This window comes from Camelus bactrianus, chromosome 3 (genome assembly GCF_048773025.1).
Source record: "Camelus bactrianus isolate YW-2024 breed Bactrian camel chromosome 3, ASM4877302v1, whole genome shotgun sequence".
Lineage (NCBI taxonomy): Eukaryota > Metazoa > Chordata > Mammalia > Artiodactyla > Camelidae > Camelus > Camelus bactrianus.
In genome coordinates this window covers 98,976,918-99,037,865 of record NC_133541.1, presented here as the reverse complement: position 1 = coordinate 99,037,865, position 60,948 = coordinate 98,976,918, and the positions used below count along the sequence as shown (strand labels likewise).

At 37.9% G+C, this 60,948-nt stretch overlaps 1 protein-coding gene and 1 non-coding gene across 10 annotated transcripts; both read right to left on the bottom strand.

Annotated features, from left to right (window-relative positions):
* Positions 1 to 1,109: 1,109 nt before the first annotated feature.
* MATR3 (matrin 3) lies at positions 1,110 to 44,323 on the bottom strand. 9 transcript variants are annotated; one of them, XM_045507954.2, is made up of 19 exons: positions 44,216 to 44,323; positions 42,959 to 42,996; positions 41,591 to 41,670; positions 40,729 to 40,811; positions 37,861 to 38,025; positions 16,473 to 17,562; positions 11,488 to 11,549; positions 10,461 to 10,502; positions 10,017 to 10,129; positions 9,573 to 9,625; positions 8,983 to 9,108; positions 8,309 to 8,434; positions 7,958 to 8,125; positions 6,698 to 6,829; positions 6,212 to 6,255; positions 5,724 to 6,099; positions 4,015 to 4,381; positions 3,397 to 3,518; positions 1,110 to 2,302 (listed from the first exon to the last, which is right to left on the bottom strand). In XM_045507954.2, exons 6-19 carry the CDS (start codon positions 17,382 to 17,384, stop codon positions 2,252 to 2,254), a joined length of 2,694 nt encoding a protein of 897 aa, XP_045363910.2. In that variant the 5' UTR covers positions 17,385 to 17,562; positions 37,861 to 38,025; positions 40,729 to 40,811; positions 41,591 to 41,670; positions 42,959 to 42,996; positions 44,216 to 44,323; the 3' UTR covers positions 1,110 to 2,251. The 9 variants fall into 9 exon arrangements, with proteins under 9 accessions (XP_045363910.2, XP_045363911.2, XP_010970002.2 ...); XM_045507955.2 differs by lacking the exons at positions 37,861 to 38,025; positions 40,729 to 40,811; positions 41,591 to 41,670; positions 42,959 to 42,996; positions 44,216 to 44,323 and adding exons at positions 25,870 to 25,967; positions 28,510 to 28,570; XM_010971700.3 differs by lacking the exons at positions 37,861 to 38,025; positions 40,729 to 40,811; positions 41,591 to 41,670; positions 42,959 to 42,996; positions 44,216 to 44,323 and adding an exon at positions 28,510 to 28,666.
* Positions 40,878 to 41,077, bottom strand: LOC123613307 (small nucleolar RNA SNORA74). Its single transcript, XR_006720687.1, has one exon. It is a non-coding gene; the product is annotated as a small nucleolar RNA SNORA74 (small nucleolar RNA).
* Positions 44,324 to 60,948: the final 16,625 nt, after the last annotated feature.

The window sequence follows — 60,948 nt, the reverse complement described above, 5'->3', positions numbered from 1 at the left end:
GCCACATTTAATAGCATGTATTTCCTTTTCTTGTCCCTATTACCCTAAGAGGATGAAGGAATTCAGAGTGGATGGAATAATAAAAAAGTTCCTTAGAATCATACCATTTAAAATCTCTAGAGGAGATACTGGTGTACTCTATAGCCAGGAATTCACTTTCACCATTAACAAAATTTTAAGTAAAATTATTTTTAGGATAGTCAGTACTACAGCTAGGCAACTCAAGCCTTAGCAGGGTCACCTTCGATGATGAATTTATCAGCAATGGGTTTAAAAAAAAAAAAAAAAGCTGTAAAATCAACACTAAGATGTTTCTACAAAGTTCCCTTCACCCAGGATTAACATCAGATTAAACTAAACACAGGTCGTGGGAGGAAAAATATCTAAAACTTTGTAGCTGGTTTAAGTGGAAACATTCCTAATAAACAAAGGTTTGGCATAATCTGGGAAACAGCTGTTACAGATTTATCACTAGCAGTTTATGAAAATTTCTTCTTTCTAGACGCTATCAAATGAAGATACTAAACATTCTTTTCTATAACTTGGTAAAGCCAACAAAGTTAAGACCTATGGGAAAAAGCTATCATTGACAGAAAACAATCAGGGATTCCATTGTATACGTAATGCTTTGTGTAACTGCTGTTAGTTAAAAGTTGGGAGTTAAAAGTGGGTAAATTAGTAAAGGCCAAACTTAAATTGCAGAAATAAACTGGCAAGGATTTTTTGTGCATGTTACATTAAAAAAAAGTCATACACCCTTCAGAGATAGAGCATAAAATTATACCCACCAATTTAATATATCCTTTAATACACTCAGACCTAAGAATTCCAAGAGAATCCCAGAAGTTCTTATTTTTTTTAATTAAAAACTCATTTGACAATAATCTCTTATACCAACAATCCCAATGTATTTTGAAAGGCTGGTAGAACTAATTCCTGCTACTCCATGTTATTTCCAACTTTACTGTTAAATACTTGGACATGTCTAAACATGAGCTTTTGCCATTTCTTCACCCTTAGCATTCTAAACTCCCAAGGTTTTAAAAAACCATGACTAGTCCCAGTTTCATTTGTGTAACAGGAACAAGAAATCCACCAGCACCAAAAGCTTTAAAATGCAGATCTTTAGTAGCAATCTTTAGAACACTCCAGATTAAAAATGTAATAATTTGTTAAAGCATGCAAAAAAGTGTAACAGTGAATAAAAACCACAACTGACAAATATTTTGGCTAACATTTCAAACATGTATAACCAATGAACATGGCCTAGGTTTCTTTTTTTATTGGTATTCACTTCAGAAACTTGAATCCACAGATATAAGCAGTATATAACCAGAAAGTTACAAGTAAACACAGATTATACATGCAAATTCCTGTTCACAAAGGTCACATGTGCAAGTATATGAATTAGAAGCGTGCGTCTAAGATTATGGCCAAACTTTTTAAAATGCAGAAATGTAAAATTACATCTTGAAAATAAGAGTCTACACACTTCAAAAATCAGATGTTGCTTATACCAGATGTAGGACAGCTACAGGATTCAAGTGACAATAAGATTTCAAGAAATTAATACTGGTCAAAGAGAATGTGAATATTTTTACATTTCACTGAAATACACTGACTACTAGAATACGAAATCTAGCAGGAACTTAGGGAAAAAATTACAAAATCTAAAGCCAATTACTCAATATTTCTTATTACCTAAACAACTGCATAACATTAAAAGAAAACCGCACCTGCATTTTAATTACTCATATCACATTAACGAAGGTCTCCAAAAATGAAATGAAACCAAAAAAGCTTCAAACTCCAAATGAAGTCTCCAAGGCTCAGAGTAAAATGTGGAATGTTTCAGATGAAAGTAATAAAAATACAACTGGTTTTGTTCTTTATTGAATGGAATCAAAATTTTGACATTTCTTTGAAGCTTGGAACTACTAAATTTCATTTCTCTGAATGGTTCTATGTATTTTTCTTAGTGGTGCGAGTTGTCTTAAGTAGCTTACGAAGTCAGTCTCTACAAAGAACTTCTGTCTGTTAACATTCTGATAAAACAAAAACAATTCTTCATTAACTTAACCGCATATGTATTTTTGCTATAACACTTAACACATGAACAGACATCTATTATTTTTCCACTAAAACAAAAGAGTACAATAGGTTTCTTCTAACTATCAGTATTGTATTTAAAAAAGGTTAACATTTAAAAACAAAACCATTATTTTCTCTGAAATCATTAAGCTTCTTGCACTTAAGCTTCCTTCTTCTGCCTGCGTTCTTCTGCCAATTTATTCAGAAATTTCTGAAAAGAGAAAATAAAATTGCAAGAATTATGTCACCTAAGAGAAATGTAACAAATGGATTAACTCAAATAAAATGCTCTATCCAAGCTTAGGGACTTGAGTCTAACTATAACTTCATCAATTTTAAAGATTCAGTTATTCTTAGTAGGCAGCGTACAAAACTAAATTGGACACCACAGTAAGGCATGGGAAAAAAATGGTAAAATGTGAAAAACGGTTATTTCAATGTGTAATTAAGACTAACTTACAAGATGAGAAAACAAAGACCATAGTCACATAGAAGAACTGCGGCTGCCCCAATGACTTAGTTAAAATGACATGTATTTATTCAATGTCCACTCCATTAAGCCAAACATAGAAAATATTTATATTAAATTGCTGCTACTATTGAAAAGAACCACTGTTCTTAATATTCTAGTAGCTTTATATTATAAATGTGTTATCTCAAGGATAACAAGGAATTACCCTACAAGCAGTTCTTTAATTCCTACTTATAAGTTTTCCCCCATTTTCTATTTTAATACTTAGTTCTTTAGCCACTGAAACACCAAATTTCAAAACATCCAAATAGAAATTTATTCTTAACTATGTTGTGCTTTATTAATTTATCTTTTTATCTTTGTCACAAAACTTTCTGAAGAATGTCATTATTAATAAATAATAATTTGAAGTCAAAGTAAAAATCAGTAAGTATGAAGGAATATGGCATTTTATAAAGTTGAAAAAGCTTTACATTATTCCACTTGGCTTTCAGGCCTCCAGTATCTTCCAAATTCAAGAAATTACCATCTAAAACCCATGTGAAATTCTTAAATAACTTTAATCACATCAATGAATTTATAACATTTAGAATTACAAATTTAGGATTTATCAAATTTATCATTTATTTGGAGTGTATTATAGAAAGAGACTGAATAGATCTTTCTAGAATTCATTAAACTGCTCAAGGCCCATCAATAAAGAGGAATGTTATCTCTAGGATAAAGCATTGTGCTCAGTCCATAAATGGTACTATAAACATTTCACTCTCAATAAATTTACGCAACTTGTTTGTTTTCACAAAAGAACTCTCCTCTTTTAGATTCAGCCTTACCTTTAATTTCTGATAATGAGGAAGGCTGCTGCAATGAGTATTCTTTGCAACTTCTTCATTTGTATAAAAGAGTGAACACAGCTTACAGTAAAACCCTGTTTTAGGTATCACATAGTCTATACCTAGAACACAAACATACATTCTTACAAATTCAATAAACTGAAGATTTTAATAGTGTTCTCAAATCTTTTTCTCCTGTCAATATAATCTGAACGAGATAAGATTTGCGACAAATACAATATGGCCTAAGCTAAACAAAACAAAAACCATGACATTGTTAATAGTTTGCACTTAATTGATGTTTAAGGTCCCACACCTAACTGTTCTCTTAAAAAGGTTGAAATATAACAGATAAACAAAACAAAAAGCAATGTGAAATTCTCAGAAACCTTCATGAGGAGAAAAGAGAACATATTATGGAATGGTAACAAAAGATAATACAAAATCAGGAGACACGGGTAAGAGGAAAAGAGAATATATCAGTTAAGATTTACAAATTGTTCTGCATAGAAATAAATTAAAAATATTATCAGAGCTTATGTAAGACCAATGTAAAAAATCTTATTTAATAAGATCTGGGTGAGGGTCAGAGGGGAATAACAAAGCCTTAAATCTCACCAACAGGAACATTGGGTTGATATGGTCCAATTCTATACTCATCTGGGATTGCATAGTCCTCCTTGTTTTCATCACTTTGGCCATCTGCATTTTCACTTGTATCTTTGTTGGGATCATCAGCATTCTCAGCAGATTCAGCGCCTGGTTCTGTATTTTCCTCATTTTTAATTCCATTTTCCAACGCTGCTTCATTTTCTTGATCAAGTTCCTCGATCTTGTCCACCTTAATTTCAACCAAACCATCATCATTTTTGTCACCAGATTTAAATGTCATGCCCGATTTACGAAGTTTCTGAAGTTCCGAATCTTCCTCATCACCAACCTCATCTAGAGTGACAAAACCTTCCATACTCCCTGGAAAACGACGCTGTTAAGAAAGACAAATTTACTCTGCAACAATTATCCTGCAGCATCCCTTCCATATGCTTTACTTGAAGGGAAAGGGATAGCGTCTTTGTCTTTATTCATTTTCTCAAAAAAACAAAATAAAGCCTAATTTTTTCCTTTCTCCCCCAAAATTACTAATCTTAAAAAAAAAAACCAAATAAACAAAAAACTTAAGCTTGTTTTAGAACTAAATAACTGAAGACTTGCCTCACACAAAAAGCCGAAAATAAACATGGGGACATTCATACTCTACATTTCTGAGACCACTATGCTGCCAGGGAATGTATCAAAGAACTGATTTGATTAAAGCAGCTGAATGCCTTTGGAAGTATCTTACGATGTAACTCTTGTTTAGGAAACATTCAATCTAAAGTAGCATTGTGGTTAAACATTAAGCTCTGGAGCACGACTGCTTAGGTTTAAATTTTGGCTCTGTGATTTAAAGCAGTATAACCACAATTTACTGAACTTCTCCATGCCCCAATCTCCTCATTCTTGAAATGGGGATAACAAAGTATCTATTGCATATGATTATTACACACAAAGACCTTAGGAAAATTTACAGCATGTAATAAATGCTCAATGATTATCAGCTCTTAAGAGTGCAAATATATTATGCAACAATCACCCACTTCAGCCAGAAAAAGGATTTTAAGACTGAATTATTTGAGTATGCCATCAAAATCTGGAGGTAAATATTAGCATTATAGTAGCTAAATATTGCTTAGAAGGAACCAGTGGAATACGATTACAAAAATCTCTTTTCAAGACCCATTTATCATAAGGGACTACAAAGGCATTTTAGTCAGTACACTATGAGTCTTTTGTGTTACTGTTCTTTTACCATGTATGTATTTTTATATTGACATTCTCTTCATACGATCTTATGTTTTAAAAGCTACTGAAGTACCTAAGCTCACAATTCTCAAACAGAAAAATTCTTCAGGCTCAATAATTTTTGTCATAAGCATCCTGGGTCAGTTAACTTATTCACCGCCCATCTTTTTAAAAATAAACTCAACTATAAACGCTGTCTACCAGTACTTACACACTATGACTACAAAACAGGTACAGATAGTTTTAAGTCCTTCTCCTTTATTACTAAGTTTCCTTTGTGAATTGACTCCCAGTTCTACAATTTAGTTCCATTTTATCTATTTTTTGCAGAGTTTAGATTTATATGTTTGTATTATGGTCCACATCCATTTTTTTCTAATATAAATAAATGACTGATTCTCTTTAATGTGACCCTACTAACAAATAATTTAAAACATTTATCTTCGTTTTCTACTAAAACAGGTCAATATACAATCTTCCTTTACCTTTTTAAGCTTCTTCTTCGCAGCTGCTGAAGCACTTGCATTTGCATCTTTTTTCACAGCTTTGTCTGAAGGTTCCTTTTTCCCATCAGAAGCCACATCCCCTAAGTTAGCAAGATCTGTCTCATCTCCCACTGAACTGCCACTTTCTAGCAGTGCTGCTGCCTCTTCTTCATCTACAAGCAGCTCATCTTCAGATTCAAGAAGCATGTTAGGTTCTTGTTCTGTTGGGTCATCCTTTGTATCTTTTTCACCATCGTCACCTGACTTCTCTTCTTGTTCTTTACCTTCGGTTGTACTTTCAGTCTTCTGGGAACCATCAGTTTTGGATTTCTTATCACTTGGAGATTCCTTGCCATCTGGAGAGTAAGATCTCTTTCTAAAAATCAAAAGATACACCTCAATGATTTCTCCTTAGTTAGAAAACAAAAGTTAAATACACTAGTATATATGTGTAGACACATACGCACAAACACACACAATGAAATTACCGGGATTTATCTTTCTTCAGTAAGTCAATTCCTCTGTTGGGAATCTAAAACACAAAATTTTGCAAAGTTAAATAAATGTATTAGAATATATTCATTTGTAGAATATGTAATTATCCAATAAACTAGTAATTAATGACCATCTTTCATATACCAACTAAGTTCAACCTCTGTAACCATACCTAAGAATTGAAGCTGCCTACAATTAACAGTTCATTACAATCAACATTTCAATAAAGAGCAATAAACATTCTGGTAACAAAACTCTGTTGAAATAAATCTTACATAAAATAGATAAAAGTAATACAGGTGCTTTATACAGAATATTAGTTTAAGAACTTCTGCCCTAAAGAAGACCAGAAAAAGAGAAAAAGTTACTCCCTTTTAATAACCAAATCCTATATTCTTAGCAAAAATATTTGTAAGAATGTGTGGCTTGAAAAGCATGAAAACAAAATTTATAATGACAGTGAATCACACGCTACATACCCTCAGTACCAATTTTTTGTATTTTTCAGACAGGTCAACTTTCACACATCTCCCCTGAAACCAAAGAGCCTTTTTCAAACAGTGGTCAACCATTGCCATTGCATCTTCTCTGGTCTCCATCTCAATAAAGGCCTAAAACAAACAAACAAACAAACAAAAACCCAAAAAAACGGACAGACACTATTTTCAGCAAATTGTATAAAACTTCAGTGTTTACTATTTTTTTCCATCTACGTGTTAGGAGAATTTAATCTTTAGCATAGAGTGTTAAGAGCTAAAAATCATCCAGTGAAATAAGGACAACTTATCAGATTTATAAAGTAGTTTGTCCAAATGTTAAGCCACCTACATGCAGTCTTTCTGTATTTAAAAAAAAAAGTCCAAAACCAACACATAAAGTACTATGCTTAGAAAATATTACTCAAAATATATTAAGAACAAAAAAACTAATAAAAAAGTCTGGAAGGATACAAACTCATGCTGCTACAAAAGGGTTAACAAAAAGAAAGAAAAGATGCTCTCCTTACTGTGAATTTTAAAAATGAAATACAAGTATGAAATAACTTAATCTATCCATTAAATTCATTTAATTTTGAAAAGTCTGTAACATCCAGTGCTTGCGAAGCACTCTCTCAGACAATGCTGCTATGACTATAACTGGGTACTGTTTGAAGAGCAAGCAATCTGACAAAATCAAAGTAAAGAAAGCCAATGTCAGGATGCAAAATTCCAATTCTGAAATTGTATCCTTCAATTATATGCATACAAATATGCATTAATTCACATACTGCAAAGTACATAACAGCATTAATGGCACAGCCAAAAAACTAACTCTCAATATCTATCAACTAAGGAAATTAAACTCATTACAGTACATTCAGGGGAATCATGCATAAAGTGGAAAGCAACAATATAATCCCATCTGAAGTAAGGGGGAAAGTATACCTATGTACACATAGGAAGATCTTTGGAAGCAAACTATGGAAATAAACAGCCATGCAAGAGATCAGATCTTTACTTTTCAACTTTATACTTTTCCATTATTTATTCAATGCTCTTAAGCTTCTACTATGATTTTCAAAAAAAACCCAAAAACTCACCATTTGGCTAGAAAATTTATCTATGAGGAGATAAAGGACCCCCCCCTACTCCCCGAACACCCAAATTATTTCACTTGTTTTCTTCACTAAAAATGAGGAAATAACAAAAATCTTAAAGCACTTCCAGACATCTCTTTAAAAACTTCTTTATGTATATTACCTGACTTTTCATCCTCATCAGTATATAATTCTTTATTTTCCCATAAGGCTCAGCAAGCTTGAGGACAGCACTGTCAGAATAGCCAGAATGAGGTAAATTGCTGAGATGTATCACACGTCCAAGCTCTTGCTTTTGATCAAACTTCTGGTCTGGCTTCCCTTCAGGTTTCTTTAATTTAATAAACAAGGAGGGGGAGGGTAAGTCAAATGTTGGTAGGTATGCCGCAATTATTAGTTAATAGTTAAGATTATCCTAGTAATTAGTGACAATTCTAAATAGCTATTCAGTTAATAAATATTAAAATGATGTATTAAATGGTAAGTGACACAACTCTGGAAAGATAGGTATTACCTTTATTCTTTTGTACTTCTGGGATAAATGAACTCTCACTGGCTTGCCAAATACTAATGCTGGTGTGGTTGTGTAATAATCCACTGCAGCCTGAGCATCTTCTGTGGTTGCCATTTCAATAAACGCCTGAAATTGCAAAAAAATTATTTCCAAGAAACAACCAAATAAATCCCACATTGCTCAAAGTCTTTCCAGATACATAATCATTAAATAGAAAGCATTTTCAAAAATCTAAAGGCAGAACAAAAAAACCAACATTGCTAACTTACTATTTTACTAAAGATCATCTCAGATTTTATTACCTTCATGATACGAAAACTATCATTTATTATGCATACTGAGTTTGAAATAATAATTTGGCACCAATAAGGTAAAAGTTTGAAATGGCTTTCTAAATAATTATCCTTATATAACCCTCACAATAGTAGTATAGTAATAATAATGGCAATGTTACTGCTCAAGAATCACAATTTATAAAGTTATTAATAAACCATTAGTCCTACAATTTATTAGTTCAGCTATTGGCCTTCTCCTCTATCACATTCCATATTGATGACTTAAGATCGCACTGAGTTCTTTTTCTAATACAAAATTATGTAATCCCTTTCTAATACAGAATTATGTAATCCCTTTAGAATGTATTTCAGTGATGAATAAATACACTTAACTCATACCTCATTAATTTTATTTAGAATCAGATGATTTGAAATAACTCCAAATGGTTCCACCAGCTGTAACAGTTGATATCTCAAATTCTTCCCTCGTTGAAAATCCATGATGTGAACAACTCGGCTAGTTTCCTACCCATTAAGAAAAAATCAAGTCAGTAGGTAGGTCTCTTTAGAAGCAGTATGAAACAGGTTATGCATTAAAACTATTACAGTCTACAGTTAACCAGAACAGAGTAAACATTTAAAATAGTATCTCATATCATTCTAGAGAATTTAAAAAACCACACAGGGAAGGAATTATCACTGGAGTAAATCTCAAACTTTCAGAGAACAGTCTGTACTGATATTTAAAACTGTGTACACAACTGGATAGCAAAGTTCTTAAGACTCTGAAACAAGGTGAGATCTCTAGACCAAGAGCATGTAAAAATACATTTTAATTCTAATCCAAATCATATACAAAAGCCTAACAGTTTTCAAACCATCTTCCTATATTGAGGACTATGACACATACTCAAATTAGCCAGGATTTAGGTCAAACACCATTCTGCCAAATAGCAAATACACTAAAAGCAAGAGCTGTTATTACTGACCACTCTGCCTTTTTGCATGTGTCTTGGTCCTTGCAGGTTTCCATTTCCGGCACCTGTATGGGGAAAAACATGTTTTTCAGTCTTTTAATAAATATACCTGCTTTAACAGGCTATTTTTTCCTGTAGGTTTTGGGGGGGGGGGTGACTAGGCTTGCTTATTTATTTATTCTTCAAGGAAAGACTGGGGATTGAACCCAGGACCTCATGCATGCTAAGCATGCACTCTTACCACTTGAACTATAGCCTCCTCCCAACAGGCTATTTTAACTGGAAAATGGACAACTTTCAAACACAAATGAAAGGATATTACAGATATCATTCATGTTGTCTATGCAATGCTATTTTTGAGTTAAATTTCAATAACACATCTTTTGCCTACAATTACTGCATTTAATTTTTATGGGAAAAGCTCTTAAGGAAAAGTAATACGAATTTTATAATCACCCAGATTTCCTCTTGGTCCAACTGCTGGTCCCCCAAGATGAAATGAGGGGGGTGGAGGTCCCAGAATTCCTGGTGCTGGGTTTGTAGATTGCTGCAACATGAATGGATCACCCCTAGTAACGTGAAGACATAAGGAAATAAAGCATGATAAGTAGGTCCACCAGAAATAATTAGGATTTATTGTTAAAACATCCCTACTATGACTATGATTTCAATCTTTCGGGGCATTTATGTATGAAGTTGTTAACTAGAGTAAAATCTGTAATTATTAAAAAATTACTACACAAAATAGTTTCTAAAAATTTTTTCACTCACAGTAACTTTTATCCAACTCTCATACTCAATGAAGAAATTAAGAAAATATTTTATGAAATGTTGAAAATTTAACCTGAATTCCTTACATTGATCTCCTTAATAAACAATAGCTTAAAAATTTTAACTTACATTGTGTGTCCTGTATCATTGTCAGGATTCCATTCTGGATAGCTTTAAAAAGACCAGAAAATTAACTTTAAAATAAAACTGTCCTTTTCACAAAGTAGCCTTGTTTGGCCTTTAAAATAGAGATTATTTATTAACAAAGTTATATAAGAGTCTAAGTGTTAGAAATACTATAGTTTAAAACATGTAATACAAAAACTTCAAAAGGAAAATTTCAGAACTTCAAATTAATCCAAATGAATGAAAATAAAGTTTTTCAGTATTGTTTGAAAATGTAGGTAATGTATGTTGCAATTAAAATTTTCCTGTACTTGTTAATTCATACAGAGGAAAAGCACTGCATGAGGGACTGGAAATGTGGGTTGTACAGGGAAACATAGGCCAACCACAGATTTTCTTTCTCCAGCATTAAATACTACGAGCAGAGCTGAGTTGTGGCACAAGACAGAAAGGACAGCCCCAACAGGGCACGGTATATGTAATAACTGCCACTTCAGTGAACAATGGGTATCATGTGATATTTAGGCAGGGAGATTCTTTAGGAATTCAAATTCATTCCAGCAGCTTAAACTCATAATCACAGCTACCTCTAAAAGCAAAAAATACATTCTGAACAGTTCTGCTTGACAACTTACTTGTAACTTTGAATAACTTCCTCTCTTTTCCATGTCTTCTATATTTTTAGAGTATGTATTACTACTGTTACTGAAAATGCTCTTATGAATTTGTTCTGTGTATCAAAGGCCATCTTTAAGTTTATTAAAAATTCTTTCAATCGTATAAAAAGAGCCAATGTTTAGTTACCCTAGAAATAATATTAAGTAACAAAATACCACTCTCATGGCATCTAAAATTCCATACACAACTCCAGATTTAAATATTTTGTTTGTTATTGGTATTGCCTGGACAGTATCAACTATGCAGTAATAACAAAGTGGATATTACAAGTATACGATAAACTCCCCCAAACCAATCAATGGCTGTTTCTGATTCACCATAGGGATGCTTTAAAGGTATTTCAAACTCCTACATTTCAAGAAGAAGCTGGCATCGACGACTGTGACTTGCTCCATTGATATGTTGACTCCACTCCTGCAGCAAAGTAAATTCGTAGAATTAACAAAAATAAAGCCAAGATATTTTCATTTGAACCATTCAAACTCTAGGATGTTAATCTATATGCAATATCATAGGCTGTAATAACACCTGCTCATTCACCAATTGCCCTTAATTAGTTTAAAAGCACTTCTTTTAATCCTTATAACTTGATCCTGCCCTCAAATACGCCATGCACATTCTTGGAAAAACTGGATAACTTGGTTAACTTACTAACAGACCTGACAGGAAAAAGATACAGAGTTAATAAAGATCAAGAGTAATAACTGACCTCAAGATCAGGAGACATATTAATTTCTGCTGTGGACCAAACTGAATTATTATTCATGTCATATTATGAGAACTGCTGTTTTATACAACTCTTAAATGTGATAAAATGTCCATGCTTCTATCTACTTTTCTAGAAAAGTATGTTATAACGTGATTAGGTAAAAATAGTATCTTTAACTTCATCCAGTCTTTGAGGATGTTCCAAGTGTACTATAGCCATAAAAAGCTACTAAGATGATTAAACAGGAATGACTTTTCTAGAAAAGGAGTGGCTCCCCATTTATCAAAAAACTAAGCTCCCATTATGTTTCCCAAAAATACAAAAGCAAATTTCAGGAGTGTTCATTTCTAAATTCTAGGAAGGAAAACATCATATTCCTTCATTATTTGCTCCTTTGTGATTATTTTAAATTTGACATGATTAATTTTTCCTATTTTATTCAATAAACTTTCCTTTCTTTAGTTAAAAATCAACATGTAAGTGATTAACATTTTAGGCAATGTAAGAAAAAGGAGTTAGGGAAAGTAGGCTTTGCTGCCAGACTGCCTGAGTTCAGTTCCCAAGGTGCCACTTACTAAATATGAATTCTTGGTCTAAGTTATTTAAATTCACTATAATTCAATATTCTCCTAGGGCTTTGTGGAAAACAGGTGAATTAATGAAGGTAACCTGCTTAACAGAACACTGCCAGGAACATAGGAAGCATTAATAATAAAATTTTTTTTTAATTAAAAAGAAAAGCAACTATTACTACACTGCTTATAAAGCTATCTTGTTTCTTAATTCCTGCTTTACAAGTATTACTGTTTCACAAACCCTCACAAAATAAGACAACTTTTCCAACATCCACGCTATCTAACACTTGGAATATAAAGCATGGTTAGGCAACGTTTTAAAAAGGGAGTCTCATTTAGAGCTCAACTGAAATAAGAACAAAATTACAAGAGATACCATTCTGAAGCTTTTCAAAAGTTATTTTTTATAAACTAACTTACATTTTACGAGTTTATACACACTTCTATGTCCTTTAAAATTAACTAAATTCCTGTCAAAGAGGTAAAATGGAACACATTCAAACAGAATGGCACTTCTCAGAACTTGGGGAGGAGCTTATTCTCAAAGCTAGATTGCCTTTTAAAAATAATGGCTAATAGCTGAGGAACTCAGAGACCTCTTCAGCTGGCTCTACAACCAGATATCTGGGATATTAAAAGTTTGTACTTGCAAAGACCCACTGACCTGTTGGAGGCCACTTTAAAAATGGCTATAACCAAGAGGCACCATAGATAAAGTTCACAAAATTCAGAAGCGGGATTAAACAAATACCTTAACATAGAATTTTGAACTAAAAATACTTAATTTAAAATATCCTTGAGAATATCCTTGAGTGTGTTGGGAGAGGAGTAAAAGTCACCCTATTAGGCATGCTTCTAGTTAATAGGAGATAGAAAGGGTATCTAGTTAAACAGAAGTAATTTATATCCAATGCCCCATGCTCTAAAGGTTCAAACCTGTGAAAAGTGTGGCTGGTCTTTCAAAGTACTAGAAGGAAGGCCAAGATCAAAGAATCAGTTAGGTACCTCCCAAGCCCACCCATTACTAATCTCCACTACCACACCTGGCCTTTTACTACTATTTGGTCTAAGGTAAGGAGTAAGAGTCAAAAGGATTTTAAAAATACCTTTATCTTTGGATTCTACATTGAGGTAACTCTCAGATCAGATTAACAAAGAAGAATTCACTTTTTGAATTCAGAAGCTCTGTAGGAAAAACTACATTCACTTTAACGTCACTGAGATACCTAAATTATATAAAGGAAGGATAATTTGGAGAAGCACAACTGGAATGGCAGAATAAAGAAAAACCTAACAGTTTCTAGAATAACACTAAAAGGAAAACTATGAACTCAAGTGATGAGACAGTAAAAGGGCTGTAGTGGGCAGTTTTAAGTGAAAGGAATTTTGAGGCAAGTTTAAGGTTGTGCAGAAAAGCAACATGATGTTCTAAAATGATCTAGAAAGAAACAAAAGCAACATCATCACTGAAAGTCACTTAAAATAATGATGAAAATTAGATGTTTTTTTCACTTAAAAGTTTATTTCATAGTAAGTAGAAGTTTTGATCATGTAGGCTATTTAATATAAGTGAAAAGAACAGATTTTCCAAGTTATGCAGCAATACCAGAGAGCAGGATTAAATGTTAAAAAAATTTTTTTCATTATCTATTTTCACACAGAATTTTTCTCTAAAACTCATTGATTTGATATCAGCTATAAATGAGAAAGATCACTACTAAAAGTATTATTTTTTTCAATAATGCAGATACCCAGAAACATCAGCTATGCTAGAAGATACACTGAAAGAATTTGGCTGCTTGAACAACTTAAAATTGGTCCAATTTACACAAATAAATTGTGTATCAATCAGAGGGCCTCTAAAATAATTCTTAAACGTTTCTAATATTTTGTCAAAATACCAAAACTAGCTAGGGCACATGCATTTTTACAGGCTACAAGTACCTCTTGCATTAAGTAGAGTGTCTTACTCTTAAATCCAAAGTTTCAACAAATATTTAAAAACTGTTCTTTTGTCAATTTAGATCCATTTACTATCATTAATCATTTATATCAATGTTCAGGAACTAGATGGTAGCAACATTTGGAGAGAAAAGTATAACTACGCATAAAAATAGAATTTTTTTTCCTGATTAAAGTCTTTCTTGGTTTTCTTTTGTGTTCCTTCACTGTTTTTTTTTTTTTTTTAAATGAGCAAGCAGCAAGGTTAAGTTACTGCTCAAAGTCAGGATAAGGAGACTTTCAACAATAGTTTTTGATTTATGACTCCAGTAGCAAAGATTTTAAGTCCCTCACAATCACTTGCATTTGAGACACTGTAACTAGCTATTTTCCTTGGAATTTAGAGAACCTATCTGAAAATATTAGTCATATTGCCATTTCTGCAAATAGGCAAGAAGTAACGAAATTATTTTGAAGTCACCAAGTTAAATGGACCTTTTCATTAAATCAATTCATACCACACCTAAAACTTGAAATTAAGTACTGAACAAAAACTAAATTCCATGATATACTTAGTGTATCCAACAAATGTGAAAAGTCCAAAACACCTACTAAATACAATTTCCTAACTTTCATGAGTTTGTGGTTCTGTCTTAAATGAAAATTAATCTATGAACATAAATTTACCATTAATTTAATTTGATGTGGATTAAAGATTAAAATATTCCTTGTGTACTTAAACTATGCATTAATTCCAAAGATTTTTGTATTATAGAAATATATATATTTAGCTAGCAATTACTTTTTAAAGTTTTTTTCAAAGTACTCTGTAAATTCAAGTAAGTCTCTTTTCTTAATTATGAGACAAAAATAATGAGATCCAAACACAGAAAAGGGACTGATGGGTAATACTTTTTAAAAGATTAAACACACAATCTCTAATGACCTATATGATTTTGCTTACTCAAAAATCAATACTCACTAAAAAATGCATTTAAGGGGGATAGATATGAAAAGAAAATGACCCTTCCAGATGTTACTGTAAAGAAAAAACCCTGTAACAGTAACCATCAAATCAGTTTCATGGCAGCAACATGTTCTAGTTAAGTATAGCACATCAGGAAAAATGGATGGTCAGATTACAGATCAAGCTAGTGGAGTGCTATAATGTCGACTTTAAGTCAACTGCACTGTATATTGTGGGGAAAAATCAGTGCAAATGATTAATACTGAAAACACTGAAAGAGAAAGGATAATGTACTTAAAAGGGCATTTTGAAAAAGTTCCCATTTTGCCAGATGTGATAATTAAAGCAAAGGAGATTTAGATTTTTTTTCCCTCAAATGACTGTACCAGAAGTCTAAGCCTAAGTCAGAAAAAGAATGTGCTTAGGAGGAACACAGAGCAGGATACTGCAGTAGCTGATTTTTCCAAGTCTCTAAAGGGACAGATGCAATATGGGACAATAAAAAGTGAGTTTTGAAGTATGTTTAAGAAAGTTGTGGAAAAGGAGAAAAAAATGATGAAAAATTTCAGTTACAGCATGAGAATTTGTGTTAAAGGGAAATTAAAAAAAGGAAGAATGAACTAATCTAAAATATGAAATATACTGAAACAAACACCAGGGCTCTACATTAACTCTTTCCCTGTAGCCACAGATAAGGAAAAAAAGAGAATTGTTCAAGAATACATCTTTACTACATACAAATCAGTAATTAAGACAGATGGAGAGCTGAAATCTAGCATCCTGAATGGCAGAGCACATTGACTGCAAAAAAAAAGGAAAAATACTTAAAACAATTCAACAAAGCAGACAAAAAAACCTGCTTAAATATACGATTAAGAAGAACATATTGATGCCAAAAACCAACAAGATAATCCCAGTGGATGACAGCTTTGTGGCCAGAAGTAATCTAGGCAGATTATATTAATGTAAAGCCCTGGTTTAAAATGCTCAAAACAATTACCTTCCAAATTAAGTGTTCTCAAAAGTATAAAAATTCTTGATCAACTCTGTCATCAGACCACAGAATTAGAGTAAAAGATATAGGTAAACACAGAATAGGCACTACAATGTAAAAGAAATTAGAAGTATCTGTTGCATTAACTCACCTTATTAGAATGAACTGGCAAATCACATATAGAGCACAGATGGGGATAACCCTTCGGTAAGAGTCCATGGAAGTCTTCAATATTGCTACTTGGAGGAGCGCCCCTCTTTTTCTCAAAGAGAGATCTCTCTTGTAAGGGGCCAGGACCACGTCCCATTCTCTCATACTCACTGTCAAATTTATGATAGTTATGCGAGGTCTCACCAAAAAAAGAATCATCCCTACACCTTTCTCCATCTCTTAATCTGTCATCTTCATAATCCATTCTGTCATAATAACCAGATTCTTGAGAACGACTTCCATGGTCATAATCAAGCACTGGGTTGAGACTAGGACCACGATCATCAAAACTATCTCTTCTAAAGTGCCTTTTTTCTTCCCAATCGTCCCTAGGTACTCTGTATGGTGGCTCCCGTGTAGCAGATCTGCCATCTCTACCATAACTCAATGTAGGGCCTTCTTCAGTTCTCCTCCTTTTAAGCTGCAGAAGGATTTGGGGCAAATTCTCAGGAGTAATCTTGTCCTCTGGATAACGACTCAGTTCATCTAAGTCTCTAGCAGACAGACCAAAGCTGGCCAAAATGTTACTGGCCTGGTCTGCATCTCCACGGTGTTGAGAAGACAAAGGGAGTGGACCTCTACTTCCAATGTTAAATATAGACTGCAAATTATGGGAAGAAGTACTAGCAGAAGACAGTGCACTATGAGCTCCTTGTTGATTCAATGAAGAACTCATTCCAAGATTCATTAAACTAGCAAGGCGTGCAGTACCCTGGTTCATCCTTCCAAGAGATGCTGGCATACTTAAAGACTGGGTAGCAGCAGCAAGAAGGCCTATTCCTGCTGCAGACAGGTCACGCCCATGACCCTGCGAGTCCCTACCGAGAGATGACTGCTGGAATGACTTGGACATTGTAGAACTATCTCTTGTCTAGTTTATAGATCAAAAAAACCTTTTTTTTAAAAGATGGCCAAAAAGAAAGCTCAAACTAGAAAACTAGGTTAACTTTGCTTCAAAAAATGGTAACGCCAAGAAAAAGGATCAATAAGGACTGTAGAATCTTCTTCAAGCTGAGAACCAGCAGACAACTCTGTAGAAAAATAAGCAATTTTAGTCATAAATCCCTTTAAGTAGATGCCGTTTTTTTTAGAAAAAAAAACTTACGCATCACGTTGATTTAAAAAAAAAACATTTAAGATCTCAAACTTACAAGGAATTACATATCTTAAACAGATTCCAGATGTATGCAGAGCCTGCATATAGATATTTAAAAAGTAGTCTTTCATGCTAAAGTTTAACTATTAAAGGGAATTTCATATTGAATTTAAAAACATATCAATTGAAGGGCTAGATGTCTGAACACATCAAAATTTCAATAAAAATATAGATGGGTCTTTTTGTTTGGAAGAATAAAAATACACCCTATAGTATGATGCTTAAGTTCCAGAAGACTAAAAACAAACAAAAAAATCAAGTCAGCAAGTCAGCAAGATGAATCAGTTGTATTCTACTTTAGAAAAACGAGACCTCTTAGCACTAACAGAAAGAACCAAGTAAAATCACAGGTAAATGAAGCTTAGGTGTCAAGTACCTAGTATAAGATCTAAGACCAAACATAATAGTTGAGACTTTTATGCAGCAAAATCAACTTGAGGTAAAGACAGATGTGAAGAAAAATAAGTGACTTCCTACAGTTTAAGGATTTCTACACAAATTTAAGCCAAAAAACTAACTGCCTTCTTACTGTTCATCCTATATTGGGCAGTGCTTATTTCATTATCAGGTAAGGAGAACTAAGTATGGCCAGTACAGAAAAAGGAGACCTCCCAAGAAAAAACCCAGATACAGGAAGTATAGGTGACTTAAAGAAGTGAAATTCCCCCAGGTTGCAGCCATCAATGAGCTCATTTAATGCTCAGGGCTACAACACAGCACCTCTAGAACTCAAAACAGGTGAAAATGAAAACGAGATCTTGCTTACAGACTTCTGTAAACTTTTCACAAGAACAACCCCATCATCTAGAAATTTTAAATTCTGAATACAATCCACCAAGATGTGTTTCTGGATGAAATTATTTTCATTTTCTTTGTTATTTTACCTCAAAAATTGTTAAGTAAGAATTTGCAAAGCATTTATGTTATCTCATAAACTGTTAATGATGTACATACAAATGTCCTTTATGAAACAATTTTATAATCACAACTACATACAGAGATTAAGTCTTAAATTGTTTGCTACAGAATTCTATTAGGAGGCATTGCTTAGTTGTTTTGATCACCCATACACCTAAGCACTGTTAGTTTAAAATATTAAACTTCATTAACGTAAAAACCAGGCAATATTCAATAGTTACAAGTCTATTATGGGACCAATTCCACCAATGACAGATTAAAGTAAGGTAACACTGGACGAAAACAGTGGTAAAGGAAGTATAAAAAAAAGTTGCAGGCCAGACTTAGTTAGATTTTACAAAAAGATGTAACAAAGTTAAAAAGACAAAGAAATGCCATCAGAAGTGACTGGAATTACAGATGTTTTTGCACACCAAGAGAGATGAATTTGAGAAAAGACACCAAAGAAACTAGTTCTAGATGAGATCCACTATGTAAACTACTTAGTGCTTTAGGATTAATAAAATAAAGACAAGAATAAGTGGACTTCTTTGGATGAAGGTTTCTTTGATATGTCTCATAAATGTCATATGGAATGGCAGTTGAAATACTGCATCAACATTGGTAGGACCCTCTAAATTTTCATGTATACTTTACTAAAAAAAAAATCAAAACGGTTAAGAGGGTTTTTGAAATCAAAATTTTAAAGTATCAAGGTTACTATGAATTGCAGCTTTGCCTTTGATGTGACAGCCAGTTTTTTATATTATTAAAAAGCTCATCTTTTGAAAGCAGTATTCTTTTCCCTCATGGAAATTATACAGTGGCATTATGATCATTTATATTTTTTAAAATTGATCATATTTTAAAGAAAAGGTTGTTGTACTGGAGATCTCAATTACTTTGTTTTGCAGCATATATGAAAATGGTGGATCTGCAAAAAGGAAAGGTTAAGAGAAGTAAAAGATGGTAACCTTAGGACAAAACAGAAAATGGATGTCAGAAAAACTCAGAAAAATGGCAAGACAAACCATGTAAATCCCATGACAACTTGTAATTGTAATATTAAGAATAACCTTAGAATTTCTGTGACTGTTTCACCTTAAAATGCAGTCCCACACAAGGACATGAGAGCGGTATTACTGAAAAGTAACCTAAGTCAGACTTTCGTTTACAACAAATAAAAACTTACCACAATGCCGAGACATTAACTAAGTTACTGAAAATTTTTTTTAACGATTAGCTTCTTTTAAAATTGCCTTTCTATAGTACATTATACTAGAGGTTACGAAAATTTGAGAATAGTTCCTTTGAGATAACTGATCTAAAATGTTACTGTCAAAATCCAATTTACCCATTTAAATTCATTATACAATAAATTCTAAATGCTCATCAATGCAGAATCTTTCACCTCCAAAAAAGAAAGTACATCCTTCCTATCCCTCCCAACAGTAAACATTAATATTATCCATAATTAGGCTTCACAAATGCCATTATAACTACAATCTGATATTCAAATTCTTATTGAACAAGTTTAAAGCTCATTTTTATAGACAATTCTGAATAACTAACCTAGAACTTAAACCTAGTTCATGACATAACTGCAAGTGCTACTAAAAATGTTAGCTTTGTGTTCAACATTTGAATAAATTATCTGTATGGTTAAGAAATGTTTTGGGGGGGAGGGTATAGCTCAGTGGAAGAGCACATGCTTAGCATGCAAGAGGTCCTGGGTTCAATCCCCAGTACCTCCACTAAAATAAGTTAAAGTAAATAAATAAACCTAATCCCCCACCCCCCGCAAAAGAAAAACAAACAAAAAATAAAATAAATAAAATATTAAAAAAGAAATGTTTCAGTTAATCATATTAAAACCCACATTCCATTAATGTGAAACAAAGCTTAACACACTCAGAAAATTCACTGAGAACAGAGAGTTATTTCATATCTAGACTTCTTTTGTAAAATAAAGATACTTATTAGTTATATTATGCACTCTTTCTGAGAGTTATTTAGCAGAAAGTAAAATGAGCGTTAAGCAGTCTTCAGTTCTTTAAAAAAAATTATAGAAAAGAAAAGAATTTCGGCTTGTAAATCTAAAAATGCTGTTTTAAAGGTATCTAATACTACCATATGGATCTTTAGCAATTGTGCAAAATAATCACTTCTTAAAAACAACTAATTTTAAGATAGTATAATCATAAAGGCTTGTAGAGATACTCAGTGAAAAAACTACATGTTGACATTATTCTAACCCTTTAATTCCACATAAAAATTTATCAACAGTTAGAAAATGATAATTTCTTATAGTATGTTCCCTTTCTGAATTAAAAACAAAAAGGTACAACTTTCAGATTTTCCACATTTTCTATCAAAGTGAAACACTCTTGTTATTTGTTAGCTTATTCATGTGCAAATATACCAAATATATGTAGTAACCAACAATACCAATACAGTAAAAATGTCACTGACAGATGACAGAGATAGTTCACTATTAGTAATTTAAAGAAGCATCATTTGGAAAGGTAACTGCTTAAGTTTTGTCATCAATCACACAAAAGCACTGATTCTTGTGGTAAGAACTTTTCAACCAAGCACCTGCCTAGTTTCCAATTAAAGCACAGGGTTGGGAGTAGGTGGTTATAGCTCAGTGGTAGAGGGCATGCTTAGCATGCACGAGGTCCTGGGATCAATCCCCAGCACGTCCATTAAGAAAATACAGATATACATTACTGTATATAAAGCAAACAACAAGGACCTACTATATAGCACAGAGAACAAACTACATTCAACTTCTTGTACTATAATGGAAAACAATTTGAAAATATGTATGTATGTATATGTATAACTGATGCTTTGCTGTACACCTGAAACACCAATCGACCACATCTCAACAAAAAGTAAAAATTAAATTAAAAGAATTTAAAGTATAGGCTAAGGTTAATTATTGCTTATTTTTAAATTTCTCAAGTATTAATTTTATAATGGCTTTATAAATAACTTATCAACATAGTTTCCACTTTACAGTGTTAAATTTTCCTTTTAATAGTAGCTTACATCATTTCATCTTGTCAATATATTTTATAACTTGTATTTCATTTAAGGGTTTGACTTTTTAAAAATGTTATCTGAGAAATGATTCAGTTTTATATAGAGAGCTTGAGCCACTTTAAAACCTTATACTTGACTGAGTCTGTGTTCTTCAGTGCCATAATCTCATCTCAGTAGGACATGCCTTTGAGTGACTGAAAAAATCTTTCAAAAAAAATTTAAATGGTAAATCCCTCAGGAAATAAAGTCCCAGCTGTATTTTTTTTTAATTGAAGTATGGTTGATTTATAATATTATATTAGTTTCAGGTGTATAGCATAGTAATTCAGTATTTTTGCAGATTATACTCCATTATAAATTATTACAAGATAATACCTGTAATTCCTTGTGCTGTACAACATACCCTTGTTGCTTATCTAGCTCTAGTAATTTCAATTTTGTATAAAGCAGCATGCCTCTCATCACACAATAAGCAAAGATAAACCATTATAAAGTGTGGCACCCAGGTAGACTGAAAAAGAAGTACTAATATTTTTAAGTGCTTTAAGACAATCACTCTTAATCCGTATTACAGACCTTGGATTCAACTTCTAGCTTATTTCTTGATCCTTAGGCTAACAGTGCCTCCAGCTGCTAAAACAGAAATCTTCATGATAATCCGTAGAAAGAATTCCTATTCAAACTTGGAATTCTTTTCTTCTTCCTAGGTTTAAACTTTTTGCCTAGTGACTTTATCAATTAGACATTAAACAGTTTCATATTAAAGCAACACAGAAAACTTGTTAAGTAAACCCATACTACAGGATAGAACGTTATTCCAATTAACTGACAATTTTGACTCAATTTGATATACAACACTAACTTGGCTAACTCTCTACTTAAAAGCAAAATTTGTGGTTTTCCTCAAAATTTTTCACTCCACTCCACTTTGATCTACTCTTGGTTCCCAGAAACATTTGTACAACCTTGATTTGATATAAACTGAGATTTTTGGGGAGTGCAAGTGCCTGGATGAAAATAACTGTGTGACCTTGGGCAAATTACTTAACATTCCTGTGTTTGTCCCCTTACAAGTAAAATGAGAATAAAAATAACACGCAATTCATAAGGCTGTAAAGATTTAACAAATTAGTCCACATAAAACACTTAGAATGGTGCCTGGAACATGGCAAGCACCATAATGATCATCTATTTTATGTAATCTAATCCTCAAAACAAATGAGAAAACAAACTTCAGAGGTATAAGAACTAATTCAGAGACATATAAACTTTCCACTTGTACTGTATTCCCTATTTCGCATAGCAACTTTTAACATCTCATCTGTTTCTATTCAAAGCCAGAATTAAAATTTGAACTCTTTTACTCAACCAGAAGTCAACTTTAAAAGACCAGATTTAAAGAATGTTAGTAACCTGGACAAGTAAGAATGAAGAAGCAGATTCTAGTGAAAGTTAACAAATTAAACCTCTTCCCCCTTCATTCTCTATTACCAATCTACCTTTAAATTACCTTCTCATCCTTCAGAAATGCAGTCCTTACCTATTTCCTTAACCATAACCTTACTCTCCAGAGGATTACTCCTTCAATCTTCCTGCCTTTCAGATGGCCTCCTTGTATCCATGTTCAGCTTCCAATATAAACCTCCTAAAACATCACTCATTATTTTGTACTCTCCTACTCAAAAACACACTACTCCCTATTATTTACCACATGAAATCCACACTATGGTTTTCAACACCTTTCATATATACTGGTTACATCATACTTCTCTGAACCTATTTTCCACCATGTGCCAATACCTTAATACAAAGTTCATTTTATGAGCAGTTACACAGTCTGCCTAATACTTGTGCAATTTTAACTATTCGCTGAAATGTGTCTCTCCTTTCTCCATTGGGGGGTAATTAGGTTTATTTATTTATTTACTTATTAATTAATGGAGGGACTGGGGATTGAACTCAGGGCCTCATGCATACTAAGCACACACTACCACTGAACTATATCCTACCTCCTCTTTTCTTTTAATACTAGTAATTCTTTAAAGGCCCAACATCTCCCCTTTATATTAAGCAGTATACAAATCACAGTGCATACAAACACCCAAGTTTAGAAACAATATTAACAAAACCTTAGATACCTTCTGCCTATCAATTTCCAATGATTCCTCCTCCCCTTCTGCAGTCTCCTGTTTTAAAGTCTTACCACTTAATAGACGTATATCCTTTAAAAAAGGGTTAATTTTGCATTTCTTAATTTTATACAAATCAGCTTAATATGTATTGTTCTTACTTGCTTCCTAAAACAGATTTATTTATCAATTAAACCTACACTTTCACTGCAATACAGATGCCATTATGGCACATAAACTTACTCATTCTCCAAATGATGATTATTTAGACTGTTTCAAATTTATTATTATCAAGAATGCTGTTATGAGTATTTCTTGGTGTCTTCTAATGCTTATGTATAAAATTCCCTCAACTATTGTTCTTTTTCAAAATATCATAGCCCATATCAGGATAAATAGGTGAATATTAAAATTTTTCAGTTGTTTCACATCTTCTCACAGCAAGAAAATTTTAAGTACAAATGTGTGTACTGCTTTGCTATTACTGTTCCTTTCCCAACTACTGTATGAGTCAGGTGCTCAAACACTTGCCTTTAAACTTTCACAGATTATAGGCTCTTCTCCCATCATTCACTATACCAAAGGAAGATGTTTAATATCCTAGTGATTCCCACAGAGAAAGAAAAAAACCACACAAATCACCTTGAAAGACTAGAAAGTTATCTACCTTCATTAACAACCTATGATATTGCAAATCAAAGATCCCAACTTTCCATACTTGCATTTACTGCCTACCCACTATGACATCTACTATAGGCATCTCCCCAGCTCTTTGCTCCTCTTGTCCACCAGGACATCCAACAGCAATAGCTGGGAAGAACTATCCTTCCATCCCTCACCATGGGAACCCCCTTCTTTGTCTTCCTACTACTTTGCTTTTCCTACTAACCTACTAACCTTTGTTTTCTGCCTTCAGACAGGTATCAACCACCACAGGCTATTGGTACTCAAGACAAAAGAAACTCAAGAGATATGCCATTTAAAAACTCCCTAGGAAAAAAAGCAAGCATATCAATTAAACTTCAGAATAGTTTTTTAAGTCTTTAAATAACTAAATTAAAATTTTAAAGTTTTTAAAAATTAAAAAAATTACACCTAAGATTACACTGCTACCTCATGTAAATTTTAATTTCAAAGACTTCTGAGCATTATTTATAGAGAACATTAGGCAGGGCTTGATTTACAACTCAAAAATCACATGGGGGCTGCAATACATCAAAGATATTCCATCCATTCAGATCTGCCACAGTAATAAATTATATTCAGGTGAGGAAAGATAACACAGGATCTTAACATAAAACCTCTATTGTATTACAGTTTATACTTAAGATACATACCTTAGTAGATATGATCTGCAGTAAGTCAAAAGCTAAAATACTTTTAAAGGCTATATATCTACAGTTCTTTCAATTCACTGGCTTTTCTCTATGCTCTATCTTTATCCACTAAATAGCTTTTCTAACTATAAACCTCTTTATCAAGCATTTCAGAACCCTTAATCCCAATGATATAAAAGAGACCACTATAGGGGAAACAGTATAGCTCAGTGGTAGAGCATGTGCTTAGCATGCAGGAAGTCCTGGGTTCACTTCCCCAGTACCTCCATATCAATCAATCAATCCATCCATCCATCCATCCTAATTACCAACCCTCAAGAAAGCCACTCCATCGCTATCATTTAAAATTCTTAGCTATTTCCTGGACGGTGTTAACCTTGGAATAACATATATAAAACACTGAAATTACACTGTCTACATATCCCTGCCACCCCACCCCCAATAAACTTAGTACTGTCCCATCCCAAATCTCAAGTCAGTCAAGTATACCTAGAACCTGCTGCCACAGGAATGGACAGTTTTAATGTAATTCTAACTAAAAGAGACATACAAACACAGAACACAGACTTTTACCTAAAAGACGTACTAAGAGCCATTATCTAACAAGGCATTAAACAATTCTTCGGTCTTGATCATTTAAAAATCGCTAGTTCATACGTAATCTAATTAGCATTACTCCTAATAATTGGCCGTAATAATTACGTAATTCCTTTACATAAGAATGTCTTCAGATTCCTTTCTTTAAATATAATAACCAGAGTATCTTACACAAGTACTTCTTTTTGTCACTTCTGAACAGTCTGCACTTCAGATTTCAGGAAGCTGGCTCATTTCTATCTCAATTTCCCTCAAAAATACGTGAGATCCTAAAAAACAAAACATGAGATTCTGATCTTTCAAGCAGTTCTAGTATTTAGGGAAAAGTTTCACTTTTCCTCATTACAAAAGTAAATGTACCTTCTCGTAGAAATTTCAGAAAAAGAGGAAGAAAATACAAATGACCCATAATGCCAACATCCAGAGCTAAAACTTTATGGTTATCTCAATTTTACGCTTATTTACATGTGCTTTCAAAGAACAAAAAATCAAATTTTGTATCAAATTTAGTTTATTACATTTTCTTCTCAATACTATATTCCACTATAATTTTCCCATCGTTACTCTCCTTAAAGCATTGTTTTAAATAGCCATATAGATTTCCACTCGATGGCTACACTATAATTAGCAGATCTCCAAATGCTGAATTTTTTCGATTTTCAATATGCTTAAAAACCAACATTAACATTTAGGTACACAAATCTTTGACACACTAGTCCCCGAGAATAAATTCCTGTAAGCGCAGTTCTTCCATTTTTAAACCTATTTATTATAACACACAGAACCTGAATCAAGTATCCAATCAAAATTCAAGCGTTCCAAGAACACACCGCTTCCTTGGGCTTTAATTCTCTCCTCTATAAAATGAGGGATTTGAAGTACTTGTTATTTCTATTATTACATAAGACATTTTCCTTGCATTCCTCGGTTGTTAAAATTTGTTTAAATAAATTGACTTTAATTTGATTTAGTGTTTACACTTCCCTAAAAGCATTAGTAAAATCAGTATGTTTAAAGACTCTCCACATACACAATGTTCAAATTAAGGGTGGTTCAATCCTCCCAAATTTAGTTCAAAATGCTATGTAAAAGCAACTTCACATAGCTGAGAAGGGAGATATGTAAAAACAACCCCTTGGGTAAAGTATACATTAATGTTACCAGCATATAAAACGCAAGGTAAGATTTGTAAATTTAAAGCACATTCAACACAAACGCTTCTGGCCAACGATCTCTTTTCCGAATCTTACATAACCATCCAGAAGAATCTTCACATGGTACTTCAATTGCGTTTAGTTAAGTGGAAAAGTCACACGCAGAGTTTTTGCAACAAAGAACTGTCTCCCCCGGCTTCTTGATTTCCAAAACAATACTAACATTAAACAATTATATCGATAAGACTCGGTAGATGACTGAGCCATTTAGTTTCTAAAAGAAATTTTACTTCGAAAATGTGTGAAAACAGCCTAAAATATAATTTCTGCCCGAATACAACTGTTTAACTTCACCTGGGAGAAAACTGTTTTCTCATCTATTTAAAAATCTTTTATCAAGCTCCGCTCAACACGCAGCATCAACGCAAAATCTCATGACTACAGCTTGGGAAATCAACGACTCGCACTCTATTCCAGAGCGCTTCAGAGACTAGAATTTCGGAGTCGCCATAACCGTTCTAGAAATATCTGGTTGGAAAACTGTAATTGGTCCAATAGGACCATTCCACAAGATAGGGTCGCAGAACAGGATAAACATCTACGAGATATTCCTTCACAGTAAACGGAAAAAGTCCCTGTTGAACATATTATACGGCACAGAGCCGGCAGTGAAAAGAACAACGATGCGGCGACTACACCGCCGTACTCTAAACCCTTTGTCTGGAAACCGGAAGGTCCCACACGACATCATCCTCTCTAGAGGAACGGAGACTGATAGTATTTTAATAAAGAGGAAAAGGAATGTGAGGGGACTCTCTAAACAAGAACAAATCTGCCTCGCAGCATCTGCAGAAGGATTTATATACGACGCAATACGAAAAACAAGCGTTAACGTTTCATTTTTCGGCCATTTTTACGCGATGGCGGGTGGAGAGGGATTGTTTCTGAGGTCCGACTAAAACGCGCGCGCATGTATTGGTGGGCGGAGGACAGACGATTCTTAGGGGGCGCTATAAAGCGATGGGTGAGGAGAGGAGCGAAGGCCGCGACACCAAGAAACGTTGCTCGAACGGCTAAGCTTCTCAGTCCGTGAAATCCTCCATTTTAGGGCACATTTTCATCCACAAAGGGGGGGGGGGGCAAGCATACGTGGGGCTGGCGCTATCCAAGGTCTTCGCTATCTTAACTATCCTCCCCAAACGGCAGGCCCCCTATGGACAGTCGGTCCCTCAGGCCTCAAGCGCTCGCTCCTCCCTCCCCCTCGGCGCTGCAAGCCCGCGTGTAACGGGCTCGTCGTCCCGCCCCCGCCCACAGCAAGCCCAGGACGCAGGAAGCCCTGACGATCGGCTGCCACCGGCGCCCCCCGACTCTCCCGCCGCACCCTGGCCCCTTGGCTGAACGCGTGTCTCCCTCCGGGACCGCTCACCTCCGCCGCCCGAGGAGGCTGGTTGCGCCGCCACTGAGCTCCTAACATGGCGGCCGCCGATCAGGCGGCTCACATACGCAGCGCGGAGGGAGGCAGAGAGGGGGAGCGGGAGCGAGCAAGAAAGGCGCGCCGCCGGCTCCCCGCGGCCCCTGTCGCCGTCGCTGCCTCCTCCCGGCAGATGCAGAGAGCCCCAGGCCACCCCACCCCGATTCTTACCCGCTTCACGCCTACCTTAAGGAAAGGAGAGGGAAAAGGAGAGGTACCTCTCTCCTAGCAAGCGGGACGCGGAGGCTCCCACAATCCCCCGCAGCAACGGCGCTGGTAAGAGGTGGCAGCAGCGGCGGCCGCCCAAGAACAAACCCAGTCTCGCGAGAGAGCTCGCCCCCACCCACCTCGGGTCCCGTTTCTGCGCGCGCCAGGCCCCTCCCCCTACTCAGCGCGCGCACGTCGCTCGCTCAGTTAGCAGCGGTCGTTGTTCTCTAATTCTGAAGTCCGCCTGTGGCGGGAAACGGAGATTTAGAGTTACAGTCGAGTCCCATTACCCACAAAGGATTTTTCCCACCTCTCCCCTCAATTGCGTACTGCAAAATTTAAATAAGTGTATGCATTAGAAGCGAGTCGCGGGGGTCCCTGGCTTAGACCCGATTTCTATCCTCTCTGGTGTTCTTCGATTATTTGCCAACGAGTGTTGGGGGCAGGAAGTGGGGACCGATAACATTTTGACTGGTTTTTAATCTTAGAATTCTGTGGAGGGTCATTGAGGCGGAAGATGGTGAAAACCCATCCCGTCGAAAAGGCCGCCGCCGCCATTTGGAGAATTTAAACGTAAAGTATTGAGACAAGTCCCCTCTGAGCAAAGGAATAGCACGTGTGAAAACCCTGAGGCTGACTTTGAAAAATTGTATAGATAAGGCTGGAGGAAAGGCCATTTCCCTGGGGTTTCAAATTTAAATGCAGAGCGGCAGGCAGTCATCTGACACCTGGGGTAAATTAGTGACTACAAGTCAGACTAATAGCCCTCAAATTTTAAAAATCTTGAGTGTGCTGAATCAGATTCGCGTCTTTGAAAAATAATTCTGGGTCCACTGTGAGGATAGTGGAGGGGAGAAAGATGGAGAAAAGAGACCGTTAGAAAACTAAACATCATTTAGGACAAAAGGCAAGGCATTAACTTGATTGGATATGGAAGTATGGATGAATGACAGCTCATTGGTTAGCAGCGCTATTGAGCAGCACTGGAAAAGGAATAGTTGGGGAGATAAGGCTAGTTGAGTTTGGCATCGATTTTAAAGGAGCTGCATTTATGGGTCTTGAGCTCAGGGGAAAAGGGTGTGGGTTAGTGGCAAATTTTGAGTTAATAACATAAATGAATGGGAGTTCAAAGCGGGGGATGGAGGGGTAAAGAGGCCTTAGGACCAAGCCTTGAGAAACTGAGAAGGTAGAGCTGAGTGGCAAAAGAGACAAAGTGATAGAAATGCAGGGACGGAGGAGAAAAAAAAAATGTGAGAAGAGGGGAGAGGCACAGAAATTGTACTCCCTAGACAGCCAAAGTACTTAAAGGACGAAATGATCAACAGGGCCAAATACTACCAAGGTGTCAAAAGTAAGACTGAAAACATCTATAAAAGATTTAGCAATGTGGACACTTAATTCTAGTTAAGTGGGAGAGGAAATCAGACTGGAGGTACTTAAGTGTATGGAAAGTGGTGCGATGGAAACTACTCAATGCAGAGAAGTGTTGGCTATGAAGAGATGAGAAAGCAGGGCTGGGGAAGGTTTTTGCTTTAGTATGGGAAAACTTTCAGCACAACTAAAATCAGGAAAGAATTAGGTGAAAAAACAGGTGAGAGAAAGGTTAATTCATAATGGACACTAGTGGGATCTGAAGGAGACATGCCTTTACTGTAACAGGACGATTTGAGAGGATGGTGCTGAGTTTTCATTAGGAACTACAATCAGGTGACTTCAGTTTCGTGACTAAGCCATCTGTTGGTAGGACTAGAGTTGCAGGAGGGAAAATTTAAAAATAGCCATTGTTTAGAGTGAAACTGTAATCTCACATATCCATGTATGTTATCATCTACAGGCTTTGTCTGAGAAGCATCCAGAACTGGGGCTCCCCTGAATGAGAGGGTTAAACCCACTAAATAGTTAACTTCAGAATGAAATTTGGGGGATCCTAAATGTTCAGTGAAACTTGGGTCCTCCTTCACTTGAAACCAGATCTGCTTTCTACTCTGTAAATCTTCTATTTCAATTGATTTTGGTCAAGACTTCTGTTTATGTTGCCCCCAGCTCTTAGACTGAAGTCTGCTCTTCTGGAGACAGAAACATGAGTATGTCTTAGTTCAGATATGCACTTACCATGCTTTTGTATAAGGCTGTAATGCCATCTGGTGATGGTATGAAGAAAAGGCAAACTTTTTCAATTAAGTAATTATTTATTAAAGATCTGCTTAGTGGCTCAACAGCAAAAAGACACACTGGAAACAGAAGTTTTTATGCAAGATTTCAGTCATCAAATGCCTATTTCACGAAGGACACAATACAAGGGAGGGGATACAATAATGGGTAAGACAAATTGCCAGCTCTTGAGGATCCCGGTCTGATAAACAGACAAGGAGTTTGGCCTCAAGTTGGACCTGGCTATGAGCAGAGATGGATCAATAGCTCTATTCACATTTCGGTTTCTTGGGAGTGGGTGTGGTACACCAGGGATGGTAATGAGGCTACAAAGCAAAACTTGTGCTGAGACTTTGAAAGGTCTAAATGACAAGTTTGGTGTAAGACAACAGGATAGAGTCTAGATTTGAGCTGATAATGAATACTTTTTAGAGCAGAGTTATATTGATTGAGGACATATATTTTGATACACCATAATCACCAAGCAGCTTATCAGCTGCATTATAATTGAGAATAAAGTACTATTATTCTTGTTTTACATAAGAGATTAAGCAGCTTGCCTAAGGTCATGTAATTAGTGACAATGGCAGGATTTGAATTCAGTTCTATATAAATCCAAATCCAGAGCTTTTGTGCATTATATTGGCCTGCCTTCAGCAAAGCTGTGGTCTCAGAATCCCCTGGTAGTCTACCCATCTACTATTTTAATAGATTTAAGTCCCAGAACCAGGTCATTTCAATACTTCACAGTACTAAAATACAGAAAACTATCAACCAGTGGCTCTTCTAACAGTGGCAAGAGAGCAGAAGTGGGCTTAAAAAGGAGGTTTTGAATAGGAATACATATAATCAAATTCAAAGAACAAAAATTACTTCCCAACCACTATTCCCTTACATAAAGGCAACCACTATCAACCATTTCTTGTGTACTTTAAGGATTTCCTATAAATATATAAACATTTTGTACATACGTGATTGTGAATTAAAGATTGTCACAAATTCTTTCCCATATTTATGGAATAGTGGAACCAGTTTCCACTTTACCTGCCATCTGGAAGGGCCCTGTAATTGGCTTTTACCAATGGAACACAGAAGTAACTTCTAAGATCTGCTTGTATCTTCTTGGAACCCAACTGACATGCTGTGAGAATCCCACCCAATGTGAAAAGGCCATATCAAAAGAACCAAGGTGCTTCAGTCAGCAGCCCCAGCTGAGCTCCCAGGTGACAGCCAGTGGCATCTGCCAACCAAAGTGAAGCCTCCAGATGGCTATAGGCCTAGCCAAGCCTGTGTGGAACAACACAACCAACCAGGTAAGCCCAATCAACCCACAGAATTTTAATACTGCTTTTAAATACAAAGTTTTAAAGAGGTTTATTATGCAGTGATACACTAAGCAAAGCTTTACATTAAAGACATTTTTCTTATTTTACTTACTTTCTTGACTATCTTTCAGTAAGAATGCCTAGTATCCCACTATATTGATGGTAAAAAAATTTATTTAATCAATGGTCTTCCAATGGACAATTTAGGTATTTTCCTATTTTCTATTTAAAGCAGTAATATTAAATTCCTGTACACACTACTCCATACATGTAAGTCTATGTGCAGCTTAAAATAAACCCCTCAGTTCCTAGACCTATACTGTCTGATGTCCAGTAGCCGTAAGTCACACCTATTTTCTGAATCTTACTATCTACATTTAGCTAGTGGACAGCTTGGCTGTCATTTCTGTCATTGCAGAAATATTTATCATACAGTGCTGCTCTAGAGCAGTGGTCAGGGAGTATTTCTGTAGAGGACCAAAAGATATTTTAGGCTTCGGGGGCCAAAGAGTCTGTCAGAGATAATCTGCAATTGTGGTGCAAAAGCAGCCACAACTGGTCAATAAATGAACATGATTATGTTGTAATAGGTATAAACATTAGAATTTCATTTAATTTTCACATGTCACAAAATATTCTTTTGATTTCATTGGAATTGCTTAGTCAGAGTGTAGTCATTTTTAAGTTTAAAAATTAGAGTGCCTCCTTTAAATATTATGCCGATTTACTCTGAGAATGAGAATGCCAGTTCTCCTATTCCTTTGATAATTTATCAAAATCTATTTGGAAATCTGATTGCTGGAAAATGGAATTCTAACTATAGATTGTACTTGCATAACCTAGGGTTAAGCAGCATATTTTAACTGTTCATATTTTTTGCCCATTGTTAAACCTTTACCTCTTGATTTATAGGAAATGTATTTTTAAAAAAGTAACGCTTTGCAAACATTTCTTACTGGTTTTGTTCAAGTTTTTCCATACAGAATTTTTTAAAATCTAGAAACATCATCTATTCTTTTTAAATCTTTATTTTGTTTTTTCACTTAGAAGGCAAAGCCACTACACAATTTTTTTAAAATATAGATACATTGTTGTCTTCTTGTACATTTTAAATTTGTGTCTCAGGGTATATTTCTGTACTCTTATTTGTTCCATTCATAGAGTAATCGATTCAGATGCCAGTACCGTTTTATTCTTTTTATAATGTTTTAACATCAAGTAGGATTAGTTTTCCTCTATGACACTTATAATGTTATATTATTCATAATGATTCATATTATGGTTTTAATAATAACAATGTTAGAATCAACTTGCCTATTTCCAAAAATAACAAGGTTATTTTTTTAAGGATTTTAATAAATTTAGTTTTCTTTACAATTATCTTTATGTTGAGATTTATTAGACATTGTATGACAACCATTTAAGATCTCTTTTGTGTCTGTCATTCTTTTAATATTTTCTTCATAGATAACTTATGTCCCTATAATTATTCCTAACTTTATTTTCCTTCCATTGTATCCTCAAACTGATTACTTGCTACTTCAATGAATTTTCAGTTGACTCACATAGTACTTACGTCAATTTACCATCTATAACTAATTTTTACCTCTTTCCCCATTTATACATTTATTTTCTTCTACCTAATTGCCTTTGATAGTACCTTAGTATCTTTGAATAAAGTTTTCTCTTTTGATGAGAATACTTCTAGGGTTTCCCTTTTAAGCATCACAAAGGCTTCCAGAGTAAGATGTATTTTATCAGGTTTGGAATTTTGATTCTCAGCAATTTTAATAAATGTCCTTTTAGCATGTAGGGACATCATGTAACTTTTACTGAGATCAATTAATTGGAAATATTTTTGATGTATTCTTCAAATAATCTAGGCATGACTTCTATGTTGTATTATTATATAATGATTTGTTTATAATGTGTATCTACTAAAGCCTTTTTTTTATTTTAAAATTTAGGTTCTTTTTTTTTATTGAGGTATAGTTGATCTACAGTGTTGTTCTACTAAAGTCTTTATGCTTCTAATTTAGCAGATATACACCATATATGCAAACAAAAGAGAATCCAACATCAATCCCATCCTCTAAAAATGTAAATCCTTGAGAAATTTTTAAATGTCTTTGAGATTCCTATTCTGACCCTCTCATTGAGGCCATAGTTTAGTAGCACATGCACTGACATATAACAGACTATTTAGGTAGCGAAATAGAAATGGCCCCTAAGGAAAGAGGAAAATTGTATATATGATGAATAGCCAGAGTTTAGAATCTGGGATCCCAAGTTCCTCTGAGCATCCCCAAGACTAGGGGTGGGGATGTGTGACCCATTAAGGCCTTCCAGAGGGACATTTAAAAAAACCTGAGACTCATGAGTGTTATGAAAAGAATGAGATACATGGAAACTCCTTTTAAAGCAAGGCTAAAGGCAATTTAAAAAAAAGGCTAAAGGCTATGTCTGTATATGTTCTACATATGTTAAAAGCGAAAGGAAGCCTCCTCAAGCTACAGTAATAGTGGCCAAGATACTGATGGCCTGAAACAAAGTATGTGGCATTTGTTAAATGTGTTAAGAGACTGGAAGAAGACAGGCATTTCAGTAGTCCCTGGAAGATGTTAGAGTGAATGAGGTTGATGATTGAAGCTATTGATGAAAATTAGTTGGAAAGGAACTATACATGAAAGCCTCAAACCAATCACTAGCTTTGAAGTCAGATTCAGTGACCACCTCAGTAGGTCCTGCACCAACTGGGTGACCTTGGGCAAATAACGGCAGGTACCCTGTAGGACTGTTGAGAGGATTAAGAAATGTGTAGAATGAATTTAGCAGTTCTGGTACACAGTCAACATGTAGTAAATGCCAATATTCTATGGTGCCACATGTCCTGGAGTGTTTTTACATAAATATCCTAAAATGACAAAACCATAGATTCAAAGATTATTTTTATAGAGCTCCAGTGTAAACATGTTAAAATTTGAATCTGGTTATAAGTTTTATCCTGGCACCTACTTGTCAGTAGGAGAATGCTAGCAAGAAAGGTTCTGCAAGTTAGAATTTGCAAATATGTTTCACAGATTTTCTTAACCATAAAAACGTTTACAGATTATCAAAAAGTTTAAAAGGCCACACATCTGTTTTAATTAACAGATGTTTCAAATTTGAACAAATCTCTGCAGTTCCATTATTTTCATATCATATTTTTTGAAGCTAACTTTACTTTCAAATAATTACTCACTGTTGTATCTTTACAGTCCACTAGAAAATGATTTGGAAACCTTTTTTTTTTTAATTAAACAAAACAAAATCAGCACTCTCATCGTCCTTACTGGGTTATTGTTAAAAATTAGGATATGCCTTTGGCCTTATCTATACTAGATACATTATGACATACTAATATTTACCAGTTGAGGCTCTTTAGTTGGCTGTCAGTAGAATTGAGGCTGCTTGCCTACGTAGGAGTGAGGTAAACCTTTAAAAAACCAATGTGGCCAGAAAGGAATCTGAGCATAGTAAACAGAGGGCTAGACTGCATCTTATTTATCACTTATCCCCAATATCTAGCATGGAGTTCAGTTAATAAAAGCTGTAGGGGGGAGGGTATAGCTCAGTGGTAGAGTGCATGCCTAGCATGCAAGAGGTCCAGGGTTCAATCCTCAGTACTTCCATTAATAAATAAATAAACTTAATTACCTCTCCCCCTCAAAATAAATAAGTTAAAAACAACCAAATTTAATAAAAGCTGTAAGCCCGTAAAAAGGCTATGAGTTAAACGACCAGTCTTCTGACAAGACGAGTAAATTGCATAGGTTATTAACCCAGCCCTGGGGATATTATGTACACCAATCAGAGGGAGGTTAGGGATCTGAGAAACTATATATAAAGAGTCCCCTGGAGGAACAGATCATGATTGGGCCCTACTATACAAGGGCAAGAAATGGAAGCCCAGCTCAGAAAAGGGTAGAGTACCATGGAAGTAGGGTCAGCATACGCTGACAAAGAACTTTCTTGGGGTGCCCAGCATATTGTAACCATTAGCTCCTGGATTTCTCCTCTAGAGAATTACAAGTGAGGAGAAGGAGAGTTAGATCTACTGTCTGCCATTCTGGTGAAGCCTAGATTCTAACTCTGAGGCTCTGTGACTTGAGGACATCTACCCTGTCCTTCCACTCATTAGTACACTAGGGCCTGGTCTTGGCTCCTCCCTTCTACCAGTAGCTGATACAAAATTCCCATCTGTACTGTGAACTCAGGGTAAAAATCATCAGTCCTTTGGAGACTACAGCACCCACTATAAAAGACAACAGGTTCAACCACTATTCTGTACGAAACAGAATAAACAAAGACCATAGAACAAGACATGTTGAATATTAAAAACATTATGTTTATAGAATATAGGATGACAAGGATCCTGGTTAGCATACATGTATTGTTCTATCAGCTGACAGGGCCTAGAAGCCAACACCACCTCAATATTTAGAGCACATCTAGTGCCCAGATCTTGGTTCCCTAATACCATTCTCCAATAAAGGAACCAGGACTCCTTGGATAGATGGCTGGCTCTGGGACAGTAAAGATATAAGATGAACCTGGAGCATCATTTAGTGCCATAAAGTGACAGGTGTTTAAAAACATCAACAACGCCACAATGATGGGGGCATATCAAAGGGATATAGGAACCAACTGAAAAAGCTCCCAGTGGCCAAAGATGGAACACTTTGAGCAAAATTAAGTATTACTGGATTATTTCCATAAGTATAAAATATTGAAGAGTCCATAGTGGTATAAATAAATATAATAAATGTGGGAAGAGACCAATTTCTTTCTATAGAATTCCAGTTAACTGATGTAGCCATTCTATCCTCAAGAACAGCACAACATCCTTCTTCTTAAGTGTGGGCTGCACAGTGACTTCATTCCAAAGAGCACTGTACTGGGTAGAGGGGGTAACTGTACAGAGGCAAAACCTGGCAAATAAGATCTCAGCCAGGTGATCAAGGATAACATGAACAGTAATAAGTCATGTTGCTATTACGTACTCTCGATAAGTGATGAGAATGACATTTTACCTCTGTGGTCTTCCTTTCAAAATCCCTTAAGTCCAGCCTAATTATGGAAAAACTCAATCCTAATTGAAGGGCATTCTACAAAATACATGACTCAAAGCTCATCAGAAACAAGATAAGTCTAAGAAGCTGGCACTGCCAAGAGGAGCCTAAGGAGACATAATGACAGATACCCTCAGTGGGATCTTGTAATAGATAAGGGTGAAAACTAAGGAAATCTGAATAAAGTATGGACTTTATTAATAATAATGTATTAATATTAGCACATTGTGACAAGTGTACTATACTAATATATGGTGTTAATATTAGGAGAAACTGGGTGCAGGGTACAGGGGAATTCTTTGTATTGTCTTTACAACATTTCTGTATATCTACAACTATTCTAAAATAAAATAAATTTCAAGGTTCACTTTATCACCCCTTTCCCAGGTAGAAGTTAACCTTAAAAAGCAGTATAGAATGTTCTTACACCCCAAAGGGCCTTTAATGGAGAACTGGGAGAGCCAAAATAACAGGGGCTCCTTTGACCCAGGATTGAGGATCCTAAATTGAAAAACATACAACCTAGCAAGTTGACTCATTAGAAGTGTTCCTAAATAGCAGTAGAGAAAGGTGTTGCTAAGCAGACATTTTAAGTATTACAGTTGATTTGTTAATTCAGTGAAATTGTTTACCAAAAGAATACTGACCAGGTCCATTAATGGAGCTGTTCATAAAGCCCTAATTAAGCAACAAGATTCACAGGCGTCATTGTCACTCTTTCAGGTTCTTAATTTGTTTCTTACCAGGTTGTTTTCTCTTTTGCATGGGTTCCTAGACACTGAGCCACTTTTTTGTGTCCTTTTGGGGCCTGCAGAATTTATCTCTGGAATTTTGTTTTCCTGATGAAAATCTGAGACATGATCCAAAATTTCAGTGCAAAAGTTCCACAACAGTAGTTTCTTTCATCCCTGAAAGGGAAATAAATTATTGACAGGAACCATGGATAGCACTTAATACTCAGGGCCCCCTAGTCATCATGCGTTAATTTTCCCTGTTAATATGGTACAGGACCTGAAACTTGAACAGAGCAACAAAAAGGAGCACTTTTGTTTACTAACTGCTATCTATGGCAGGAGATGGCAGCTTGGAAATTTACAGACCAATAACCCTGCCAGTACAATTTCAGTTTTCATTGAAGCATGGGAAAAGGGTGATGAAGAAAAAGATGGATAAAAAGCTACTTTGAAATGTGTTACTTCATCTTCTTAGACTCACCAGGAAATTAAAAAAATTAAATCAACAGGGAGTAGTAGGTGACTAATTAACTTCACTTATCAAGTAGGAAATCCCATTAAATTATTTTAATGTGCATGATTAAGCCACTGAAACCTCTTGGGGTATTGAACACATGCAAACACCAAATGAATTTTCCCTTTTCAAGTAAGTGACAACATAGGGGCCCCTCCCTGCACCTGGGTAGCTTTACCATGCTCAGGAAAGCAATCTGTATGCTCAAAGGAACTTGAGATACCAGATTTTAAACTCTGGCTGTTCATCATGTATAAAATTTTCCTCTTTCCTGAGAGGCCATTTCTATTTCACTACCTAGGTTGTGAGGTTGTGATTAGGCTCTGCTGAAAACTGAAGACTGCTGTTCTTTCTTAGGACCTCTTCCTTAGATGTACGTTAGAAGATGAGAGAACTATTGTGATATAAATAACCCATTCTTTGGTTCATTGCCGGTTTAAGCACACACACACACACACACACACACACACACACACACACACACACACACACAGCACGGAGAGGGAAATAGCTCAGTGGTAGGTCCTGGATTCAATCCTCAGTACCTCCATTTAAAAAAAAAAAAAAAAAGCCAAGGAAAAAGTATCACAAAAATTCCAAACACAAGAAATAAGGACTATCCTACCACTAATTTACTAATCTCACCTCAGTCCTCTAAAAGGTGAAGAGTTTAACACTATATGGTAAAGGCCTGCTATAAGGCAAAGGTATTGATAATATGTAATTTTTTAGGAACACATGTTGGTACTGGCCCTCAGTGTATCACTAATGAGTTGTCAACACTCAAAGCCTGAATTTCATTCCCTAGAATAGGGGTAATTCTTGCCTACCATCTGGTTTTGAAAGGCCCCCAAGCTTAGAATGGTTGGGGAAAATTTTTTGTTGTGACCCTGAAAATTTTATGAAATTCTAATGTCAGTATCCATAGTTTTATTGGAACACATTAATTCTCATTTGGTGACATTTTAACTATGGCTGCTTGCACACCACAACTGCAGAGTTTAGCTGCAAAAGAGACTATGGTGCACAGACCTAAATTAGTATCTGGCCTTTTACAGGAAGTTTGCCAACCCCTGCTCTAGAACAACGGTGTATAAAACTTTCTGCATTGGTGGGAATGTTCTCTGAGCTGGCCAATAGGTACTAGATACTGAGATGAAGATGTGTATTTTATTTCTCAGTTTAAAGAAACATGTATTGCTCAGCAGAGCTCTATAAAATGAGGGCTTAGTTTAAGTCTTGGGCTTTAAGCATTCTTCTCTAAATTCTAGTACACCCCATAATTTTTTCAAATTTTAAGTTTTCTACCTATAAAGAAAATCTCATTCTTGCTGTCTTTCTCCTTTATTCTCATACTACTACCATACTCTCCATACTTCTGACAGATTTGGAGGTGGCGGGGGTGGTTTCCCACAAGGTAAATCTTGTCACCAGCTGGGTGTACTATAATCTAACTCAATTCTGACTATCGAGGTGTACTATAATCTAACTCAATTCTGACTATCGACACCTAGAGATAACTTCAGATCCCACAGGATAAGGGCACCATCCTACAAGACTGCCCCTTCTCCACTTCAGATGCCAATCACAAGTCCAGGTTGTTAACCTATGCTTCTGACAGATAGTCTTTAATTCAGAGATTCTCACAAACTCTGACTGTGAGATGACTACTTTTTGCTAGAGTGGCTCAAAGAGCTCAGGAAAACAGCTTACTGTTTACCAGTTTATTATAAAAGGATATGATAAAGATACAGATGAACATCCAGATGGAAGAGATGTGTAGGACAAGTTACAAGGGAAGGGGTATCACTCTTCCAGAACCTCCACATGTTCACCAACCTGGAAGTTCTTTGAACTTCATACTATTGAAATTTTATGGAGGCTTCATCCTGTATGTGTGATCATTAACTCCATTTCTAACCCCTCTCCCCTCTCTGGAGAATGGGTATGTGTCTTATGTGGTGGTGGTGGGGGAGCAGGGGAGGCGGTGATGATGAAAATTCCAAGCTTCTGGTCATTGCCTGGTCTTTCTGGGGACTAGACTGATGAAAACAGAAGACATTCCTAGAAATCTTAAGAGTTTAAGAGCTCATTATCAGGAACCAGATTCAAAGTCCAAATATTATAACTAAAGATGCTCCTGGTGTTCTGATCACTTAGGAAATACAAGGGTTTTAGGAGCTATGTGCCAGGAACCAGGGCATATATATATATATACACACATACACATACATGTATATATATAAAATGTATGTGTGTATATATATTTATAAAATGTATGTATGTATTTTTCTATTATTCCACACCATCTATCTGAGCTGAAGAGAGTTACTTAGGACCTACGTGGCAAACAGACTACATACATTACTTATCTTGGTGTCACAAAGGGCAGTCTAGACATCTGAGGTCCCAATGGATTGAAGATTTCTCACTCAGGTGAAGGCGTCTAGGATTCAAAGAGGAAAGGAATGACAGGCTATCCTTAAGACAGGGTGCTTTTCTAATGGAAAAAACTGTTTGCACCCAGACTAGGACCAACTCCATAGAAGGAGTTACTCCACTCTCAGAGGTACAAAATACTGCCCAAAGGTACTGAGCCACAACACCAAAACAGAGCCGGAGCCAGACCTTAACAAAGGCAGCATTTGCTCTTCCAACAGTGTAACACCATCCAAGGCATCACACTAGCCTGGATAGCTGACAACCGCTGGATGATTCCTGAAACAGTTTTCCTATTTGGTTTCAGATATCCAGCTACCCCATGTAGAAGACATGGATATAGGTATCCCCATGAATTGAATGTTGACTACAGAACAGAGGCCTGGAAGCACTGATTGCAGACCCTGCTGTCAAATCCTTTAAACAAAACTGGAAACAGGAACTCCCTTCCCATGCCTTCAGTCATCTTATCCAACATTCAGGGAGTTCTAGCATGTGCTGGACACTGTGCTTGGGATGTAGCAGTGAACAAGGCAAGAGATACTATCCTTTTTCTCATGGAATTTATAATCTCATAATTTCCTCAGATGGAATGATACAGATAATCCCAAAGATCCCACATGCCTTCAGACCATAATCACCAAAATTCTACTCAGCATTTTACTGCCCAGAGGCCAAATTTGTAAGGGGCAAATATAGTTGATTTTGCCTCCCAGTTGTTTCCTGATGAATTCCAACTAACAAATCTGGCACACAGTCAATGTTGGAATGAGTAGGGACAATTACCTGGTAGCTCCATGCACAACTGTCCACCTGTCACTAATCTCTCTTCAGGAGGGCCAAGGATGCCCTACTTTCAAGTCATCCTAAAAAGAAAAAGATGTCAGCATTCAACACTCTAGTTCCTAAGATTGCTTTTCTGTAGGGATGGAAACAGAATGCTGCCGGCCATTTATGATTTACCATATTTTTTATATCCTTAGCCATTATTTTATTTCCCATTACTTACGTTTTTCTTGTCTGTTACCATTAAAGCTAAACATCCCCCAAGCCCTCTAGATTATTACTCATATTAAAAACCCATATGTAAAAGGCTATTCACAATGAACATCTGAGGGATTCACACAAAGCACTCAACATTTAGCTAAGAGAATTCTTTAAAGGGAAAGTCAATTAATAGAACAAAACTAACTTTGATAAATAACTCCTCTGCCTCCCAACATCCTCACCAGTTCCTCCTGTAGAAACTAGGATGTCACATAAGCAGCAATTAAGTCAAACCTACTCGACAATCTCCAACATCACCCTGAGTGATAAATATTTGCCTAGAACTGAGAAGCATCTCTTCTCAGAACATTAGCATTCCAAAACAAAGTCACTACAAAGGGGACTCAATATTTACTGCTCCAAAAAGTGGCAACAACTCTGTTCACTCCTGAAAATCAGTAAGAAACTAACAAGAATATTCTGTTAACCTAAAGCAGAAATTAGTATTTAGGCCTAGTATCTAGAGCCCCTCAATCAATTGCTGTTTTTACATTTTATTAATGAGCTAAAGAAGAATGCCTATAATTTTAAAAACAAATTTACAGTAACATTTCCTTGTAAGACATGACATTCTGACAGGTAACTATAGCTATGAAGTCCCTCTACAAAGGGATTGTAGCTAGCTTTGTATTGTGGGAGAGCTGGAGAAATGAACTTTGATTTCAGTGAAATTAGCATAAATTCCATTGACTTCCACCCTATATAAGGCCTTTTGAGCACTTGGTAGGGACTCAAAAAATAAAAGCCCAACTTTTCCTCTCTACTTACATATCCCTCCATGGCCTGATTACCTTTGTTCTGTTTCCAAGTTATGATTCAAGGAACTTCATACTAGTCAAACCTGTCAGACCAGAACCATTCAGAAAGGTCTGGATGTTTAGGTTTCTCCCTGTAAAGTCATGCTGTTACAGATTTAACTTAATGAATAAGCAACTATGCTGGCACTCTGGTATAGTTAACAACAGAGTTGGCATGAACTAGGCCCAGAATGCCAACCAGCTATTGGCTGCTGTTCTCCCAGCAGTGTAACACATGCCTAGGTACACGGCAACCTAGGCAGCTGCCTACAGCTGGGGCCAAATGTAGGTAAAGGAGTCTCCCACTCACCTGGGGCTGCATCTGCCCAAAGTACACAGCTGGCACCTCTGCAATCAAAACACTCTAGGTTAGAGTCAGCCAACAGTTAGTGAACACCTGTGTGGAATTCAAGACCGCCCCCCCCCCCCGCCAAAACAGTGAGGCCTAAGCCACAAAACCAATAGCAGACAATAAAACAAATAGCTTTACCTTGGTTAGCTTTATTTTCATATGTCATTTTTACTTGCATACAGTTCAATAGCAGCAAATTAATAACCTCATCAAAAAATATCAGGAAGTTTGGCTCTGTCACCTAACAGCCAAGTGATAGCGGGCAAGAAACTTAACCTCTCTGTAACTTCAGTCTCTTCATTTATAGAATGAAGGTATTAACAGTACTTTGTACACAGGGTGGTTGGGAGATTTAAATGGAATATAATTAAGCTCATAGGATAATATCTGATACAGACTGTGTACTCTGTAAACTCTTGCTATTATCAGGAGCTGTATTCCAGGCAAGGAGATATGAATACTAGTGAGAAAAGAGGGGAAGATATCCTGGGAGAGCAATGGGCAGTAAAAAGTGGAAAGGCAGGTTAAAACTAGATCAGGAGGGCCTCAGTTATAGTACCTCTTGAAGAACAATAAAAGCAGCACTTTAGAAAAATAATTGGACGTAGTAATGGGTGCAAAAGCAACTGGAGGCAGTTAGGTTGCCATTCCTGTTAACGACCTCAACTACTGGTTAAAAGCAATGTTTACAAAAATGATAATAAACATTCGTACCCAGTCACCCTTATTTATATAAGGTGAGGGTATATAAAACCATACTTTTTTCCCCAGCCATCCTCTAATTTCACTCCTAAATGCCTCCAAACAATTTAAGAGGAAAAGGAAAATAGACGGGGATCATGACCTAGGCCTAAAAACGAATCTAAAAATGGCCTGTCGCTTTTTGGGGCTGGGGTTGAAGGGGACTGACAGAACTCCGCCTGAACACGTGTTCCTCGCAAACCTTCCCCAAGTCCCTGGTCCCGGCGCCTGGGGAGAGAGGCTCTCCGAGACCGGCTCTAGGTGACTCTTCAGGGACAATAGGGATGGCAGAAAACAGGGGGCGGCTCTTGGGGTATGATCCCCCAGCATCTCTTCAAGATGCCCTGCAAAACTGGAGTCACGATGGAGCGAACTCCAGTTTCGTCCTGTGCCTCGGAACACGCTTCCTCACAGCTGCCTCTCGCCCCTGGCTCGTAAACCTCCAAGACCTCTCCCCACTTGGCCCTTACTCACCCGCACGTGTCCGGAGCTCGGCGGGGACACTGCAGCTCAGATAGAGGCCGCAGGGGAAAGGGCAGCCGGGAGCCGAGGGGAGCTCCTCCCCGGGGCGGCTACTGGGCGGGCCATCAGTGGGCGGGGCTCATAAACCCCGCCCAGGAAAGGCCGGTTTAGAAAAGCGCGAAAGCTGCGGCTGTGGTGAGTAAACTCTTTGTAGGAGCTCCAGACCCCGGAAGACAAAGAGTGGGAATTTGAACAAGGTCTACGTTTCTTTGACACCCTTCCTATTTGTTACCTACGCCTGGAAAGGGCGCTGGTTTGGAGCTGCTGAAGAGAAAACCTGAGGTGTCCTGGAGGAACGTCACACCGAGCGCCGCTCGTTCCTGTCACTCGTGTGGCGCCTTTCAGTTCCTGTAAGCTCAGCCCACGGTTTTTCCACCTCCCACGCAGGTTCTCTTTCTGACTTTCTTCAGAAGTTCTGTCATCCAGCCAATGGATCTCCCACCCACACAGGTCACCTCGGTTTTCAGGATCTCTCCAGGAGGTTTTCGGGTAGATTATGCCTGTCACAGCCTAATCTGCGGGACCACATCCGTGGGGCCCTGCAGTGGAATCCTTAGCTGAACTGCAGGAGCTAAAGAATACTGGCTTTCTCTGCCAGACTTGCCTTTCACTGTGGCACAGCCAAATAAGCCACATCCTTGGTCTACACAGATTGCCTGCCCTCCAGGTTATCAGCATTTCTTTTGAACACTAAACCTTCCCACACTAATTGGAGTCAATACGATTCTGTCCTGCTGAACAGTTGATGAAGCTGAGGCCCAGAGGGGCAAGGCCCAGCAGCACTAATTCCTAAATCCATTCTGTAATTCTCCAAAGTCTGTACCCACTTCGTTCCTCCTACCCTCCCTCCAGCCTACCGGCTCTGCTGATCTTTTGCTCCTGGCATCTTTGTCTGGGGAGCCCCTGGGAATCAGCCAATGCCCTTGTCATCATGCTATTTCCTCAGCTATTTTGTGATGGAAAATACGTGCTTCCTGTGCACCCCAACCCTCGCAGAACTCCACTGAGAAAGCCCAAAGTCCTACATTGATTCCAGCAAGAGACCCTAGGCTTTAAGGCCAGAGAGCCTCAAAAGTGGCAAGCACAAATCCTTCCCAGTCTTCATGAAGTTGGACATGGGCTCTGGTAGGAAAAAGGCTTACATAAATACAGTAATTAAAAATGTCACATGATCAATGCTGGGCTGGTAGGCAGGAGCTCTGCTTTGCAGTTAAATAGGAATGTGGCTGAAGACTGCTGCCATAATCAATGCCCACATCCAGCTGTCACTGTGTGTTCATAAAGGAGGGTTATGAGAGCTATAAAACTGGGCAGATTAGGTGGGTAATTGTCCTGCAGAGCTCTGCTAAAGGAGAAATTGAATTGGCATCTCATATATTTTGCTTTCTTTTCTTCCAAACACACAAAATGGAGAAGGCAGAGCTACTCTAAGGATTCATGAAAAGGAAGGATGAAGTTTGAATGTGTGCTTTCAGAGAAGAGATAGGAAGTAATTGAGAGATACTAGGGCCTTTGGTGAGAGAGGGGCCAAATGACCTGGAGAGAACTGGACTCACAGATCCTTCCAGGGAGAAGGCAGGATTTGTGTGGAGGGAAGGCCAGCCATTATAAATAAAGCTGAGAGGTGGGCCATGTTCTCATGTCATACTGGAAGTGTGGTCAACTTTTATAGGTATAGGCCATTCAGTGTCCTTTGGAGGAAAACCAATATTATGATTTCTTCATTTCCTTGTTAAAAAATCCTTTAGAGTCAACTTTCTTAATCCCCATCTTTTAAATTCTGAATTATTTTGGTAATTTGACTTATGTGGTCTTTTACTTACAACATCAACCACTTTTCTACCTTTTTGTTTCTTAATACTTGCAAAGACAAAATTATCAGGAATAATAACAAAAAAGAAAAGGGAAAATTTCTAGGAAATAAATGCAGCCAGATGAAAGGTCCCTAATCTTCTTGCCTGCCTTTCCCTTTCTCCTTCATCTGTCCTCTCCTTTTTGCTTCCTTACTTGAAGACTTTTGCACCTGAGACTGCTCTTTTCCTCTCCTCTCTGGACAGGAATTATCAATAGAGATATATTTAATCATTTGTTCAGTTAGTCAATCAGTCATCCAACATTTACTGAACATCTACCATTTACTAGACCCTGTTCAGGTGCTGCAGATAAACTCAGAGCAATAGAGATTCCTGCCTACCTAAAGCTTGTAGTCTAGGTGAGGAGAAAGATAAGCACTGTAGGTATTCTTGGACATATATCAGGGGCAGCTAACTTAGCCTGGGGAGTCCTAGAGATGGCAGTATACCCTCTAGCTGATCCCAAAGGCTTACAGTAGAAGAAGGAGTTCTCTTGCATCCCTGTAATATTCTTGCTGCTGCTCTGTAATACCAAAGTTCTACTAGGGCCCTGCAGTGGTCCTTATTCCTCAAAAGCATAGTTGGATTGGCAAGGATATAGAGAAATTGGAATTCTCATACACTGCTGGTGGGAATGTAAAATGGTGCAGCCACATTGGAAAACATTATTGGCAGTTCCTCATACTATTATACATAGACTTACTTTATGACTCAGCAATTCCGCTTCTAGGTATATACCCAAGAAAATGAAAATGTATGTCTACATAAAAATTTGTACACAAATATTCATTGTAGCATTATTCATTAGAGCTAAAAATTTGAAACAACCCAAATGTTTATTAACTGACAAATAGACAAAATAAAATATGGTGTATCTATACTGTGGAATATTGTTTGGCCATAAAAAGAAATGAAGTACTGATTCATGCTACAATCTAAATGAACCTTGAAAACATTACATTAAGTTAAAGAAGCGAGATCATATACTGATCACTTCCATTCAAATGAAAGTCCAGGACAGGAAAATCTATAAAGACAGAAAGTAAAGGAGCGGAGTGGTTGCTTAGGTCAAGGAGGGGACAAGGGGATAGCTAAAGGTTATGGGGTTTCTTTTTGAGGTGATGAAAATGTCCTAAAATTGTGGTGTTGGTTGCACACATCTGTGACTATAATAAAAGCCACTAATTGTAAAGTAAATTGTACTTTAAATGGGTAGATTGTATATATGTGAATTATATCTCAATAAAGGTGTTAAAGCAACCAACAATGAAAGGCATACTTGGGGACCTTAAAGATCTGCAATACTGATTAAAATTGTGGGCTGCATGATCATTGCCAATTTTAAATTCTAGAAAGCACTTTTTATTCTTGGTCTTGTGGCCTTTCAGAGTTCCTTCCTCAGTATACAGAGAAACAATGCATTTTGGTGGGCAGCACAAAAAGATGCAGAGAGATAGACTGTACATTCTCATACTTCTCTCTAACTTGACTCCCTCATAATGATTTGGTTCAACATTTATGTATACCTACTGTGTAGAAGGTATATGGACCTGAAAGAGCTAGAGTCTCTTTATTCTTTCCAATGCTTGAAATTAAATTATTAATATAATGCCCTCTGTATAACAGATGAAGTTCTTTAAAAGGCAGTCAATGTGGTACAAAGAATAATTGCAAGGCATTCTGGTATTCTGGGCTCCTTCTATAGCATGTAGGGAAACATGGTCACATCACCTAGAGCAAGACTAATTCTCAGTTCTTATTGATGTCGAGCAAGTTCCAAGACTTGGCTTCCTTCTCACATACCTCCAATCACCCCTTCATTTGGCTTCTAGACTCAATTAGTTAGTCTATTTTCATACCCCTCATTTTCTCACCAACCCCTCCTCCACAGTGTCGAAATTGGCCCTCCAATACTGAAACCATTTGCCGGAAATTCATTAAGCTGAACACATGGGAAATTACAGAGGAGATTTCACTTGTCACTTAGGCTCAAGTATAGAAAGTAATTTTAAAAGGACAGTGGCAAGAGGCTATTTTTATCTTGCTTGTTTGTGCTGAGTTTTCTTATCTTGCTGTCTCTCATTCTCTTCCTGGCTATCTCTCTCCTCTTCTTTGCTTCTTCTTTAAAATAAATGTTGGCCTTTTTAATCTTTGTTTTGGGTTCTCTAATTTTGCTTTCAAGAGTCTTCTGTCTGCCTTACAGTGGTGAATAAGACAGACATGGCACTTACCATTATGGAGATTACAGTCTGATGAGGCAGGTGGACATCAGGTAGACTGAGTTCAGTTGTAGTCACAGGAAAGCCTTGAGGGAAGTCACCAGCACCTTTCGGATGCTAAGTTTAACCTGCAGTAAATGGGCAGGTGAAAGTAGCCAAAATTCTGGCATGTTTGTGGGGTTAAAGAATAAACTAAATATATCATAAGGAATGCAAGTAAACCAAAGACCCAGATTTCTGTGTGATATATACAAGCCTCCAGGATAAAGAGAACATGAATTTGAGAGTCAGAGGTGGATCTGATTCTGACTCCACCACTTACATAATAGCTGTTTGACTTCAGATAAGTGACCTCGGGACTTCAGTTTCCTCACCTATAAAATGGGAATCATAATCTCCACATTTTAGGTTGTTGTGATGATTAAATGAGATAGCATATACATAAGGGACCAGACAGGTGCCCGACATATGTTGCTTCCTTTTCTAGTACCTCATTATCCCACCTTTGAATTCCACAATTACAAAAAAAAAAAAAAAAAAGGTTCAGTCTCTCAGTTGGTGGGAAATGAGCTTCTTCATTTGGTATTTACCAATTATGTGTCCTGAGAAACAGGTTGTTACTATATTAGTTCCCATCAGTTGTACTACACATAGAATTTATGACAGATTACTCTCTTATTCTGGGGTAAAGGAAAGGCACTTTAAAAAAATAAAATTATACAAAAAGACTGAAATAAGATATAACAAAGGACTTCCTCGCTATGAGGGCTAGAAATGTGAGCAAATGCCGGAGAGAGCTACAGAATCTTTTTTGCTAAGAGTATCTGTTTAGACTGGGCTGGGGCAGGCCTACTTGGAGGGTGAGAATAAACCTGCCAACCTCTTCATGTCCCATTTAGCCTGGGGAATCTTTTCCAGGGGGAATTGCTATACCTTTTCCTTTTCTAAGCCAGGCATGCTCTGGGGAGCCGATTACTGCCAAGAAGGCTTATTGCTCACAAGGAAAGGAAAAATGGCAGCTGCCTTTTCAGCCACTTAGTAAGTACACTAAATTGAGAAGCTGCTGATTTGGTTTACCTGATGCCTCCTCCCTGATAAAGAAAAAAAATCTCTTCAATCAGAGGTTCTTTGAAACTGTAAAAGGAAGCCTGAGCTCCAACTGTGGAAATTGGCAGAGGCAACACTCAAAGGAATAAGCCGGGCTCAGCAGGCCGGCACTAGGATTCCTGGATTTCCTCCCTCGCCCCCACCCACAGGAAATTTCAGGTTGCCTTTGTTCTGCTGAGTTCCTTTCAAAGGACATTATTTTAGCTGTCCTTTTTTCCCTTTACCATCATTTTTCTTTTTCTTCCTTCTCTCCACCCTTGTATCTCCTCCTTTTCTTTTTTTCCTCCTCCCTCCTGTGAATCTTCATACCTGCTGTTAGATCTCATCGCCCACCCCACTGGGATTTCTGTTTCAAAAACTTTAGAATTCCTTCTTGATCTAAAGTAACGATATTACACTGATAACAAAGGCAATGCTGTGTATATTTAGAAAGCAAGGTTTCCCCAAGTGTAGGCAAGTACATTGGGAGACGATCTTTCATCCAGGATTTTCAGAGCCTCTCATATGCTAATTAATTTTGAATGTCCACGAGGGGTTAGAGTATTGGAATCTAAATTTCTCTAACTTCCTGATCTTTTTTTTCCCTCACAGAGCATATCCTGGGACCTGTGATCTTTGGAACACATTTCAGAAACACTTATGTGTTAGAGCTTTTTTTTTTTTAATGCTGTAACATTCATCATCACTTAATTTCTATGACCACTTTATGATAGAACAGGAAAGTTATAATAGCCTCACTTTATAGATGAGTAAAACTGAGGCTCGGAGAGGTTACGTGCCTGGCTCATAGTAACATAGCTAGCCAGCAAGCAACAAAGCTATGTCTTCTTATTTTTGCCTTATTTTCTCTGCACTGTCTTGTACTACATTTAAATATAATATATATGTGACATCATAATATGACATATGATATATGATACAGGATCTAGAAGACATAATACTATAATTGGAGAATTATGACATTCATGTTTTCCCACTCAACTAAATATGTATTGTACATCTGTTCTGTGTTTATCACTATTCCAGGTTCTGTGGACAGAGCAGTGACCAATCATAAAGGCTAGGAATAAAAATAAAGAAGAGGATAGGCAGATGTGGGAGTTGCAGATAAAGAGTGCAGGTGGTCAAGGAAGTCTACACTGAAAAGGCTACATTTGAATTAAGACCTTAAGGAGATAAGGGAATGACCATGCAGAGATTTAGGTTGCCTGGGAGGGGGCTCCAGCAGAGAGAAAAGTAAGTTCAAAGGGCCTGAGGCAAGAGTGAGCCTAGGGTGGGGGTGAACTGGGGAGAGGGTAGGGTGTTCGGAGATGAGGTTAGAGACACTGAGAGGGTGGGGTCCAGATGTCAGATCTTATAAGGAAATGAAGTGATGTAATGCGGATGATATGCCATGATGTAATAATAATGTACCATATGACAGGTCTGTTATGTTGCTACATAACAAATTACCCCCAAACTTTAAGAGTATAAAACAGCAGAAATTTATCTCACATAGTTTCTGAGGGTTAGGAACTGGGAGCAGTTCAGCTGAGCTGACACAGAGTCACTCATGAGGCTGCAGTCAGGCTGTCCACTAGGACTTCAGTCATCTGAAGGCTTATCTGAGGTTGGAGGATCTGCTTCCAAGTTCAGTCATGTGGCTGTTGACAGAAGGCCTCAGTTCCTTCACGTGAGCCTCCTCATAGGGCTGTTCACTACATAGCAACTGCCTTCCCTCTGAGAGAAAGTGACCAAGAAGGAAGCTACCATATCTTTTATAATCTAATTTTGTAAGTTACATATCATTACTTCTGTTATATTCTGTTGGTCACACAGATAAACCTTGGTACTATGTGACAGAGGACTACAAGTTTGTGAATATCAAGAGATGGGGGTCATTGAGGATCCCCTCAGAGGCAGGTTACTGTAGCTGGTTTGAGGATGAAAACTTTCTCAAAGTAACCATTACTTCAATAAATATCAACCAATATGTGCCAGGTATTAGCATATGGCCTCTAAAACACTGGAGCTCACAACTGTATCTAGGTTGAGGCCTGAACAGGGACAACACAGAGAGCAGGAGCTTCAGAAACCCACTGAGGATCTTCAATTCTGGAGGAGAGTGCTTTTTTCAAAGCCCCACTTCCTCTAGGCCTGACCTCATTATTTCATTCACCCAATTAACAAACTGTGCAATAATCCTAGTTAAACTTGTAAAGAAAAAAAATGTTCTCAGGAAAGCTATAGAACTTCAACGGCAGGCTAGGACCTCTCTGGGCAATTTAACCTTGAAATGACACTGGACTTTTATGAAGGGCAAAGCCAACCCACCCACCCCTCCGTACCCTTAATGCACCTTCTTGTGAAGGCATCCTGCCTAATGTAAAAAGAATGATGACAGGGAAGAGAGCATTTGTTCTGTCCCTGAGGCCCAGTATTGGGTCTGTTCAGAGACAAAGACATGGCTCTCCTGAGACTCAGGCAGGTCCCCTGCCAACTCCTGCTAGGTTCTGCCTTAACTATGCAGCCGGAGTCAGACAGTTTCACAAGTTGAGCAGCAGATGGCATCGCAGCCTCAGGAGCGAGCAGCCTAGGCTGCTGACAAGAGCAGCAGAGCTATTGAGAACTCAAGACTCCAGCTTGGCATCTGGGAGCTTTTGGGGTGGGGCCTCCAACTCCCCAGCTCCCAGCTCAGGGAAATTTCTGCTCTCTGCCTGCAGTTTAGGATATGGTCAGGCTTGTACTTCAGAGAGCAGAGCTTGGAGCCCCCCATTAGGAAACTGATGGGTCTTTTCTATGATCTTTTCTGAGAAAGATGAAAATCAGACATAGCTATGCCCAGAGCAACTGTGTTTTTCCATCGCTGCCTATTCCTTGCTTGTGAGAGTCTGAGTGGAGTATATCCCGGTTTAGGGGCTGGCAGGTCCCTGGCAGAAGCCTGCTGGGATGGCCAGATGGGGCTAAAGAAAATTTGAGGGATCAGAGGGCTCTGGAAAGCATCTAGGGAATCCCAAAGGCTCAAAATTGAATTTTTTTCTCTCCAGTGACCCAGATGAAGAGCTATACCCCGGAGCTTCCTCCCAGAAACAAACCAGCAGGGCTCAATCCTGCAGGCCTTCTATTTGTGCCTCAGTTTCCTTCCCTCTCCCTGTAATTCTGACTCCTCCTCTCCCTTCTCTCTGTTCCACTTTTTCTCTCCTTCCTTTTTCCTCTGTCACCTCTGTGCATTTATGTCTTTCCTTCTGTGGATTGCTTTCTTTCTCTGCTCTAAGACAGATATCCTGGCAAAGTGCTTGTGGGCTCTGGGCTGCAACACCATTTCCTGTATTTGGAGGCTTGGACCCTCTCCACTTGCCCCCCCCCCCCCCGCCTTTCTGCTGCTGTTTGATGACTAGTCCCAAGGAAACCCGGACAAAGCAAGGTCCAGAGGTCACCAAGAAAATATACTCTGCTCCCTTAAAGCCTGTGTTCCTTGCTTTGTAGCTCTGAACAGGAAAACCCTCGGGGGCTTCCCATTAGACTGAGATCCACTGAACTTCCTGTTCACTAGTCACCCAAATATGCCACTAGAATGTGAACTTGAGGGCAGGGCCCTGTCTACCTTGTTCACTGCTGCTGTATCTACAGTATTTAGTACATAGTAGATAATAACTATTTTTTAAAATAATGAGAAGATGGATGAAAGGATGAATGCTGAGCTCTGTATTAGGCACTGGAGTACAGACATTGAAGATACCATCCCAGTCCATAAAGAGAGGAACACACAGAGAAGAAATAATCCAGAATAGTAACTATGAGGATGGTGGTGGTAGAAGCAGCAGTGGGTGTCTGAGTCTGTAATGTGAAGACAGAGAAGGCTTTGTTCACTCACTACTCCAACAGTTGTTCATGTAGAGCCTACCAGTACTGGGGTATGAGTTATAGCAGGGAATAAGGTAGGCTCCCAGTTGGGTGTGGGAAACATATGAATAAATAAATAGTAACAAACAGGATAAGTGCCGTCCTGGGGGAAACAATGGATACTGGGGGCAGAAATCAGAGGCAGCTTATCTAGTCTATGGTATTCTGGAGGGCTCAGTGGTAAAGGGAGTTTGAGCTGAGACCTGCCTGAAGGGCTAGTAGAAGTCAGCTGGGGAAGGAGGAGGGAAAAGAGAGTCTTGGGCCAAGGGAACATCATGTAGGGTCAAAATACAACAGACACATTTCAAGGAACTCAGTAAATATGTCAGGAAATCTGGCTGGAGCACTAGTATGGTGGTTGGCATGCCTGAAAGACACAGTTCAAAAGAAGTGGATGGGAGTGGGGTGGAAGAGCTTAAAGCCAGGTGAAGGAGTTATGGCTTTACCTTGAGGGCAGGAGAAACCTTAAGAAGGGAGGTGATAAGATCAAGTTTGAATTTTAGAAAGATTGCTCTGGGTGCAGGGTGGGAAATGGATCTTGTAGGGCCAGAGTAGCATCCTAGAGACCAGTGAGGGACTAGTCCAGGCAAGAAATGATGACCTACATGATGATGATATCAGTGGGAATAAAGGTCATGTTGGAGTCAAGACAGGACAATTAAGAGTCTTCCTGGTGAAAAACTTGGGGTAGAGGGGATTCTGGCATTCCATAGAAAGAAAATTCATGTGTAAAAATTTCAGGAACTTGGCATGTTCTGAGAAGTTTGTGTGGTTATGTAGTTTTAGCTTTTTAAAAACTTATTTATTTTTTAAGTTAATTTTCTAGGGAAGAGGTAATCAGGTTTATTCATCTATTTATTTTATGGAGGTACTGGGGCTTGAACCTAGGACCTTATGCATGCTAGGCATGCAGTCTACCACTGAACTATACCCTCCCCCCTGTATTTTTAGCTTTGAGAGGGCCTAGGCGTAAGGAATTGAGGTAGAGAGGAATTAACTTTTGCTGGAAAACCTTCGAAGCCCAGGGTGAGAACAGACCCCATTTTGTTAGAGTTGAGGGAGAAGAGGGAAGGTATGGCCTCCAGATACTTGAATTATCTGGAAGACTTCCTTAGGTCTTGGTCCATTCAGGCATTTTTAGAACAAACACATCACCCAGAACCTTGAAAGACAAGGATAAGCAGTATCCAAAGAGGTGAAGGAAGATGTAGGAACTGGAGGAAGAAAGTGGACCAACACAGGGAGTCAGAAGAATGGAAAGAGACTTCCTGCCAAGCACAGCAGGATGAGCAAGGCTGGGTATGATAGGTCCCGTAAGAACCTGGAAATCTCTCTTCCAGAATTGCCCAGTCCCTGGATTTTTCCTGTTCTGTCTCTAGACCTCAAAGCATCTCCATTTTTTCCCCAAAGAAGAGATTTGGAAAAGGGCAGAGAGCATGGGCTAATTGCCGTAATGCTTAAGAAATTGGGCTCTGCTTTTTCCTTGTTTTGCAACTTAGGGCAAATCACTTACTGGAGTCATTTTCCTCACCTGTGAAGTAGGGACAATAATAATACCTACTTCATCAGTGCTGAAAGGTTGTAATGTGAACAGAAAGCTTACATAGTGAAGGTTCTCAATAAATTTTTGGTGTTACTAAGATTTTGATATGAGCCAAATGGAGTGGGGGAGTAGGGTGAGGATCAAAGAGGGGGACAGAAAGAGATACAAATGGATGTAAGTGAGGAGGGCTGAGCAGAAGGAGAATGAGTTCCAACCTGTGCATCCACGGCCTATGAGACAAAATTCTCCATCAGTGCTGGTTCCTACCTACCTGTTCTGCCTCATCCACTGCTCCCAAACTCACTTTACAGATTAAACATAACACACACCACCTGTGATTCCCAGCACATACCAATTTCTTCAAGCCTTTACATGAGCTACAATTTTGGAGAGAAAATGGGTCCTCAAACTTGTCTTCATACCAAATATAAGGAAGCGTTCAGAAACCTGGAATAGATGTTGGGAAGGGACTTAGGGTGAGTCTACTGTGGGAGAGGTATGGAGGACTAAAGGAGGGAGAAGCAGGGGAAAGATGGTATGGCTCAAATAAATGGCATTTGATAGAATATTTATATGAGACAGAGAGGCAGGCAGGCCAGTACGCATGCTTCTCTAGGTAGTGAGGCTAAAACTGGAAGAGAAGAGGGAAAAAGGAAAGGTTTAGGGGAGTCCCAGCATGTACCTGGTTGTCCCCACTCTCCCTTTTTTCTTTTTCCTTCTTTTAGGGTCCAAGTTCCCTGGGAGGGAATTGCAAGCCTGAGAGTGTTCCCTGGGACTTGTTTCTGTTAGGAGCTAAGGCTCTAGGACACAAAGGTCCCATTACTATTCAATGTGGAAAGTGCCTTATAAAGACTGTGCAAAGGGCTATGGGAATCTAGAGGCACAAGTAGCTAACCCAGCCTGGGACCTTAGGAAGGATTCGAAGAGGAAGGGAGCTAAGCCTCCAGGCAAAGGAATAGATTATCAAATGCAAGAAAGTTTCCAGGCAGTGAGCACAAGATGAAGGGAGGCAGGACCTGCCTGGTCCCTCTGAATGTGGAATGTATTCTTCACCCCTCTCCTTTCCTCCATCCAGAATTGAGCTCTTGTGCCTCCTTCTCCCAGCCCACCCTTAGAATCATTAGTTATTAGAGCTAAAAGAAATCTTGGTGACTTGTAGGTAATCCCATTCTTTTGAATTTTATAGTTGAGGAAACAAAGACCCAGAGGGAGGAAGACCTTGTCTAAGGGATCTCAGTGGATGAGGAACTTGGACTCAGAACTCAGGGTTTCAGATTCACCTCTGCTCACATTTCCCCATGCCACATTGCCCCCGTCTTCCACCCCCAACCCCAAGGGCTGGGTTTTTTTGTTGTTGTTGTTGTTCCAGGTGAGGGCAGGGAAGGAAATTTTTACCTAAACCTCTGTTGTCCAATAAAAATAACCACAACAACTATCCTTTATTCACCATTTGCTGTGTGTCAGGCACAGTTCTAGGTTTTGGGGACATGAATAAAACAAAGTTTCTACTTCCATGCAGTTTACCTTCTAGTGTGGAGACAAGTTAAATAAACAAACTTGTATTGTGTCAGGTGGTAAAGGTGGTAAGTGCTATGAAGAAAATTGATGTTGGAAAGTGGGTTGAGTATGACTATAAGGAGTCTATTTTAGATATGGGCATGTGTTAATTATCTGTTATTGCATAACGAATTGCCCTAAAACTTAGAGGCCTAAAAAAACAATAAACATGTATTCTCTCTCACAGTTTAGGAGGGTCCAGAATTTGGGAGTGGCTTAGTCGGGTGGTTTTGGCTCAGGGTCTCTCTTGAAGTTGCAGTCAAGATGTCAGGGCTGCAGTTATCTGAAGCCTTCACTAGGGCTGAAGGATCTTCCAAGATGGCTTGCTCACATGGCTATTTGCTGGAGGCCTCAGTTACTCAGTATGTCACTCTTACTGTTTGAGTAGCCCCATGATATGGCAGTGTGTGATCCACGAAAGAGAGCAATAATTTTACATGTACAGAAAAGTTGCGAAGATAGTGCAGAGAGTTCCCATATACACTTTATCCAGCTTCCTCTAATGTTAACATCTTACATAACCACGGTACATTTGTCAAAACTGGTACACTACTATTATCTAAACTATAGACTTTATTCAGATTTCACCAGTTTTTCTGTCAATGTCCTTTTTTTGTTCGAGGATCCAATCCAGGATGACATGTTTCATTTAGTCATCATGTTTCCTTAGTCTCCTTTGATCAGTGACAGTCTCTCAGTCTTTCTTTGTTTTTCATGACTTTGACAATTTTGTAGAGTACTTAAGTGGTTTGTGGAATGTCCCTCAATTTGAGTTTGTCTGATGTTTTCTCCTGATCAAACTAGGGTAATCACAGTGCCTTTTATGACCTTGTCTTGGCAGTTACACACTGTTTTTAAGCCATACTGAATTATTTAGAAAATAGTCAGGCCAACATTCAAGGGGAGGAGAATTGAGTTCTACTTCTTGAAGGGAAGAATGTGGAAGAATTTGTAGGCATATTTTAAAATTACCACAGCACAGTCAGGGAAGGCCTCCCTTCCCTGATAAAGTTATACCTGAGTAAAGACTTGAAATAAGCAAGGGAGCAAGCCATGGAGATATTAGGATAAAGCCTGTGGACACAGGGGATAGCCAGTGCAAAGAGTCTGAGGCAGAAGTATGTGCAGCAATGTTTGAGGAATGTCAGGAAGCCGGTATGGCTTACCAGAGAGAGCAAACAGGAGAGTGGTAGGGCATGAGGTAGTAAAATTTGTGGCCTGGGGATTATGGAGGTGATATATGATATAGGACCTTGTAGAGCATAGTAAGGATTTTGAACTTTATGCTGAATGAAATGGGGAGCCATTGAAGGGTTTCTGAGAAGAGTAAACATGATTTTAAAACACTTACCCTGGCAGCTATGTGAATAGACTGTTAGTGGCAAAGGCAGAAGGTGGGTGTCAAATGAGGAAGAACTCAGTGCTCTTCCAGAAGGAGGCACTTTCCATAGTCCAGGTGAGAGATAATGCTTATTATCTCATTTAATCCCTAAGTCAAGGGTCATTATGAGGTTTAAATCAGGTAACAAATTTAGGGTACTTAGCACACAGTAGGTGCTAAGCTCAACAAAGTCTCAAGGAATAGCAGCGTCTAGAAGAAGTAAATGAGTATCTATGGTTCCAAACAATGTCATTCTTTTATGCCCAGCATATAGGCTGTCTCTAGGGATGCAAAGAAGAAAAAACAGAGTTCTTAACTTTGAGGAGCTCAGAGTTCTGTGAGTTGGACATTCCTGCAAGAAATAATCCCAACTCAACTATTCGAGTATTACAATTGACTTGGCACAGGGGGCTCTGGTTGTCCTGGGAAGAATGCTTGATTTGGGGAAAGTACCAAAGGACTCTTCTGACACACAACTTCTGCCTTTGTCACCTACAGTCTACTCTATCAGGGCTGTCTGAATCTCGAGGCCCACACTCCCAACCGCCCTGATATACTGCCAGCCATGTTTGGTGACATGGTTTTCCTATACTTAACCCATGGCCTTGCCAGTTATATCCTCAGCAGACCCTGCTATGCAATGGACTGAGAGTTTTCATAACCCTAAAGAGAGAGGGAAAAGCCAGGCTTATTATCCTCTGATTTATATTTACTGCAAATAGCATACAAATAACACATAGAGTGGGAGAGGAAGTAACTCTCTGTTGGTTATGGGGCCCCTGTGGTAAAGGCTTTGGTGAGGTTACTCTGGATGAGGGTGTGGGAAGGTCAGTGTTGTGGTCCTGAGACCCCTCCCCTACAGACCACCAGCACTGGTTCAAAATCCCCTGCAAAAAACTCTGTCCTTTCATAGGTGGAGAAAAGCACCCGCTGTAGGGAGAAGGCATTGACACAAGAAAACTTCCACTTGGCCTCTGAAATCACCAATAGCAACTCAGTATTGAACTTTCTCTTAAAGAGAATCAAAGAAGCAGGGAAGCATAAGGAACAAGAATGAGGGTGAGACAGAGAAACTGAGGAGGATACAATTAGAGGATGCAGAATTAGTAATGGGACAGGAAGGGGCAGAACATCCGAGGGAAGTTAAAAAAAAAAGAAACAAGCTGGAGAGTAGGGAGGAGATCACACACTTCTTCCTCACTAAAGAAACGTCAGCTGGTAACAGTCCCCTGTGTCTGCAGTGACAGAGCAGCTCCAGCACCTGCCCTCAGATTCCCCCTCGTCATCATCCTGCGTGGGAGACAGGGTGGCGTTCACTCCTCAGGGTCTTATCCCTTTGTTCCTTCATTCCTTCAACAAATAGTCGATAAGAACCTACTCTGGGTCGGAAACTGCTCAAGATGCTTGGACTATAGCTGTGAACAAGGCAATAAGCACACAAGTGAGTTAATAATTTCATCGTAGATAGTGGTCAATGCTGTGAAGAAAATGAAACCAGGTTACAGGATGGGGTGTGTTGAGGAGGGTGTTGTCATCGGTACAATGGGGATAATAACAGGACCGTTCTCGCTGGGTTGTTGTGAGGATTATAGGAATTACACATGAAAGCACTTAGCACAGAGCCTGGCACAGAGTGCGCTCTCGTCCATCTTATCCTATTGTGGGCAGGGTCTGTTTCTCAGAGGAGATTTTGTTACCTTTATTGGATTGTGCTCTCTTTGAAGGAAAGGGCTATGAATCTCTCTTGTTTTCTGTTGTATGGACAATGCCAGAGCACAATGCCTGGCGTACAGTCAGAATATACTTGTTGGATAGAAGAATAAATTCCCATTTTACCAATGGAGAAACCAAACCTGAGAGTTTAGGGGATTAAAATTATCCAGCTAAATTAGTAGCAGAGGAGGAACCGAAATCCAAGCCTCTAGATCGGAAAAACTTCAAGCCCAAGGATTCTTAGAGCTCAGTGCTGATGCCCCTTGAGCCCACCTGTTTTCTGGATATGGGCAGATGGAGAGTGGTGGGACGTGATGGGAAAAGATCCAGAGAGGTCTTTGGTAACACCTTAGGTGGATAAAAGGGGCCCTGTGCCTTGTGACTCTCCTTAGTCTCCCAGCCTCTCCTGCCCAGCTATGGAGGTGAGGGCCTGGCACTCACCCAAAACACCTTTGACTCTTTCTCACTCCCGCTTCTGTGGGCTGCTCCTCAGCAGCCAGCCACACTTGGCGCAGAATCATTCCATCCCTTTCTCCACTAAACCCTTGACTGCTGAGATGGCTGTCCTTCTTTCCTTCCTTGCCTCCTCTTTCTTCCTAAAGCTTTCCCTTTCTCTCTGTCTCTTTCCCTCTCATTCATTCCTCTTTCCAGATCTCTGACTTTCTTCCCTCCCTTTCCCCTTTTCCCTCCTTTCCCCTCCTTTCCCCTCCTTTCCTGCCTCCCTTCATAAAGCAATAGCCTTACTTTTTCCTCCCTAAACTAAAGGGCAATAGTGTAGTAAAACAAATTGCTGTCAACAAAGTACATTTTCACTGTATTCAGACTCATGCAGAGAAGATTTATCAGGGTCTCTCACCCTGCACTGTTATGTAAATGTGGTGAGCTAGTGGAAATATGATATTTGAGGAGCCTGAGAACAAAGTCACCATAAAAACTATCAATTACCTACTGGGGCTTGGATTTGGTTAACTCACTCACTGCCTTGCCTGCCTCCTGCTTTTCCTCCTCTGGGGGGAAAACTTTATGACAGGTGGTGACAGCTTATAAAAGATGCTTTCTGCCTCTTTGGGTCCTTGGAGGTCATCTGGAGAATCAAATGTTTGTAAAGTGCCTGAGAAATTATAAAGTGTGACATAATTCAAGAGTATTATTATTTCTGTTGTGATGTGGGTCACCTCTGTGCCTCTTCAGGGTTGCAGGTGTCTGCTCTGTCTGCAAGCCTGGGTTATGTTGGGTGTCTGTCACCTCTTTTTGCTGGCCTGCACCTATAAGCAATGTTTCTTCTTTTCCTGGGCACCCCAGAAGCACATTAATGTTTGTTTGTTCTAGAAATTTAATAGGAAGATAGGCTCTTGAGGGGGATAAGAATCCTTGGAGTAGCCTTCCATGTTCCCACCCCTCAGGAATGGAGAAGGAGCAGGTCCACAGAG

What these genes read in the sequence shown, in the direction of transcription:
- MATR3 (XM_045507954.2), bottom strand. Translation starts at nt 17,384, where the DNA reads ATGTCCAAGTCATTCCAGCAGTCATCTCTCGGTAGGGACTCGCAGGGT. An exon ending in TGCCAGTTCATTCTAATAAG is followed by an intron (nt 11,550 to 16,472) that starts GTGAGTTAATGC and finishes ACTTTGCTGCAG; the next exon opens with GAGTGGAGTCAACATATCAA. An exon ending in CGAAGAAGAAGCTTAAAAAG is followed by an intron (nt 4,382 to 5,723) that starts GTAAAGGAAGAT and finishes CTTTCTTAACAG; the next exon opens with CGTCGTTTTCCAGGGAGTAT.